Source organism: Hibiscus syriacus, unplaced genomic scaffold (assembly GCF_006381635.1).
Source record: "Hibiscus syriacus cultivar Baekdansim isolate YM2019G1 unplaced genomic scaffold, ASM638163v2 tig00116997_pilon, whole genome shotgun sequence".
NCBI lineage: Eukaryota > Viridiplantae > Streptophyta > Magnoliopsida > Malvales > Malvaceae > Hibiscus > Hibiscus syriacus.
Window position 1 is genome coordinate 5,551,068 of NW_024063513.1, and position 71,864 is coordinate 5,622,931.

The 71,864-nt window shown below is 34.3% G+C and overlaps 6 protein-coding genes across 6 annotated transcripts; 4 read left to right on the plus strand and 2 right to left on the minus strand.

Moving 5' to 3' along the window:
- The first annotated feature begins 2,344 nt into the window (after positions 1–2,344).
- LOC120194089 (branched-chain-amino-acid aminotransferase 2, chloroplastic-like) lies at positions 2,345–5,369 on the plus strand. Its single transcript, XM_039196487.1, has 10 exons — positions 2,345–2,420; positions 3,049–3,122; positions 3,366–3,541; positions 3,876–4,006; positions 4,117–4,248; positions 4,341–4,439; positions 4,582–4,698; positions 4,807–4,902; positions 4,991–5,103; positions 5,212–5,369. Exons 1-10 carry the CDS (start codon positions 2,352–2,354, stop codon positions 5,324–5,326), a joined length of 1,122 nt encoding a protein of 373 aa, XP_039052418.1. The 5' UTR covers positions 2,345–2,351; the 3' UTR covers positions 5,327–5,369.
- Positions 5,370–19,440: 14,071 nt separating this feature from the next.
- Positions 19,441–21,102, plus strand: LOC120194208 (transcription factor MYB36-like). Its single transcript, XM_039196590.1, has 3 exons — positions 19,441–19,664; positions 19,803–19,932; positions 20,058–21,102. The coding sequence occupies exons 1-3, from the start codon at positions 19,529–19,531 to the stop codon at positions 20,860–20,862; spliced, it is 1,071 nt and encodes a 356-aa protein (XP_039052521.1). The 5' UTR covers positions 19,441–19,528; the 3' UTR covers positions 20,863–21,102.
- Positions 21,103–24,131: 3,029 nt separating this feature from the next.
- On the minus strand, positions 24,132–28,700 carry LOC120194504 (CSC1-like protein RXW8). Its single transcript, XM_039196790.1, has 10 exons — positions 28,318–28,700; positions 28,031–28,180; positions 27,856–27,919; positions 27,530–27,739; positions 26,985–27,164; positions 26,151–26,449; positions 25,339–25,615; positions 24,868–25,146; positions 24,371–24,604; positions 24,132–24,296 (listed from the first exon to the last, which is right to left on the minus strand). The coding sequence occupies exons 1-10, from the start codon at positions 28,596–28,598 to the stop codon at positions 24,132–24,134; spliced, it is 2,139 nt and encodes a 712-aa protein (XP_039052721.1). The 5' UTR covers positions 28,599–28,700.
- A 2,171-nt stretch (positions 28,701–30,871) lies between these two features.
- LOC120194505 lies at positions 30,872–32,110 on the plus strand. The gene is made up of 4 exons (XM_039196791.1): positions 30,872–31,092; positions 31,527–31,587; positions 31,900–31,957; positions 32,064–32,110. The coding sequence occupies exons 1-4, from the start codon at positions 30,872–30,874 to the stop codon at positions 32,108–32,110; spliced, it is 387 nt and encodes a 128-aa protein (XP_039052722.1).
- A 7,822-nt stretch (positions 32,111–39,932) lies between these two features.
- Positions 39,933–43,007, plus strand: LOC120194431 (probable xyloglucan glycosyltransferase 12). Its single transcript, XM_039196745.1, has 5 exons — positions 39,933–40,925; positions 41,026–41,334; positions 41,446–41,736; positions 41,833–41,946; positions 42,048–43,007. Exons 1-5 carry the CDS (start codon positions 40,173–40,175, stop codon positions 42,672–42,674), a joined length of 2,094 nt encoding a protein of 697 aa, XP_039052676.1. The 5' UTR covers positions 39,933–40,172; the 3' UTR covers positions 42,675–43,007.
- A 24,295-nt stretch (positions 43,008–67,302) lies between these two features.
- On the minus strand, positions 67,303–70,931 carry LOC120194036 (AP2-like ethylene-responsive transcription factor ANT). Its single transcript, XM_039196434.1, has 9 exons — positions 70,042–70,931; positions 69,281–69,947; positions 69,112–69,194; positions 68,930–68,938; positions 68,757–68,845; positions 68,598–68,671; positions 68,476–68,526; positions 68,302–68,378; positions 67,303–68,016 (listed from the first exon to the last, which is right to left on the minus strand). The coding sequence occupies exons 1-9, from the start codon at positions 70,346–70,348 to the stop codon at positions 67,355–67,357; spliced, it is 2,019 nt and encodes a 672-aa protein (XP_039052365.1). The 5' UTR covers positions 70,349–70,931; the 3' UTR covers positions 67,303–67,354.
- Positions 70,932–71,864: the final 933 nt, after the last annotated feature.

The window sequence follows — 71,864 nt, forward strand, 5'->3', positions numbered from 1 at the left end:
AGGATACTTCATATATCATTTCCAGCCCTTACATATTTTTTCCATAATTTTTATCATCCAAACAAGCTTTGGTTGAATGTTCTAAAAGTCTAAAACTAAGGTTTCCATGATTTTGCTCGATTTTGATTCGATTCAAGCATGAAATCAACTTTCATCTAACTTTACAACATCTCTACAATCAAAGCCCTAATCAAATTTCATCAAAACACAAAGTTCTCCAACTTTATAATTTGGCCGAATCTTAAAGAAAATTTCTAGGAAGATTGAACATGTTTTAATCATCACACAAGCTTAAAAATGAATCTACAACCTCAAAAAATCAAGATTTATCATCAATTTCATGAACCCTAATGTGAACAAAAACCCTAGAATTTGGGATCTTTGAAATCAAGCAAGATTAGTAAGCATAAATGGCACCAAAAGATAGTATTTCTCATGTAGAACAATTTTCTATTACACGGCATAACCCAAAATCCAAAGGAAATTGCTCAAAAATGGAAAACAATTTTTTCCTTACCTTTGGAGGGGTTCATGACAATGGAGAAGAAGATGAATAAGTTGGCATGAAATTTTAGATTAATTTCATGCTAATTTACCTTTAATTTAAGCTTTAATGAATATTAAATATATTTAATTGGGAAAAGATCAATTTACCCTTAATGAAACTTCATATTTACCATCAAACCAAGACACCTCAACCTTATCATCTTCCAAAAGTCAAATATGAACAAACAAATTCACACTTTACCGATTTGCCCTTGAATTTTCCCAAAAATTATAATCTTACCAATTTAATCTAACTGTCCAGATTTAACATGGAATTAAATCCTCAAATCCAATGGTTTATATTATTTTCCAACATTTTAAAAATGCGGAAATAATATTTTGAGGTCTAATTTATTATCCTTCAATTTTTTCTAAAATTTCTATTCGATCCGATTTACCGATTTTTTTCTCAAATTTTATCGTTTTATAACTTTTTATACAAAATCCGTACAAAATTTTTGATTCCCACATAAACATCATTTTTGAGGTAAACTATTTATTTACGGGGCCGGATTGTAACTTTTTAAAATTATCATTTTAGTCCTTGTTTTTTTCATATTTTATACTTTAGTCACTTAAATTTTCAAATTTTGCATTTTGGTCACTATCCAAAATTTGAGATATTATAAATTATATAAAAACAAACATTTAAAAATAATTAAATTAAAATTTTGATTTATTTAAAATTACGATTACATTTTTAACTAAAATATAATTATACGTTGAGTACCTTATACTTTTAGCTTTTTACAATTTAATTGTCGAGCACCGAAAATTTTCCAAAAAAATAAACAAGCCAAACCTACTTAAGCTGAAGCATTAAACGATGGAATTCAAACCAGACCCATATCTTAATTAACCCTAGTTTTTTTTTTCTCCCCAGCCTCAATTTTCAAATTTAACATAGTTTTCCAAACCTTTCTATTTTTTTTGGTTTACCCTGTCCCAATTAAAATTTCCTAATTGATTTTTTTAAATTTTAACATTATTTATTTTATATATTTTAATTAATTAATTTTAATAAAATAAATATATATTGTTTAGATTTAATTTTTTAATATATATATATATATATATATATATATATATATAATTCAAAATAATTATGTTTTTCATATAATTCTCTCATTATATTTCTAAAAAGTTAAGGTCTGATGTATAGAAAGAATAAACTTGACCACTTACAATTCTTACTCTACATAATTTCTATCTAGATAAATATAATCACCAATTAATTTTTAATCAGTATAGTTATAATAAAATCTAATTTAATTATTAATTAATATTTAAATCAATACGTAGCATTTGACAAATATTAATTCAAACTATAATATTATATACTTATTCTTAATAGGATATAAAACACGTAATATAATTAGAAATAACTTCAACGATCTTTCTGAAAAGAAAAGCAATTCAGTTGAATTAGGATGGGATTTTAAATATTAAAATAAAAACACAACATATTTTTATTTATTTGCACACTGCACGTATTTTAGCGAAATTTTGTTCCATTTTGCAGTTTTTCTTTGTTTGCCATATTGACGTGGACAATTCCGTCTCGAGACGGCCCTTTTTATATTTGGCGCCTTATTTCTTTATAGCACCATTCCTCCCCGAAAACGTCTCTCTCGTTTTATTGGTTCAACGACTTGAATATTATTTCCTTTGTTTTCACATCTTTTTCGCTCCGATAATTCTCTCTCCAAAATATTTATCCCTTCTCTGGAGTTTCTTAATAAACCCAACTGCGTATTCCTTCTTCAGACACGATTGCATTAAGAAACATACAAAAAAAAAAAAACATGATTCAAGGGAGTTACCGCATGCGAAACCTGGTTCAATCCTTACGGGTTGTTTCTTTTCCATCCAAGGTAGATGTTATATTTATATCCACTTTTCAATAATATATCTTTGGCGGTGTCTCTTGTTCTTGTTCCACTTCTTTTGTTTGCATGAAAACTTCGTTTCTTTCATTTTCTATTCCCTTCCAGAGTATCATCGGCACCGTTCTTTGTTCTTAGGTGGATTTTAATGATTCTAATCTTTTTTTGTTCGAACTTCGCATAACGATAATTGGTTTTTGTTTGCTCTTGTTTACAATAATCCAAGGATACCTAATTCGCCTTCAAGGCTAATACCGGAGAGCTTAATTAATCCTAGAACATCAACAACAGTATTTTTTTTACCGAATCCCAACGATTGAACCAGGGCAGGAATCAGATGCCCTACTGCTTTTTGAGTTCTAGCTGTTTTATATATTTCGAAGCCACTTGTTTTTACTTATGATTCAAACAGATAATAGTAGCCCACTTGGTCAATATTTTCCAAAAATTTAACATCTGAACAACAAAGGTTGAGCTAACTTATGTTTTGTATTTCAGGACTCAGGTTATCGTCCAAGATAATAGGTTTTTTTTTTAAAATGAAATCATAGTATGTAAAACGTTGAATTTAGGCTGCAAAGGTACAACTAATACGTTGTTTTATACATGTTTATAGCTTGTGAATTACCGAGGGCACACATCTCAGGCTGCTGCTGCTCTGCTAAAAGCGACTCAACCACCAGCTTCCAGGTAATTTCAGAAAACAGGGGATCCGCCATTTTCCCTACAAAATTGAACTAAAATGGACGCATGCATGTTTCTCCAAAAATTGTGTTAGGTTTTTCAAAGAGAAATTTTAAAAAAAAGACCGGAAGCCGTGGGAGTCGTCTTCATTAATGTTATGGATAAGTGCTGAATATTTTATTTTATTCCTAACTTTGTTTTGTTTTTTTTTTGTTTTTTCCTTCTAAAATACTATTAATTTGAAAATAGTGACGATGGGTACGCTAATGTGGACTGGGATAAACTTGGATTTGGTCTGACACCAACTGATTACATGTACGAAATGAGATGTTCCAAAGACGAAAATTTTAAAGAAGGAACACTGAATCGCTACACCAATATCGAAATAAGCCCTTCCGCTGGCGTCTTAAATTATGGACAGGCAAGCATTCCATTTTCCCTTTTCGCTCAATAAACAAATTATTCACTGTAGAGGGGGGAAAAAGCGTTGAGTTGACGACCGAACTGAAGAAACTTGCGAGATATTTCTCTTATTGCTGCTGCTGCGTTGGATGGGAATCCATTTACCGAACTTTTTCATTAATTAATAATTATATTTTGATTTACACGTTTGATGTGTGTTTAGCATGCAAGATTTGTCAAATCCAAATCTTTAAAAATCTAAACTTTGAGTAAAGATTGGATAAAGATGTTTCCTTTATTATTATTTGAAGAAAAAAAATGTCACTATTATGTTTTAGGCAAAATAATACAGAAAACTCTATCCAGGCTCCAGGGCTTATACGAAGGTACGAAAGCAAACCGGGCAGAAAATAATGTTAATGCCATCACCTTCCATTCAACAATTTGTCGATGCAGTAAAAGAAACTGTATTTGCTAACAAGCGCTGGGTAGATTTGATAAAACTGTGCTTCTCTTTCTATTTTCCCCAAAAAATTATTACTCTTACACTTCATTTTCTTCTTGCAAACTTATGAATTGATTCCATGATTTCCTGCAGATTCCTCCACCAGGAAATGGGTCACTGTACGTTAGGCCTCTGCTTTTGGGGACTGGTCCTATTTTAGGTTTGGCCCCGGCCCCGGAGTATACATTTATTGTATATGCTTCCCCTGTCCGCAACTATTTCAAGGTGGACTTTTTTATAATTATTCTCTCTTTGTTTTTTCAAGCCTTGGATTTCCAAAGAAAGGCTTATTTATGTTGTGACTATCCTGGATTCAGGAGGGTACTGCACCATTGAACTTATATATTGATGAAGAGTTTGTTCGGGCTTCTCCTGGAGGAGCTGGAGGCGTCAAGACAATCACAAACTATGCTCCAGTGCGTTACATACTTGCATTTCAATGTTTCAATATTGATTTTTTTTTGTAGAGTCTACTTTGTCATTAATTGTAAGTTCTACGAGACAGCTAAAGATAGGCACTATATATCCTATTGTAAATTTATTATGCCATTGTTACAGGTTCTGAAAGCAATAGCCAGAGCTAAAGAAAGAGGATTTTCTGATGTTCTATACCTTGATGTCTTGAATAGGAAGTATCTGGAGGAGGTCTCGTCTTGTAATATTTTCCTTGTGAAGGTATTGATGCTTTTTTTATTTCGGGCTAATACCTGGCCTATTATCACATTTTTTATAGGCTAAACTGATAACCAAAGAAACATATGACCATATCTTGAACATTTATAGGGCAACCATATCTCAACTCCAGCTACAAATGGCACTATTCTTGAAGGGGTAACTCGAAAAAGCATCCTCGGGATTGCTAGGGATCATGGCTACCAGGTGAATATTTGATGCTTCTTAAAACTTCAATGTTCAAATACTGCAAATAAGACAAGGACAGGATTTAATACGAGACTAATGTGTTCAGGTTGAAGAACGGGCAATTCCAGTCGATGACTTGGTTGATGCTGATGAAGTTTTTTGCACTGGAACCGCAGTCGGAGTTGCTCCAGTAGGTAGCATTACACATCAGAACAGAAGGTAACTGATAGTATTTTTTGAAGGAAAAAAAGGAACAGAAATGACCCATGGAAAACTGGAAGTCAATATTGTTGATCTGTTTGACCTTATATGTATGGATATTTGCAGAATTGAATTCAAAACAGAGGGTAGCTTGGTCAGCAAGGATCTATACTCAACTCTGGTGGGGCTGCAAACCGGTCGCATTGAGGATAAGAAAGGATGGACAGTCGAGATCCTTTAGGCTCTTGAAATTTTGTATAATTTGGTGTAATCATATATCAACACACTTTTTTAAGCTTGCAATCGATGCAATGATCGCAGAAGAAAACTGGCTATGGAAATCTGCTTATGAATAACATGAAAATTGGAAATTATATTTGGAGTATGATGGATTAATAGATTTCTGAAGTTCAATCTTCATATATACGTTAATTACTTGATAAATCCCAATTTATTTTGGCTGCCTTTATATAAATGCTATAACAATCTTTGTAAGATGGTAGTGATGCAGCAGGCTCATCTTAAAGATATATAGGCCTTACCAAGTGGGCTGAGCTTGACCGGCCCTTAACTCGTGCAACTCTACTCATCAAATTAGTAAAATCATAGATAAAGTACACAAATAGTCCCCTAACTACATGGTACTATTTTATTGAGTCTTTCATTATTAAAAATTATAAAATGGTCTTAATTATAAGGTGTTGCTTTGTTGGGTGTCTCAACTATTGAAAATTATAGGATGATCACTCGACTATTAATTATGTTCTAAACTCATCATTTTTTATTAAAAATGTGATAGTAGTATGAGTGGGAGTTAACCCATTAACTGAGATATTAAATTAAATGTTAAAATGTCCAACTATGCATGAAATCATTACCGATTACCCTATGAGTTCCAATCAAAAAGGCTTTTTCATAATTTTTGTCCTAATACTACTTTTTAAAGTCTTCAGCGAATGATAGTTAGTGGTGTCTTAACAAGAACAAAAATGCAGGAAAAAATATCAGAATTTAACATAAAAAAATGATGTGATGTGAAAAGGGGTGGAAAAAAATTATCCTTGAACAGAAAATGTAAAACAGCTTGTGCTGGTTCTTTTACATAAAAATCTTATTTTACAATATATATGGCTGTCAAACAGGTAAAATATAATAGAAGCTGGAGTAGAAAGTTGTCTTGAGCTGTACTAAACAACAAAATTGTCAAAGGGAAGATTGACTTTTGCAAAGTTGTAGGTCCGTTCAAGCTGCAACAAAAAGATGTTTCATGGTGACCTACTAATTTGACCTTCTCCTTCTTCTTCTCCGTCTCCGTCTCCGTCTCAATCTCCACATTTAAAAAAAAAAAATCTTCTTCTGGTAATAGTTTTTCTTTATTTCCCTTTTGGCAGCAAGGTCAAAAACGCTTTGGGTTCTGTAATTTTATGACGTCTTGATGATTTTTCATCCTACCATTATATATGATTTGGATTTCATATAAAATTAAGAGTTATTTATTGGAAAGAAAATGAAAGTGATGAAGGGTTTGGCTGCCTTCAAATATGACTGCACCACTACCTGAATAGCATCTGTCTTGCGCTAACCAAATTATGTAGTACTCTCATACATCGACAGCCAATGATTGTTAAGGTCAATCAAGGTGTGATGTTGACGCTTGGCCTCTTTCTCACCACTCCCATCTTCATCATTGTGCTAGTTTTTTTGTTTTTTTTTTTGTAACTTGTTTTTCATGCATGCATATATATTTCAAAATTTTATCAGTTTAATAGATAGAGTTGAGTTTATTGTATTTGTATAGTTTTCTTCCTAAATTATATTTTCTGAATGAAAATGTTTGAATTAATTTGCTGTCATGTTTCATTATTTCTCTCTTTTTTTTCAAGATTAATAGTGAAAATTTGATTGTCATTTATAGAGCTGTTCGATGGTGGAAGTGTGGCATTATCTGTTGTTGCCTTCACCAAGTATACGTATTAATCAGGCAAGCAGCCTAGTTCCTTATGCTGCTAAATACACTGCATGCATGTCACCATACAATCTGGTGACCTACCAAGAAAGAAAGTTCCTTCAATTGCTTTGACATATCAATTATATATTCTCCACATTTTTGTACAGCATTTTTCCACTGGATCATATAATATATAAATGTATCCAGCATAAGATTCCCATAAATGGACTTTGCAATTTTGCATCTAAAAAGAATTTGACATTTGTTCTCAATTTCAACCCTCTAGTTTAATTGACCATTATAAATCTATTTTTTGCTAAGATTACAACTCTAATGTTATACGAATTAAAATATAGAGGTGTTATAGTGATGAGCAAATACAAGGAAAATGCTGCGGCAATTTCTTATCAAGCCCTCTCATATAAATTAGTCACACCGTCTCTTTCATTGAGAAATCAATGAAATATATATTATGATTTTAGAATCTCAACGATAGTAAATATAATATTGCAAAAATAATAGAATGATAATAAATAATCAATCCTCTGGTTCTGGGATGAGTAGGATTGTAAGCGAGTCGAGTCGAGTTGAACTCAAGTATTGTCAAGTTTGACTCGATTCGAAAACTCTGAAATGGAGCTCGACTCGACTCGAAAACTCGCGAGCCTAAAATTTTCAAGCTCGAATTGAACTCGAAATCATGAATTGAATCTCATAAAAGCTCAAAATGAAAAAAAAATCTTAAATTTAGCTCGATTGAGGCCTCAAACTCTAACCTAAACTTTAAATACATAAAAATCTTATATTATATATTTAAAAAAAATCAACACATAAATGTTAATATTATTACTAATTTATTTTTGTAAAAATAAAATCTTAATATATTATATATTTTAGTTGTTCACTAACTTTTCGAGTCGAGTATCAAGTAGCTTGTTTTGGCTCGTTAAGTGTAACATCCCAAACTACGGGTTAGTGACTTTATTGTAAAGTTTCAGAATTTGTTGATTTAAATACGAATATTTCAGTTGGATTAAGTGGTGAATATGAAATAATTAAAAGGATAGTATGGTAATTTAGCTTAAAAGATATTGTCATCTCTCTATTTAGAGAGATACATGTGGAAGAGGAGATAATTCTCCAGAGTTATCTTCTCCTCTTTGTTCTTCATACGTGAGGCTTGAAGCATGAGGTGAGTTTTCTGATTTGTTGGTTATTTGTTAAATTAAAGGTTAGGTTTTGATCATTAGAAGATAACTAAGCTTAAGGAAAGCTTAAGTTGTCTTATAATCAAAAGATGAAGAAGTTATAAGAAATTAAAGAAAACGGGTTTTTATATGAAATTATGGAAAAGAGTTGATAAGTTGAATTTGAAGTTAAATTTGACTTGTCATCATGCTAATTAAGGAATATGAAGTGTTAGAATTGTATTTAGAACATATTGAAATTTTGAGTATGATTCTTGATTTACATATGAGGGATAGGATTTTGAGGTTATGAATGGTTTTCATGGATATAAATTGGTTTAAGTAATGGTGGTTAGGTTTAATGACATGGTAGGAGTTTAAAATAGAAGAATTGAACGAAGAATTGATGATTTTCGGGCTTAAAATACAATTTCTGGGTAGAGGGAACCGATACCCTATGAATGGGTATCGATTCCCCCTCTTGAACGAAAAATTCCAGTATGTTCAGGGGGTATCGATTCCCCCTGGGGGGTATTGATTCCCCCTAAATGAAAAATAAAATTTGGTTCTTTGATTTGGTTTATATTGTTAACAATTTAAGGTTTAGGATTCTGATAGTTGTTTTGAAATGTTATATTTATGTAGATATTAAGTCTAAAAAAATTCCGGAATAATCAAAGGATTATAATCGAATCAAAGCAAATAAGAGCATAAAACATAAGATATATGATATGATATACATGATTATATGCATATGTGATATATGCTATGAGACATGACCAATGTGAAATGAGATAAGCTATGTGATATGATATGAAATACATGGTTACACATACATGTGGTATGTGACAAAAAAGAAAGAACAAGTGATGAGAAATGTATTCATTGTAAATGCCCATAGTATATGATACGAGAGCTATAGGTATAGTTAGCATGCCAAGAGTCGAGGGTATTGTTGTCCTTCGGGACGTAGTGGTCCTACGGGACATATATAGTAGTCCTTCGGGACGAATACTGAACAAATGTTCGGTGCCCATGAGGGAATTTATACGAGCTGTAGTGACAACATTAGTGCACAACCTCAATGTACTCACATACCTTTGTTCTCAACAACAATATACATGGGCAATTGAAATATAAATTAAAGTGAAAGTGATGCAAAAATGTAAGTTTCATGTGTGCATGACTTGGTTATATATGTCATATGAAATATATACATACATATTGAAATATCATGATCAAATGGTAAGAATGCATATTCATGAATCTACTGTTACATGTTTATTTATTGCCTCACTATGTCTATAAGTTAGCGTGTAAGTGATTTACACGTAGGTACCAAGAAATGAGAAGAGCAAGAATAGAAGTAGCAAGGACAATATTATTACTAGAAGATCAGATCAGAAGTAATCGACAAAGTAGGTATTTTATTGTGTATAGAGTGTTGGCATGTAATAAGTCGTTAATTATAAGCACTCTGATCGAGTTTGTTTTTGTGGTCTCTTTTATGTAAATTAACGTATTTTGTTTTAAACAAAGTTTTAAATTCCCGGGGGTTTTCTTTAAGAGTCAAAGTTTGAAAAGTCAAAGTGACACCTCATACTCGTATTCGAGTCGGGTATGGGTTGGGGTGTTACAGATAATGGCATCAGAGCTAAGGTTTAGTCGATTCTCGGCATAAAACCGGAGTCTAGAGTGTTTTATAAGGTATACATGCCAACAAAATAGTGAAAACTTATGATATGATGGAATAGTAAGTATACTGTTATGCTAATAGAACTATATGATTATATTTTTATAGATGTCCGGACAAGGTAGTTCTAGAAATGAAGCAGGAGATGATATACCCGCTGAAAACAGTAATTCACCTGCCCTGGCCAGGCAGAGTGAAGAACAGACACCCTCTGGAGTGCCTGTGAATGATCAAGATGTATTCTTTAGAACTTTAGACGCAGTATTGACGCGTTTTCAACCTCCTGTTACTTTAACTCCAAAAATTAATGTTGCAAAAGAGTTGAAGGGTTTAGGAGCTCCAGAGTTTAAAGGGGAAGCCGATGAAGGTCTTGTTACTACGAACCTTTGGCTTAATGACGTGAAAGTCATGCTTGAGGGACTTCATTGTTCCGATGCTGAAAAGCTAGATGGAGTGATTTCCTTGTTGAGAGGACAAGCAAGGATCTGGTGGACCAATGTTACATTGAGGATGTATAACAATCAAGTTACTTGGTCATTGTTTTTAGAATAATTCAAACATAAGTACATCGGAGATCAATTTGTTCGACAAATGAAGCAAGAGTTCATGAATCTGAAGCAATGGAATCACACTGTATATGAGTACAAGTGTGAATTCAATAAGTTGAGCAGCTTTGCTACAGAGCTTGTTCCTACTGAGAATGATACTTGTGAGTGGTTCGTAGAGGGGTTACATCCTTGGTTGAAGAAAATGTTGATTGTCTTAAATTTATCTTCGTTTCAAGAAGTAGTCAACCGTGCTAAAGCTCTGGAAAGAGCTCGGAACGAGAGATTTGTAAATTCAAGGACTCAAACAGTCAAGAGAACGGGTGCTTCTTCGAGTTCTGCACTGTCAAAAAGAGGCAAAGATGTTGGTTCTCGATCTCAAGCTAGATCAGAGTCAGTGGTATCTTCAGCTAGAGGATCAAATCCGATGGGAGGCAGACAAACTCAATCAGTGGGATCTGGAGCTGGAAGATTTAACCAGAGCCAAGTCCGACAATGCCCATATTGTGGAAAAAATCATTCCGAGATATGTAGAATGATTTATGGAGCTTGCTTTAGATGTGGGGACACCGGACATTTTGTTCGGGATTGTCCTGGGGTAGTCGATGAATCTGCACAGCCAGAGAGGTCTATTTCTACAGGCCAAAGGGGAAGATGTAGATGTAGAGGCAGAGGAAGAAGTCAGTCAGAGTCCTCTGCTCAACAAGAGATACGTTCCACTGCTTGAGTGTATAATCTCAGGACCAATGAAGATCGGGATGATCCGGAGATTATAACAGGTAACTTTCTGCTGTTTGATAAACATGTTATGGTATTGATTGATACGGGGTCTACATATTCATACATTACTAGTAAGTTAGTGAGAGAATTGAACATTCAATTAGAAGCTACTAACAATGAGGTGATAGTGACGAATCTGTTTAGGGCACAGTGCTTGGGTAAATATGGTGAGTAAAGGGTGTCTCATACGAATTCAGGAATTGAATTCCCTGCTAATTTGATGGAATTACCTTTTGAAGAATTTGAAGTGATACTGGGAATGGATTGGTTATATTGTTATTATGCTAATGTCGACTGTAGATTGAAAAGAGTAACGTTGAGAAGTCCGGAAGAGGTAGAAATCGTGGTGTTTAGTGAAGGGTGGAATTCATTGGCAAATGTAATCTCAGTGATGACGACAAAGAAGTTATTGTTACAACGATGTCAAGGGTTCATTACTAATGTGTTGGATGTAAGAGCCAAAGACAAAGAGATTGAAGAAATTCCTATTGTGAGAGAGTTATCTGATGTATTTCCTGCAGAATTGCCAAGTTTACCTCCGGACAGAGAGGTATAATTTCAGATTAAGATAATGCCGGGAACAACGCCCATTGCAATGGCACCATACAGAATGGCTCCAAAAGAGTTGCAAGAATTAAAGATTCAATTACAGGAATTAGTGGACAAAGGTTTTATTAGACCAAGTGTATCACCTTGGGGAGCTCCAGTTTTGTTTGTTAAGAAGAAAGATGGATCAATGCGACTCTGTATCGACTACAGGCAGTTCAATAAAGTGACTATCAAGAATAAATATCCACTTCCTTGAATCGATGACTTATTTGCTCAATTAAAGGGAGTTTCAGTGTTCTCAAAAATTGATCTACGTTCGGTTATCATCAATTAAAGATTCAAGAGAAAGATGTTCCAAAGACGGCGTTTAGAACAAGATATGGTCATTATGAGTTTATCGTAATACCATTTGGAGTTACGAATGCACCAGCTACTTTCATGGATTTAATGAACGGAATTTTTCAATCCTATTTGGATCAGTTTGTGGTGGTTTTCATTGATGATATTTTAATATATTCAAAGTCAGAGGAAGAGCATAGTTCTCATTTGAGGATTGTATTACAGAATTTACGAGACAAGAAGTTTTATGCTAAATTCTCTAAATGTGAATTCTGGTTGAATGAAGTGGAATTTCTTGGACATGTAATTTAATGTAGAAGGAGTTCGAGTGGATCCTCAAAAGATTAAAGATATTCTGGAGTGGGAAGTTCCAAAGAATGTGTCAGAAGTTTGAAGTTTTCTGGGGTTAGCTGGTTATTATCGAAGGTTCGTTAAAAACTTTTCAATAATAGCATTACCCCTAACTAAGCTGTTGAGAAAGGAAGTAAAATTTACTTGGACTCAAGAATGCCAAGAGAGTTTTGAAAAGATAAAGAAGATTTTGACAGAAGCTCCAGTGTTAGTCCAACCTGAGTCTGGCAAGGACTTTGTAGTGTATAGTGATGCGTCTCATAATAGTTTGGGATGTGTATTAATGCAAGAAAGCAAGGTGGTGGCCTATGCTTCGAGACAATTAAAACCGCATGAGAAGAATTATCCGACACACGATCTGGAGATGGCTGCAGTAGTGTTCGCTTTAAAGATCTGGCGTCATTACTTGTATGGTGAAAAATTCTACTTGTATACGGATCACAAAAGTTTAAAGTACTTGATGAATCAGAAATAGTTAAATTTAAGACAGAGAAGATGGGTGGAATTTCTCAAGGATTATGATGTTGTGATTGATTTACATCCCGGAAAGGCAAATGTGGTAGCGGATGCCTTAAGCCGAAAGACGTTTGCAGCCTTACGAGCTATGGATGTTAAACTATCATTAGGTGAAGATGGTGCAATTTGTGCGGAATTGACTATCAAACCATCATGGTTAGATCGAATTAAAGAATTGCAAGCTAAAGATGAAAAGTGTTCAAAGAAGTTGCAGCAAATAAAGAATGGAGAGTGTACAGATTATGAGATGAAAACTTATGGGAACCTATATTATCAAGTGAGGCTAGTGATTCCAGATGTTAATGAATTAAAGAATGATTTATTAATGGAAGCTCATTGTAGTCCATTAACGATGCATCCAGGAGGAAACAAAATGTATATGGACCTCAAGAGTCGATATTGGTGGTTGGGAATGAAGAAAGACATTACAGAATTCGTATCTAAGTGTTTGACTTGTCAGCAAGTTAAGGATGAGCATCAGGTTCCGTTGGGACTGTTACAATCTATTTCAATTCCTCAATGGAAATGGGAGAATGTAACGATGGATTTTGTGACGGGCAAAAGAGATTCAATATGGGTGATTGTAGAAAATTTGACTAAGTCAACTTATTTCATTCCGATACGAGCTGATTTCTCTATGGATAAATATGCTGAGTTGTATATTAGAGAGATTATATGGTTACATGGTGTACCTGTTTCCATAGTTTCTGATCGGGATCTTAGATTCACATCACGATTTTGGAAGTTTTTACATGGAGCATTGGGCACACAACTGAACTTTAGCACAACGTTTCATCCTCAGACAGATGGTCAGTATGAACGAACTAATTATCAGTCAAGCATCAAAATGGATCCCTATGAAGCTTTATATGGGAGAAGATGTCGTACACCCTTGAATTGGTATGAACTTAAGGATCGAGAAGTTATTGGTCCTGAGTTGATTCAGGAAATGGAAGAGAAAGTTCAAGTAATTTAGAATAATCTGAAAGCTTCATCTGATAGACAGAAAGCATATGCTGATTTAAAAATGAAAGAAATTGAGTTTTAAATCGGAGATAAAGGGTCTCCGTGGAAGAAAGTATTGAGATTTGGACGTAAAGGAAAATTGAGTCCTCGGTTTATTGGACCATATGAAATCGTTAAAATAGTAGGACCACTGGCATATCAATTAGCTTTGCCGCCTGATATGGAGAAAATTCACAATGTTTTCCATGTTTCAATGCTTCATAATTATCGATCTGATCCCTCCCATATTATATCACCAGAAGAAATAGAAGTGCAATCGGATTTGACATATAAGGAAGAACCGGTCCGAATTTTAGCCCATGAAGTTAAACAATTAAGGAACAAGACTATTCCATTAGTCAAAGTGTTATGGATAAATCACAAGGTGGAAGAAGCGACGTGGGAACGTGAAGAGGATATGAAGATTCAATATTCTCATCTCTTTGTACAATGAAAATTTGAGGACGAATTTTCTTAAGGGGGAGAGATTTGTAACATCCCAAACTACGGGTTAGTGACTTTATTGTAAAGTTTCAGAATTTGGTGATTTAAATAGGAATATTTCAGTTGGATTAAGTGGTGAATATGAAAGAATCCAAAGGATAGTATGGTAATTTAGCTTAAAGATATTGTCATCTCTCTATTTAGAGAGATACACGTGGAAGAGGAGATAATTCTCCATAGTTATCTTCTCCTCTTTGTTCTTCATACGTGAGGCTTGAAGCATGAGGTGAGTTTTCTGATTTGTTGGTTATTTGTTAAATTAAAGGTTAGGTTTTGATCATTAGAAGATAACTAAGCTAAAGGAAAGCTTAAGTTGTCTTATAATCAAAAGATGAAGAAGTTATAAGAAATTAAAGAAAACGGGTTTTTATATGAAATTATGGAAAAGAGTTGATAAGTTGAATTTGAAGTTAAATTTGACTTGTCATCATGCTAATTAAGGAATATGAAGTGTTAGAATTGTATTTAGAACATATTGAAATTTGAGTATGATTCTTGATTTACATATGAGGGATAGGATTTTGAGGTTATGGGTGGTTTTCATGGATATAAATTGGTTTAAGTAATGGTGGTTAGGTTTAATGACATGGTAGGGGTTTAAAATAGAAGAATTGAATGAAGAATTGATGATTTTTGGGCTTAAAATATAATTTTTGGGTAGAGGGAACCGATACCCTATGAATGGGTATCGATTCCCCCCTCTTGAACGAAAAATTCCAGTATGTTCAGGGGGTATCGATATCCCCTGTATCGATTCCCCCTAAATGAAAAATAAATTTTGGTTCTTTGATTTGATTTATGTTGTTAACATTAAGTTAAAGGTTTAGGCTTCTGATAGTTGTTTTGAAATGTTATATTTATGTAGATATTGAGTCTAAACAAGTTCCGAAATAATCAAAGGATTAGGATCGAATCAAAGCAAATAAGAGCATAAAACATAAGATATATGATATGATATACATGATTATATGCATATGTGATATATGTTATGAGACATGACCAATGTGAAATGAGATAAGCTATGTGATATGATATGAAATACATGGTTACACATACATGTGGTATGTGACAGAAAAGAAAGAACAAGTGATGAGAAATTTATTCATCGTAAATGCCTATAGTATATGATACGAGAGCTATAGGTATAGTTGGCATGCCAAGAGTCGAGGGTATTGTTGTCCTTCGGGACGTAGTCCTTCGGGACGTAATGGTCCTACGAGACATATATAGCAGTCCTTCGGGACGAATACTGAACAAATGATCGGTGCTCATGAGGGAATTTATACGAATTGTGGTGACAACATTAGTGCACAACCTCAATGTACTCACATACCTTTGTTCTCAACAACAATATACATGGGCAATTGAAATATAAATTAAAGTAAAAGTGATGCAAAAAGGTAAGTTTCATATGTGCATGACTTAGTTATATATGTCATATGAAATATATACATGCATATTGAAATATCATGATCAAATGGTAAGAATGCATATTCATGAATCTACTGTTACATGTTTATTTATTGCCTCACTAAGTCTATGACTTAGCGTGTAAGTGATTTACACGTAGGTACCAAGAAACGAGAAGAGCAAGAATAGAAGTAACAAGGACAATATTATTACTAGAAGATCAAATCAGAAGTAATCGACAAAGTAGGTATTTTGTTGTGTATAGAGTGTTGGCATGTAATAAGTCGTTAATTATGAGCACTCTGATCGAGTTTGTATTTTGTGGTCTCTTTTATGTAAATTAACGTATTTTGTTTTAAATAAAGTTTTAAATTCCCGGGGTTTTTCTTTAAGAGTCAAAGTTTGAAAAGTCAAAGTGATACCTCGGACTCGTATTCGAGTCGGGTACGGGTTGGGGTACTACATTAAGAACTCGAGTCGAGCTAGAGCTCAAGTCGAATCCATTCGAATCGATTATTTATCGAGCTTTGACCGAATAAATACCAAGTAACTCGTGACATGCCTCTTCTCATTTACAACCCTAGGGATGAATAGTACAATATATCATAATTTCATGTGCACATATTAATAATAATGGTAAACTATGCCAGTAGACCCCTTTATTTTCGTTCTGATCAACTTTGATTACTGGTTTTTTAATGAAGTACGTTTGGTCCCTTACATTATCAATTCATCCGATTTAAGTCACTCGGCCGTTAACTTACTTTAACTCATTAATGTAAATCTGAGTTGACAATTAAAAAAAATAACTCACATGTCTTCTTCTTCTTCAACACCCCTACTTTTTCCTCCTCTTCTTTTCATAAAAAAAAACCATGACTTCATATTCTTCTTCTTCTTCTTCAAATCAATACCCATACTTTTTCCACGTAAAAAGTCACGTGTTTCTCCTTCTTCTTCTTCTTTCATAAACCTGCAAAAAGGGTTAATAGATAATTAAGCAGCCACCGACTTAGACGTAACTAGCTGTTACCGAAAACTTAAATAAAAAGTTGAACAAACACAGAAACTTAGATTTGGTCTCTTCTAGTTCTCAAACAGAGCAAAACTCGGGGCTAATAGCAAGACACGTACTGTAATGGAGTTTACTTGGAACACACAAAAATGGTCCAAATCTAGAAGACCAACAGTCCACATAATTCCACTCTCTCCAGCCAACCTCGTCTTTTCACAGAACAAACCAACATGCTTATGTATGCTCTTGCATCACCATCCAAATAATACCAATCTCGCTATATATAACAGATTATCCGCACCTTTCTATTACAAGTTCAATTTTCGTGTTCCTCATTACTCGTGTTTCGATGGGTTCCTTATCCGACCAGCCTCACTTCGTGTTGTTCCCCTTCATGGCTCAGTGTTCATCTTCACCACTAATGTTTCATTTGGGGCAGTTGAGTCGGGGATCATCATGGTGCAATTAATATCAAGTTTTTATGTCCTTTTAGTCTGTTGAAAAAAGAAAAAAAAAACTAGCTACCCCATATACGTCCAACTACCTCTACCTTTTGGGGAAAACCCGAGAGCTTCACGAGGGAAGTAAGCTAAAAAGGGGGGAGGGATACAATGAATATAACATAAACTATAGAACTCCAAAAGTATAAACAGGATTATAATTTGAGAAATTAATAATCAAATACGAATATGCTTCTTTCTAATTAATAGCCACACGAGAGACAAAGACGCAAAGAGATAAAGAGATGTAATTGAAGTTCGTTTTTGTTGTTAAGAAAAATTAAAGTGATATGATAAAGTAATTCACATTTATCTTGCAAAAGAGTTTGGGGAAAATATAGAATTTGGTATACCTTTAGATTTGTGGGTTTCAATGGAGTTATGGTTTTTGAAGGTCGAAAGCTTTGCACGGGTGTAGATGAGCAGCCACATCTGAATATGACAGTGAAATTAGTTCAATTTTCCTTATCCGTTTTTCTCCATCCCTTCTTTCATTACCTCCGCACACAGCCCGCATATCTATTTCCCCAAGTACTTGTTTCGCACTCGCTCGATGTACTCCGGAGTGTACTCTTTGCTCATCCCACAACACTCGCACTTGGCATCTTCGACTTCGGATATAGGCGGGAGCTGGTTCTCGTCCGTCAAGGTGGTTTCTTTGTAACTATCGAGCACTTCCTTGCTTAGTTGGAAAGTGATATCGGAAACGGTTCGGTGGAGGCTATCGTTGGATAATTTTGGTGGCTTGGGGAAGTTGTACCTCCTGGCGTAAGTGCTAGTGATAGCCTCTCCATGTGGTTCCATTTTGAAAGAGAGCCAACGCGTAGATATTGGGAAAATTCGTATGAAACTACCAAGGGATTACGATGAAGAACTAAGGATTGAAGCTGTAATGGAAATGAAAAAACTTCGGAGAAGAAGAAGAGGAAGAAGCAACAGCAGACACGTGAAATGGTTTGTGGAATTGAAATGGTCATGTGTGCATAGAGAGAGAGAGAGAGAGCTTACACGTGAAATGGTCATGTGTGGTTTAATTCTAGAGCTTCTCTCTCTTCTAATTTTGAGAGGGGGAGACTAATGAGCTGAAAACCAAATTTTTGGTTTTTATGCCCATGTGCTATGGTTAACGTCCAAGTAACTTAAATCGAATAGATTGATAATGTAAATAACTAAGCATACTTAATTAAAAATTCGGTAATTAAAATCGATCAAACGAAAAATAAAAGAGGTTACATGCATAATTTACACTAATAATAATGCGATAATACATATAAACGTAACGCTCCACTACTTAACTCATAAAATATGAATATAATGACTGTTTGGGGAAATTAGATAAACGCACATCTTCTTTTAGGGGTTTTTTATTTAAACTGAAAAATTCACGAATATTTAAATTGATCCCAAAATCAAAAGTTCAAAAGTTTTAACCTAAATTTGGATTATGACAATAAAAGAAGCACAAAAAAATTTCTTCGAATTATGATAATAAATTTCTTTTAAAGTTTGTTTCTTTTCCTTCTTTTTTCTGATTTTATCTTTTGTTTTTTTTTATTGTATCAATTTTTGTTCTGATTTTCATGTATTATTTTGACTTTGATGTTATTGTATTCCAGGTCTGAATTGTGATGCTTTTGAGCATTAATATTATGTTGTGCTTGTTTCCGTTTTTTGCTGTCCGAATTGTTCTTCAATGGGACTTGAGTATGAATGAGACATTCTTTTACTAAAAAAAAGAACATGTATAAATAATATACGCTTACATTCTAGTCAGATATCATAGGTTAAAAAAGCAGCAGCCTTTATGTACAGTATAAAATTAATCATTAATCACTGGTATCATTCTAGACCAAGACGGAAAAGTAGAAAAAACCCAGTCTCCTGTTCTGGCATTTTAATTAATTTTATATCAGTCTTTCTTTATGCCATACTTTATATATATATATATATATATATATATATATATATATATGGATCTTTGAGAAACATGTTTATCCTTTTTTCCATCTTTATAAAGCCCCTGCCTCTTTCTCTCTCTCCTATAATTCTTGTTTGAGTGGAAGGAGAGGGAAAAGCTCAAAAAGGAATACTAAGGAAAAGCATGGGGAGAACTCCTTGCTGTGACAAAGCTAACGTCAAGAAAGGCCCATGGTCACCTGAAGAAGACGCCAAGCTCAAGGCATATATCGAGCAGCATAGTACTGGTAGTAATTGGATCGCTTTGCCTCAGAAAATTGGTATTATTTTAAGATAAACAACCCATCAATCTGCTTGCTTGAATCTTCTTTCTTTTTCCAACTAAAAAATACTAATTGTTTTATGGTATCTGATTTGATGAGTTTCTAAAAGGGTTGGGTTTTTTTTTTTTACCTTAGGCCTTAAGAGATGTGGGAAAAGCTGTCGCCTCAGATGGTTAAACTATCTCCGCCCCAATATTAAGCATGGAGGGTTCTCCGAAGAAGAAGATAGGATTATTTGCAGCCTCTATATCAGTATTGGCAGCAGGTATTTTTTATCCTAAAATCCATTCTTAAAGTCAACAAAAGTGACAAACCCTATGTTTTGTTTGATTCATTTTAAGCAAACGTTGTTCATGTCTAAGAGTTTACACCTTGCATGATTGTTAATAGGTGGTCTATTATTGCTGCACAATTACCGGGGAGGACTGATAACGATATAAAGAACTATTGGAACACGAGGCTTAAGAAGAAGCTTCTCGGCAAGCAACGCCAAGAGCATCAGTCTCGTAGAGGCAACAGCTTAAAGCAAGCTCTCAAGAGATCAGCTAATGTGGGGGATTCCATGGTTCCAACTGATAACATCAACCAAAGCCCTTACTGGCCAGAGTTGCCTGTGCTAGCGGCGGAGCCGGAGGCGCCCTTACAACACTCAAGTACTCAAGAACATCAAATTGACCACCAAGCCTCGATGAGAACATTACTTATCAAGTTTGGAGGAAGATTTTCTGATGATGATCATGTGATTAACGATGGTACAACTCTTCATCAGTTTCCTAACGACTCATCCTCCACCGATCAACATCTTTATGAGCAGACTGTCTACATACCCTCTTCTTCCTCTTCTTCTCCCATGGATGCCTTGAACTTGAACAATAACATCGACGCTCAGTTTGTGAACTCTCAGTACACCATGGATGAAGCAAATCTGCACATGCAGCAAGGACAAAGCTGTACTTTTTCCTCAGAGATCCAGGAATTGGGATATAGCAACCCACAGAGATTAGATGGAATGGAGTTCTTGTATGGGGGAGATATGGTCAATAATAGAGCTGTGAATCCTTGTGAAAGCATTGGCTGGGCTGATACAAGCTCCCTGATTGGCTCTCCTTGTGCTTCAGAATACGGAGTCATACAACAAGGAATGCTTCAAGAATATGCTTTTACTGAGATGAGATACCCAGGAGGAGCACAATAGCATAGCAAACGGTGGGTGTTGAATCTAAGACGAAAAACCCTAATAATAATCTCGTTGAGTTATATATATATATATATATATCTATGCTTGCTTTCATTGTTCGTGCTTAATTAATCAATAGTGACTGTAATTTATATTTTCTTTTATACTGTGTTGTCATACTCATTAGCTTATGCCGATTGTTGAACTAGGGAATTATGAAGCGGTAATCTCTAGTTTGTGCCAGATGATTTACTGATGTGCGTGCATTTTCTATCATTGCATAACCATGTTCATATTATTACATGTCACAAATGTTCCATTGGGATGTCCAAACAAGCCGCAGCTAGCATGCTAGATTCCTTGAGAAAAATCCATTGAATGTAGCTAGGCTTTTGCTGATGAAGTAAACACACAAGTCATTCTTCCGCAGTCTCTCATTTATGCATTCCGTCTATTGGCTATGGCTAGAAATGAATGCATTCTAGCAGAAATAAATAAAATCTCCAAAGGCTAAAAGCACATGCCACCGCCCTTTAGTTAATGATTTCCGAAGGAACAATCCCTTTTCTAATCATCTACATTTTATGCTTGTTCTGCCATACATGCAAGCTCTACGAGACTTTTTTTTTCCCTTCTTCTTCTTAGATCTGATCTATGTATGCTTCTCTACTTCCACTCTTTTCTTCTTTCCGCGCTACCAACAGCCTTGCCGCCTTATGATACATATTTGATTTTATACCTAAAAGTATGAATCTAGACATAGTTTTAAAGTTCAACAGTAATATCCAGGTGTGTAATGCTGGTCTGTTGGCTCTAGTTTGAAGAAATTACAGGAAAATAATAATCATTAATGGCTGTTCAAGGAACTGATACATTTATAGAAATATTAAATTAACACCTGAAAACCAGCTTAATTCTCATGAACACGCATCCCTTTGTAAGGGCATTGGGAAACATGTCAATGCACAATAATATTCTGGGCGGTCTTGTTCCAAATAACCCATCCGCACGTGTGAAAACTGACAAGGCTCATCGATTGTATATATGGAGTGAGTAAATCCAATCAAATATCTAGCCTATCAATAGGTTAAAAGTTCAAAAATTCTGATGATTAGAAATAAATTGAAATTTAAAAAAATTGATTGAATATAACCCTTCATTATCATATTTGTAGCCAAATGAAGTGTCAGTATCCTTTTGCTTGATAGATATGGGAGTTTCAGATTAGCATTTAGCATCTACCACCGTATGTATATAACAGAAGCTTGAGCTTCCCATTTATGTAAATCTCTGGCAAAATAACAATCTCAGAGAAAAAGCTTTCACTTGTGGTAGCAGAAAGAAACAAGGGCACGTTTTATTATCATGGACTCGTGTGCGTTGATTACAGTTGTAACAAGTCGGGTGACAAAGTAATTAAATGTGAATTTTGTTTGACAAGTTTTTCTATTGTTTGGTAAAGCATGGTCCTGATATCTGTTAAAATTGGTTGACAATTTCCATAAGCCCTACCCGTTCTTTGCAAATTAAGCTTAGGTCCCATCACCTAAACCAACTTCCAAATTTACCACTTTATGAATTTCGAGCATCTCATTCAGATACATTAGCAAGTCAACCTATGACATGCTAGTTTTCAATTATCTTTTCCCTCTTCCAATTATAATTTGTGTATCCAAACCAATATAAGTTATGCTATAGAAATCTTATCCAGTTATTGTTCGAAATGTTTACAAATTCCGACACAGTGATTTTGCCGAATGCAACGATAATAAAATATCGGCAAAGGAATAGAAAGGGCCAATAATTCTGAAAAACAATTAATTATAGGCTAGCATGTATATACAAAAAAGAAGCAAATTGAAATTTAATTAGAATTATCCGTAAAGAAAGAAAGAATATCCCAGGGAGGAAGAAGCAGAAGAGAAAAGGTCCAAAGAAAGAAATCAATTAGTTTCATTAATCAAAAGCTTAAAGCAATCCTTGATTAAGTTAATCCTGGGCTGGGAGACGTTGCCCTAGCCATGACAACAACCAAACGACGACTTACTTCCCCTACTTTTTTGTATTTTAATATTACATATAAACCTTCTTTTATTAAACAACCATATTATATTAGCCTTGGGGATTTTTAAATTACAGTGACAGCGACACTCATTAACAGGAGATAAAATAATTATATTGCTCTAGGTCTTGGATGCGTACGTTAAAAGTGGGGGTGAAAAAGCAATATGGCAGCGTGCATCAAAAATCAAATGTACGTAGGTCTAAATTAATTAATTTCATTTTCGTAGCCGCCGCGAGGCTTTCATTTGGCTTGGAGATGATCATACTTCTCTCTCGCCCTTCAACTTCTGTCATTGTTTACTTTTTCATTTCCACCACAGAAGTATCGGCGTGAGAATCCAATTCAACACAAAGCTATTAATCCCAACAAAATAAGGTATATTTACTTCTTCATTTTTATTTAAATTAATACCTATTAATTGATGAGAATATAATAGCTTGTTAAGAATATAGGGATGATGAATATGATATTAGAAAAAGTCTTAAAATCTTGTGTATTAAAATATATATTTTTTATATGAATTCGAACTAAAAGAGTTATGTATACCAAAAATATAATTTTAAATTCACGTCCTCGCCACAATGTGATTGAGTCATGGATAGACTGAATAGTTGCATTCTTAAATTGCCTTATCTAAACATAACTTGGTTTCTAATGGTGAAATGGAACTTTACGGTCCCGGGTTTCACGTTGAGAGCACATGATACATTATGGAAGTTTGGATCAAATCATCCAAATTCTCATCTAGGTGAAACAATTCGAACACCAGACGTCTTCTTAGATCTTTTTTTAATATTAATTATGAGACTGTAAGTCACTGAATTAACTTATCGAGATCGGAAAAGAATGCAAATATCTAAAAGGATTCCAATATTTAACATTTTCCCTCATTTCGGTGATGCAAATTAACAAGACATTTTACTTTTCCTTTGAAACTGTTTAGTGTGTATGGAATGCATTTTGTCTCTACAAAGTCTGAGGAACATAATGGAAAGGGAAATCATTTCTAGAGCTAAAAGTGAAACTTACTTCACTTGCTAATTTACAAAAGAATCAGTTTCACTTCATGCATGCCAGGTCCTCCTCCTCTGCCCTCTATTTCTTTAATTTAATATGGCAAGGCCCTGAAAAATTGAAAGCCAAATCACTAATGGATTCAGGACGAAAGAAAACACCAAGAACTCACAACATGCATACCATGATTCAGTGGATTTTCATCTTCTTATTCTTCTTGGCGCTTTCTGTTGGGTCCGGCTCTGGAAAAATCTTCGGAAATGGTCAAGTCCTTTGTAATGTACGCTAACTGGCAATATGCTGATCGCAACTGACTGTAAAACCCTTCTTCCCTCCTTATTTGCTCATCTCGTCGATCCATCTCTATAAGAACCTGTTACAACCCACCGAAATTAAGCGGTTGGGGAGTTTTCTAGAGAAAGAGGCTGTGATATTTCTCATGCTTACCTGCGCGGGACTCCTCTTGAAAACCTGGGAAAACCTCTTCCTGCAGTACTCGTTGAAGAGAAGAGAGAAAACTACGAGAGGAATGGTGAAACCAGAAGCCATTGGTGCTTCTTTCAGGACAAAGACCGCAACCGCAATAAACTGTGTCAACACTAAAGAGAAGATTGTTGTGTTGTGGACAACGGGCCAGAACAGTCCCGCACTTTCATATTTTGTTACATATACATGGAGCAGCTGAAAACAGATGAACTTGAATTATCAATCATGCACCTGGCTCAATTGGTGTCAACAAAACTATGCTTCAACTAATTATGAATATATAAACAGAATGTTGTTGTCACCATATACTGAAAAATACATTCAACATCTACTGAATACAGAAAAGGTATTCCTATATTAAGAAACTTTGTGGGTACGAAATATTCAGTTGCAAATAACTATTATTTGATTAACTAGAATAAGTCAAAGGATATAAAATGAATGAGACAAAAACAAACCTGGTTTCGATAGACAAGGAACGCGAGAAAGAAGTAGATCAGCAAGAAGGGCAGGATTAAGGGTGCAAGGATGGCAAGAGTGAAGCCCAGGAGTCCAAACAGAAGCATTCGCGGAATTTCAGTATGGTGCGGGAAGGTATAAGCAATATTAGTTGGCTCTGTCTTACTTCTTACAATGAATTTCATGACGAAATTCCAAGCCAGACTTAAAAGTTGTATTAATTCAATGGCCAAGCTTGCCCAGCCTGACGACAGAACATAAGTCGTAAAGAAGGCAGCCTGCAGATACAACAATAGCTACAGTTAGAAGTTGAAGATTCGTATAAAGGGACAAAAAGCTACTTTTTTCCTATGTGAATGTGGTGATGAGAGAAAGGGTATTAAAGTGTATGCCATCTTTAAGACTTTTTCTGTAGGATGTTAGGTCTTAATCTGATTAAGACAACTATTATGGACTGACGGAAATTTTACCTGGTCAGGCATTTGTTTGGCAAGTTGAAAAGGCAACTCTTGAAGTTTTGAGAAAACAGACACTTGTTCGATAAAGGATCCTGAAAGAACGTTAACGAAGAAAACATTCCAGATTGTAAAGTTCAAAACTTTAATGCATGCACTTCTTTTCCTCTCACTACGCGAAACATTTCCCTCAATTTTGGATAACAGCATCATGATTGGTGGAACAGCATACATAAACGATACCAGAACCACACTTGGTAAGTAACCTGTTACCACCTTATTTATGAACGGCCTGCTCAAGATAAAAACATGATGGGTTTACAAACCAATCAAAATATTGCAGGTCATCCATAATACTTGCAATATTTCCTTCCAATGTTCACTAATATTGAAAAGAACAAATAATGATGTACTTATGAATCAAAGAAAAGGAGCTGCTACAAGTAAAAGATTTCCGTTAGTTGATTAGTTTTATTTCACCTATACTAGGTATTTTCAACCATTTCTATACGATTGGCAAAAACAAGAGTCAATAACAGCATTATATTTATGGATACAAATCTCCTTAAGGAGGTCTACATGAAACCTATGATCATAAAGGAACATAGAACGATAGAAATCACGATATAAATAGGGTCTCTTTCTGTAGTTCTTTCTATGCATTTTTTTCTTCCATGAAAGCATATAGTCCAAAATGTTGCAATTTAAATATCTTAATTTGTTGCATCAGTCATCAGCCAAGATTGTAATGTGCAATATTATCAACGTAGTAGAGACTAATAAGATAACGCTGATTTTGCAAACGAGATATGTAGAATGATACTCACATTTCTAGTAGTTTCTCAAGTCGTGGAAACCAATGTTTTAGCACATCAGGTCGAGTCAAGCCTTGTACAAAGGCAACTGGAAAACAAAACACGAACACCAAGGCCAAAGCACATAGAAGAGTTGCTATTTTATAGATCCAAACTTGTTTGTATGGTATGCCGAGGTTTGACCAATAAACATCATGTGGCTCTGGAGCTAGTTGTGTGACCCATAACATGGGATTCGATGATTGAAGGACTTGAGCAGCAACAACAGCAGCATAACGATTCTTGAAGAAAACAAATGCAGCTGGACATTCCTGTATCAAATTCCAAAATAACATAGGTTATCAAAATGCCATTGATATGATGGCAACAGAGATTGATAAGACTGAAACCACATAGGGAGAGAATCTCCATTAAGAAACCAAATAAAATTATCATCAATTCTGAAGGCAAAAACAATTTAAAATACCAAGTGTTCAGTTAATGTAAAGTCCAATGCTATATCTTCATATCCTTTCAATAGTTAGAACATAGAATTATCAGTAACGGTAAATTCTGGCCTTTATGCGAACAACAGAAAACTAGTTGCTCAATTGTAATGCTAAGTTGAACACCTATGTCAACAACAGATTAGAATGAGATTAATAACATGTAAACACACACAAAAAAAGGTAAAATGCCTTTTAGTATCAAATGAAAGAAATTCCTAAGGTGGCAAAGAGCAGATCATCATTATCCACTAAAGAGTTATTTGTTATCAAAGGAAAACATAGTTATGTACCATTTAGGCATACATACTAGAACTGCAAAATCAACATTATTAGAGTAAAGAATTCCAGGATTTTCGACCTTTTCTATTTGAGTTGGGTGCAACTCATCAATGCTGGATTGACTTCTTATGTTGTCTTCTCTAGTTTGAATCACTTTAAAGGTATGTGCAGTTCCCCCACAAAGATAACATGGCTTATCACCCCGTACATACTCTGCCTCTATGGGTCTTAGCATTCTGTACATCTTCTTGGCATCCTTCTGTAAAGACAACATTGTTAGAGAATATAAATAGAACTTGTTACAGATAATAGATATTGCGTGTAAAACAGAAAATATTTAGAGAAGAATAAGCATAGAACATGTGAAATGTCCATTAAACAAATCACTTTTTATTGTCTATAGAACAAAATGATAAAAAGGGAAAATGAGAGCAACAGTTTTTGTTTCTCGACACAACATATGAACACCAACACCATTCAATAGATGCCAAGAAAGTAACGAATAACAGCATAAATACATAAACAACGAGAGCAAATGAAAATTTTAAGATCAAAGCCTTTTCAAATTACAAAATTCAGACAAGCTTAAATCACTAATATAACTCACTCAAGATAGAAACATACCTTTAGTTTATGAACTGTACTAGGCCGATATACCATCTGGTGGCCCATATACGTATCTGAATAATAAGTCGAAAAGAAACTTTCCACCGACTTACTATATGAACGATCCTGGGACCATGGAATGCCTCGGACTAAAACTGTGAAATGACTTGGATTGGGATGAGATCCAGTAATATGTGCTAGCCTCATTTTAGTGATACTTTTATACTCCTATATAGAAGCAATAATCTTTAATTGAATGCTAGAAAAAACTTAAGAATGCATCAACACTGGAAAAACTATATAGATTATGAGGAAATCATGCATTTTGGTTTGAGCATCCTTACCAAGTAGAGTAGAACAAATGCTGCAAAGGATATGACGTACAATGCAAAACAATGCACCCAAAGCCTGAGGGGGGGGGGAATAAAAAGAAAACATTCAATATATATGGTGGATTTTGGTCAATTAGTAATAAAGCAACTGTCACATCATTATAATGGATCCAAAAAGAAAACATACTTTCTTGAACCTGGTTGTACATTTCCGATAGTAAATACATCGTATGATTCTACACTTAACTTCTTGCGCTCCACCATTTCTCTTCCATAATAATTCAGCGGCAACACCATAGAAATGCAAACAACAGTAGCAATGAGGAATATCCTAATACTGTAAAGAACGGTGGTCAGTGAATCGACAAAGCAAACCAATGATAATTTAAATATCAAAGTAGTTGGAAATTTTATGTAAGTGATTGCAAGCTTAGACTTCGTTAATTAAAATTTTCTATTGAGTGACTAAATGACCTGAAAACAACTATTCTCATGAAAACTACAGCATCAACACCACCAGCTTCTAATAGTTCTTCATCGGTTGCTTTCCAGGCACGCATGATCCATCCTGCCGAGGGCACAAATCTATGAAGACCAAAAGGATCATCGCGTTGTACGGGTTCCGAAATGAATCTCCGCGTGAAATACACACTTGCATTGCTTGGTTGTTTTCTCAGTACGGAATACAATGAAAAAAGCACACCACATATAGATATATTGATTCCGGCAGACGTTAAAAGACCACCGATGTCCATCACAATCCCCTAAATCCTTTTCACAAGCTTTAAGGATTCAAGTACTCAAGCACATGGCCATGGATTGACATCATTTCCCTCCCATTTTGCTCCAGACAGAGGAATGCATTACCGCCAAAAGGTAGTTAAGAAACAAAATTTGACTCCTAACAAAATTCCTGTAAAATTGATCTGAGATTTTTTTCATGGTTCAGGAGCTAAAATTTGATATTTAGATGTCAAACAAAAGATTCGATGAAATTTCAACTAAATAATCAGCAAACTTTAAGAAATGCAGTAATTTCATGCTATTCAATCGACCAATAATATATATATTATAAAAAATAAATATAAAATGAAAAATGCAGGAAACAACCAATCTCAGGATATTCAAACAAAATTAATCAGTTGGGATAAACGATGATAAAAGAGTATTTAATTAAAAAGAACGTACGTGAGGTCATATCTTGCCAAACAACTCTGAAAAGGTCCCCAGATGCAGAAGCGAAAAGTATTTCACTTTTTTTTCCTGGAAACCGTTGAGAGAAGGAAGAATTTCAGAGCCTCTTTATTAATGGAACGAGAAATGAAGGAGAAAAAAGATAGACCAGTTTTTCGCGAATTCAGCACGTGACCTTTTGCTGTTGTTGTTATTAAATGAGTGATTTAGCAATAAACAAGGAGAATTGCTACGTGGCAACAAGTGAGGGACACAATTCAACTGTAGCAGTACAACCTCAACCGTCTTTAATCATTCATTTTGGCTCTTTCGTGCAGATTCTATTTTCTGCGTTGCTACCTCTTTTGTTCAAGTAGAATTGCGGTCGGCGACTGATTCTTAATTTGTTGACCCTTCAGGAATATCATTTTTTTATATATAAATAAAAAAAAATCAATTAACTTTATATCAATAAAATAGTTGCATCCATTACATTCATACTTCATTATTAGTTGCATCCATTACATTCATACTTCATTACAATCTTACATAGTTACATTATTTATTTTTATTTAAACTGTCACAACACATATTTTATTTTATTTTCCAGTAATGTTCATATTGCTAGCTACACGAGTAAAAATAACACAATAACATCCATTAAATAGACATATTTACAGAGTTAAATTTTATACAATTCATATATCAAGTCTTTTGCAATATGAAAATTATCTTAATGCCTCAAAACAGTTGAATACAGCATTTATTAATTAACCTTTTGAATTCACCAATCTGATCATGCGTGTAATTGTACCATGAGAAGTTAGCCAGGTCACAAGCATCTCAGAGGAGAGGTTCTTTTCGAACACCCTTACAGGAGGAAGCATGGAGAAGGTATAATTGTCAAATGCAAGAAGAATACGATGAAGAAATGGAGAGAGTGGTAAGTTTTGGTTATGTTGGAGCATTCTCTATATCTTACTACCATATTACTTCCTAGAGGTCTTGGAACATGATTTCCGAAGTGTTAGTTTAGGTTGTTTTAAACTTTATATTTTTATAGGCAGTTATATACGCACTATGAAGGAATGATAAGCTGTAACAAATAGCATTTGATGATCACAAAAACTTGTTTCTTGGGAAATTTTTGAATCTTTAGGAGATATACCTGAACTTTCATGTGGCTATTTCCCGCCATGATTCTTGTGGAAGTTATCTATAATGATTTTTTATCTCTTTTTTGGTATAAATTGGAATATAGACCTAGACAGAATGTAAGTTGGGTGGACAGCAAGTCCTTTTTTGGATAAGCTTTGTTTCATTATCCAAGAATCAGAAAAACCTGCTACTGTTCTAACATTTACAAACACCCAAACTAATTACGTACCCAGAATTCCCCAGTCTATACAAAGTTGGGAATTTACATTATAAAATTGTTTCAGTATTAAATTAATAAGGGATTTTCCTTTCAGTTGCTTATAGCCATTGCAGCACGTATTCCCAATTTTAACAGACCTGATAATTCAACATAGCTGAAGAACACTTGCTAAACTATCCTCGAAAACGCACTTTCAAAGAACAAATAATTTCTTGTTTCTGCCATTTCCCCACATAGCTTACAGACCTCATCAAGACATCAACCTGCATACCTCTATCATTTTTTTTCTTTTAACATGGATAACCACACTCTATTAAGGCATCTTGTTTGTAGTCCTTAACATTTTATAACAATTTCGAAAGCTGGGGCACTGAATATTTAGCAAGTCACATACTGATTACCTTTTTCGTATACCATTGGGATATCAACTTGTTGTTAATTATTTTTTGTTTCTCTTTGTATGAGCGAATAAGGCGCATGCAAAGTGTGTTCAACAGGGAGAGAAATAAGTACAAAAGGAGCTATGAGATCTGGAGGGAGTATGGCCCTGGTGCTTATCATCAGCACTTCCAGCGAGATGACTGGTATTGGAAGGCTGAAGCACAATATACAGACCAAAGAACCAATTTCAGGCAATCCCAAAGAGATAATGTGAGCTATCCATTATCACATCACTACTCGGTTTTAGGTCTTGACAGGTAATGCTGCTGTAACATAGGGTTTATAAATTCCCTTCCACCCTATCATTTTCCGGATAGCCAAGAGCCCAAGAGCTCAACTGGGTTTTCAGCCATAATATTTGACATTTCTGGCCTTCCTTTTCTCCACAGGTGCAGAACACAACCATATACAGAAGATGAAATTAAGGCTTTTACATTGCTGCTTTTGTTTTGAGGTATATTATGCATTCCATTTTTAGAAACTGTCATTTTGATATGATATTATGCTTTTCTATACCGTGTAACATTTCTGGTACATCTTTATCAAAAGTTGATTTGCTATAACTTTATCCATTGTACCGGTTGTCTTAACCAGTTGATTTATAATATTCTCAATGTAGACAGATTGTTAATTTATGTTAATGTCCATCAAATAACCATCTTAATTAATTAACAAGATTTTGTCAAACTAGGAAGTCTGAAAATGTTGTGTGGATTCTTGTGTTTAAGCATAGTAATCTTAAAAATGGTTCAGTCTGTTTCATTGCACTTTTTTGCAACCATATCATATTCCAGAAGACGAAATGCTCTTGCAAAATCCTTGTTGTAAATGCTATCGTGTAAGGGTTAATTCATTGCAAAGTTTGCTGGTCTATGTTATTATCACCTATACTTGTATAGTTGGTCAGCTTTTGTATTTGTTTGCGCGTGCGTGCGTGTGTTTAATTGAGTGAAATCAATCAGTGTGAACTTAATAGAAAAACCGGGGTTATTATCGATTCTTGTCATTACTGGATTCATGTCACGCCAGTGTTGTTGTACTGAGATTACATTAACTATTTGCAGACTGCGATCAGGGCCAAAGCAAAGCAATTTCACCCAGATCAGAACCAGGATAATAAAGGTGAGATGTGATGGACAGTTATTACTACAAACTTGTAAATTTTAACAGCATTGATTTGGTTTCATTATTTGTTGTTATATTCCCTGGACCTTGTGTTATATTTCAGAAGCTGCGGAGGCCAAATTTAAAGTGTTGAAGAATCAGGAAAAGTAAACGAAAGAACACAAGAATTTTAACGAGGTTCGATAATGTGCTTACGTCCTCAGTGCCTAGGCGGCGCTAGAAATTTTATTCAATGTCCCATAGGTTTAGGTTACATCTCTATTTATAATAAAAAACCTGGTATATAATTACATAATTAACCTTTACTGGTATATTTATGAGTCATACCTATCAAATTTCCACCTTAGCGAATATCTTGACCCATGGAAACTTCAATGTGGGTTGGGTTACCTTACTTCTTTAACAACTCGAAACATTCAACAAGTCCAAGCAATGCTTGAACTTGTCTGTCGTAACTGGCTTGGTGAACATATCAACGGCATTCTCATCAGTATGTACCTTCTGAAACAAAACCTCTCCAGATGCAACCAACTCTCTGATCTTGTGGAACCTTACATCAATATGTTTAGTTCTAGCACGATACACCTGATTCTTAGCCAAGTGAATAGAACTTTGATTATCACAAAGCAACTGAACTCCACCTTGTTGAACACCCAACTCCTTCACTAAACCAGTAAGCCATAAATCTTCTTTTGCAGCTTCAGCCGCTGCCATGTATTCAGCTTCAGTTGTAGATAGTGCCACAACAGATTGAACAGTAGACTTCTAACAAATAGGCCTTGCACCAAGAGTAAACACATACTCTGTCGTAGATCTTCTATTATCCAAGTCACATGCATAGTCTGAATCCACATATCCTACAACCAAAGGGTTATCCCGCTGACTACCAAAAACAATTCCATGTCCCACAGTACCCTTTAAATACTGAAAAATCCACTTGACTGCTTCCCAATGTTGCTTACCAGGTTTAGACATGTACTTATAAACTTGACTAACAGCATGAGCTAAATCAGGACGAGTACATACCATTGCATACATCAAGCAGCCAACAACATTAGAATACGGAACCTTTGCCATATCTTGAGCTTCCTTATCTGTCTTCGGGCACTGTTCTGATGAGAGCTTAAAGTGATTCGCCAATGGAGTGCTAACTGGTTTTGCGCTGCTCATCGCAAACCTTTCTAGCATTTTCTCAACATAACCCCGTTGAGATAGCCACAGTTTCCTTGAGTCTCTTTCTCTGCAAATTTCCATTCCAAGAATTTTCTTTGCAGCACCTAAATCTTTCATATCAAATTTCTGACTCAATAAAGTTTTCAAACCAATAACACCATTCATGTTCTTCGCAGCAATCAACATATCATCAACATACAATAACAGAAAAATAAAAGAACCATCATCAAGGCTCTTAACATAGACACAACAATCATACTCACATCGGTTGTAGCCAATCTTGATCATATAGGAGTCAAACCGTTTATACCACTGTCTCGGAGACTGTTTCAACCCGTACAAAGATTTCTTCAATCTGCAAACTAAATGTTGGTTTCCAGGTTGAGTGAAACCTTCAGGCTGCCGCATGTAGATCTGCTCCTCTAAATCATCATGCAAAAAAGCAGTTTTTACATCTATCTGGTCTAAATGCAAATCCCAACTAGCCGACAATGCAAGTACTACTCGGATTGAAGTTTGCTTAACCACAAGAGAAAAAATTTCATCATAATCAACTTCTTTCTGCTGTGAAAAACCCTTTGCTACCAAGCGAGCCTTGAACTTCTCCCCCTCTTTTTCTGTTACTGCTGGTTTCTTCTTATACACCCATTTGCAACCAATCGGCTTCTTACCCTCAGGAAAGGGAACTAACTCCCATGTACGATTATGATTCAAAGACTCCATCTCCTCAACCATGGCAGCCATCCACTTGTCGTTTTCCTGACTAGTAACGGCATCATGAAAAGAAACTGGATCATCACTGCTAACAGTAAGTGCAAAAGAGACCAAGTCTTCAAAACCCAATCTGTTCGGAGGCTTTATATTCGTCCATCTCACCCTGTCTCTGGCGAGACTATAATCCTGCAAATCATCTGTAGCGGAACCACCAGAAGTCGGTTGAGAAATTTCTGTTTTCTCAACTGGAAACTGCTCAAAATCTACCAATGTCGTGTCTTTCTTCTGCTGCAACATGGACTGTTCATCAAAAACAACATCTCTACTGATCACAATTTTCTTCGTAACTGAATCCCAGAACTTGAATCCTTTGACACCTTTCTTGTAACCCAGAAAAATGCACTCCTTCGATTTTGCATCAAGTTTGGATCTCTCATCAGCAGGTACATGCACATAAGCAGGACAACCAAAAATCCGTTAGTTGGCAAAACTAACATCATGACCAGTCCATACCTCTTCTGCAACTTTCCCATCCAATGATGCCCTTGGCGATCTGTTGATAAGATAACACGCCATGTTAACAGCCTCAGCCCATAAGTGTTTGGAAAGCCCCGCATTCAACCGCAAACATCTAGCTCTTTCATTCAACGACATGTTCATTCATTCAACAACACCATTCTGTTGTGGTGTCTTGCGCACTGTAAAATGTCTCTTAATCCCATGCTCCTTACAGAACTGTAGAAACTGTGAATCTGTGTACTCCGTACCATTGTCAGACGTCAAACACTTGATTTTTCGTCCTATTTGGTTTTCTACCTCAGCTTTCCACAGCTTGAACTTCTCAAAAACACCAGACTTATGTTTCAAAAAATACACCCAAACTTTCCGTGAAAAATCGTCAATAAAGGTAACATTATACCTAGATCCACCCAAAGACGATGTCGTAGAAGGCCCCCATACATCTGAATGCACATAATCAAGAATACCTTCAGTTGTGTGCTTCGCAGTCTTGAAACGAACTTTAGTCTGTTTACCAAGAACATAATACTTGCAAAAGTCGAGCTTACAACTTTTAACACCATGCAACAGATTTCTTTTATGTAATTCAGTCATACCACGTTCACTAAGATGAGCAAGACGCATATGCCACAGTTTGGTTGTATCATCACAGGACTCAACAGAATGAACTCCACCTACAACGGTACTCCCTAACAATTTGTAAATATTCCCTACAGTCATCTTTCCTTTCATCACAGTCAAAGCTCCTTTAACAATCTGAATGGTTTCTCTATCTTCATCAGCCTTAGGGATAAAACCATTATTGTGCAAAGTGCCCAAAGAAATCAAATTCTTCTTCAAATCTGGGATATGCCGAACACCACTCAATGTCCGAACAGAGCCGTCATATATCTTAATTCTGACATCACCAATACCAACAATATTGCAACATCGATCATCACCCAAATAAACAGAACTAGAATTAATCGACCTGTATGTCGAAAACCATTCCCTATTTGGTGTGATGTGATAAGAACATCCAGAATCAAGAATCCACGCATCCGTCAATTGAGTCGTTGAAATAGAAAGCATATCACCCTCACTGCAATCAGAATTGTCATCCTTGACCACGTTCACAAACTTGGATGAAACATCACGCTTCTCATTAGTATGCTTTTTCAACTTCGGACAGTCTCGCTTCATATGTCCCGCCTCCTTGCATTTGTAACAGTGAATTGTCTTCTTATCCCTAGATTTGGATCTGGAATTCCGCTTGCCAGACCCTGCCTTCTCTGGCTTCCGTCCACGGTCTCGATTACCCTTGACATATAAGCTATCGGCTTGAGAGCTTTCCCCTGCATTCTGCTTCCGCTGGTTGTGAGCCAACAATGCTGCAGTAATCTCCTCAACGTTGATAGTCTCTTTCCCATATGTAAGAGTAGTCACCATGTGTTCGTAAGAGGGAGGCAACGAACACAACAGAATCATCGCTCTGTTTTCATCCTCAATTTTCACATCAAACCGAGCCAAATCAAAAACGATTTAATTGAAGACATTCACGTGTTGTGCCAAATCATGATCGTCCTGCATCTTCAGCCCATACAGCCGCTGCTTTAGATATAGTTTTGTCGTTAAGGATTTGGACACAAACTGACTTTCCAACTTCCTCCAGATTTCGTCTAGAGACGATAGATGCATGACGTGATACATGACCTCGTCCGCCAAGCATAATCGTATGGTTCCTGCCGCTCGTTGTTGTAATTCTTCCCAATCTTCCTCCTCCATCGACGCCGGCTTTGTAGGTCGCAAAGCCTTCAAGATCCCCTGCTGTGCCAACAGATCCTTCACCCTCGTTTTCCATAATCCGAAGTTACCCTGACCATCGAATTTCGCAACTTCGAATTTTGCTCCTGACATCTGATACCAATTGTTGAAGAATCGGGAAAAGTAAATGAAAGAACACAAGAATTTTAATGAGGTTCGGCAATGTGCTTACGTCCTCGGTGCCTAGGCGGCGCTAGAAATTTTATTCAATGTCCCATAGGTTTAGGTTACATCTCTATTTATAATAAAAAATCTGGTACATAATTACATAATTAACCTTGTACCGTACCTAAATCCCCTGTCCTCTTTACTGGTATATTTATAAGTCATACCTATCATAAAGAGATAATGACCTCCTACGAGGCTATAAAGCAAGAAAGGAAGAACGTGATGAGGGTATAAATAAATAACTTATTTCTCTAGGGGTGTTGAGAAATGAAGTTCAGGAATAGGGGATGTGAAATATTCAAAACCCGACACTTGTATACAAAGATTTCACATTCATCGGTCATCACTGCCGATCAAATTTTTCCTTTTTTTGTCAACCGAGGTTGTATTTGTTGTAGGCATTTAGTAAGAGATGAATAATTTGATTGAAAGACACAAAATGTATACGAAGTTAATCTCAAAGTTCTTTAAGAAATAGCTATGTATTCTCATTAAAGTGCTTTGTCCTTGTTATGGTCTTCTTGTTTATGTGCCAAGTTTTCGTTTCTCGATTGAAAGCTCTTCAAATAACACACGGTTAAGGAAATGAAAACGCTTCTAATTAGAAGGTAGTGAAATGAGGCTGTACCTGAAAAATGGATTTGACAGGTTCAGAAATCAAACCAAAATCACAATTGAACTCGAAATGAGTCAAGTTTAAGTTGAACTACGATTAAAAACGTAAAACCTTGAAAAAAATAAAATGCTTATTTAATTTTCCGTCCCTTAATTCCTAAAGAAAAACTAAAAGTTCATTATTTCATGTGATCAATTGTTTATTAGTTGTTAGGGTCGTTGGATGGTTTCAATCAAGCAAAACGATGGACCATCCAAGTAATGCCAAATGTTTGCTCACTTGACTTGGAGCAGGCGAGGACATGGTTTTTTTTTTTTTTGAAAGAAGCAGGCGAGGACATACGAAAGAAGTGGGGTATGTTTTCCATCCTTGAAAAGAGCATAACCAAAAATACATTGTGAGCATCGATTTCCTCTACACAATTTGCAGTTGGGAAATACAGAATTCTGATTGAATTTGTGTAAAGTAAACATGTCCAGTTTATAGTCTAGATCTCAACAAATTCACAATCCAAGCAACTTCTAACACCATCAACTTTATAACAATTCAAATTTATACACCTGCCAAATTCAATTAAGCCCACAGGTATCAAGGATTCCCCAACGATACGGTCAAGGCTCTTTCAATGACATGCCCTCGACGTCCATCCCCTGTTACTCGTACCACAATAGATTTTGTTGAATTAACTAATAATCACAATTCTAAGGTTGCTTCAGTCTAGTAATTGGAATTGGAATTAATATTCACATTGGATGATCTCTTGAATCTGATTACTAAATTAACAGTTCAACAAGATCACAGAATATAAGAGAACGAATGATTGAAAAATTGAAGAAACATAAATTTAATACAGCAACTTGTCCTAAAAATTTACATCAATGACAACAAATAGTTGCGCTGAAGGCAGGTTCAAGTCATGAAATTAGCGTTTGTCTTCAGCTATCTCTATGGTGGTTTAAAAAATAATAATTGAATGGTCAAAATGAAATAAAAATGATTGTTAGATATTATAAGTATAATTTACCCTAAATTTTATTTAAAGGTCAAACTGTTGGGATTTATTGACTAATTCTTTCACCGACAACAGCGGCATCGGCAAAATAATGTACATTGTCTGAATGAATTCTAAGTGAACCACTACGTTTTATTATTAGCGTTAATGTCGTTTGAATTATTTCTTACGACTTAAAAAAGAAAGAAAACATAACATAAATATAGCGATTTTAAAGGTTAAAAAATTATTGTTATTATTTGAAATCTTAAGTTCGAATACTATGTAAGTCAGAGGTATAATTATTTAATGTTAAATAGTTAAAAGTCTTTGAACAAATAATATCTTATATTCCCATCAGATTAATAAATAAAATAATATTTCAAATAAAAAATATAAGTAATAACTTAAAATATAATTTCATTATAATAGTTGGTTTATTTGTCTAGACAATTCAGATTTAATAGTATTATTTATAAAATGTAATTAGATTTATATAAGTTGAAACAAAATATATAGTATTATAAAATTATATAATAATGAATTAGAAATAATATTAAATGGAAAATATAGTATAATATTTAATAAAATAATAATAGATTCAGACACATAAAATCATTAAGGTGTTTGATTTTTAATCTCAAATCCAATTTATATATAAATAATTGGGTAAAATATACAAATGGTCATTCGATTATAGAATATTATTTTATTGAGTCTCTGATAATTAAAAATTACAAAATGACCCCCTGACTATTGGATATTGATTTGTTAAGTATCTCTATCATTGAAAGTTTAAAAATGACGATCTAACTATTCATTATGTTCCAAGCTTCGTTAAAAAATTAACGACAATCTGAGTTGGATGTTCATCATATCTCATACAATAAATTAACATCTAACTCAGACCGTCGTTAATTTCTTAACGAAAAAAGGACGAGTTTGGAACATAATGAATAGTCATGTAACCATTTTGTAACTTTTAATAGTCGAGAGACTTAACAAAGCTCCATCATATAATATATGAATCATTTTGTAAATTTTAATAGTTGAAGGACTTAACAAAGTAAAACTCTATAATCAGAGAATATTTGTATATTTTACCCTAAATATTTAGGTTTACACGTATAGTTTTAATTATAGATTTAAAACATTTCTATTATTCCACAAAAAGTAAATATATTTGTTAAATATAATTATTATTTTTTAAATCCAAAAACAACTTTAAAAAAATGTTAGAACTAGGAAGATCCCTTTGAACTTTCTCGAGCTAGGCCTATGAGTTGTTTTTGGGGAAAGAAGCTCGGCTTACGTTTTCGCGTGTAATCATTCACTCATAGATATAATATTTTTCTTGCTCTTTTTACTTTAATAATAAAATAAAAAAACACATGCGAAAGTTTCGTAGAAGGACGTTAGGAGCTTACCATTTTTACACGTGAAGAAAATGAATATCTCTTGTTCACCATTACTTGTTAAAAATATTTTTGAGTTAAAAACGTTTTAGAAACTACAAGTAATATTAGAGGAACAATTTAAAAGTTTTAATTTTTAAAAGAGCGTAAATATAACCTCAAATTTTGTTGTTAAGATTTACCACTGATGATTTCATTCGTTTTTATGAACATTAATTGGTTTCCTAATAGTTGCCTTTCTATTTTGTGTTTAAAAATGGTTGTGTGGGTGTTATGTTGTGTCCGATCTGAATTTTTGATATTGACAGACAACGTGCTGTCTTGTTTCTGTCTTAAAAAAATTAAAAGAAAAAGAGTGATGTCTGAATTGTTAGGAAATCAAAATCAAAGACGTGTTGAGCTGTCACCATCTTTTTCCCCCATTCCCTTTTCCCTTTACCTCTTCAAAATTTTGGTATTTTAAAATCCACCTCCTTTTGCAAGCTGTATCCCTTTAATTGAGCGAGAAAGAGCTATTTGGAACTTCCTTAATTCCCCCCATTCGCAGCTCTAAACTGAGAAGCACAAGCTTATCTCTCTCTCACACACTTCTCGGCTCCTCTTCAAAATCCGTTTTTGTTCTTCCGTAAGTTGGGCTCTATATTGAGAGAGAGACCCCTTTGGTTGCTTCAACCACAACTCTGTTTCGTTCTACTATCATCAGATAATGTTGTTCTACTGTTAGCTGTTTTTTTTTCTCCCTCGTTTTTTTATCATGTAAGCCCTCAGGATCGAACCAAACAGCAAAGTTTCAAGCTTTAGAAAAACCCAACAATGGCGCCGTCCTTTGATTTCTGGGTAAAAGGCAGCCATAAAGGAACCCCCGTGGTTGTCAAAATGGAAAACCCAAATTGGTCCATTGACGAGGTCGAGGCTCTATCGGACGACGATTTCCTCATTGGCAACAACCCAACCGGTCCTCGAGATAAAGCGCGTAACAAGAACGCCAAGCAACTCACTTGGGTTCTCCTCTTAAAAGCCCACCGTGCTGCTGGTTGCTTAACCTCCATTGCCTCCACATTCGTCACCCTCGGTTCACACATCTGTCGCCGAGTCGCTTCCGGTCGAACCGACTCCGACAACACTTCCTCTAACGAAAACAAAACCGTTAAAACCAGGTTATATAACTGCATCAAAGTGTTCCTTTGGTTGTCCTTGCTGTTACTTGGTTTCGAGATTGCCGCGTACTTTGAAGGCTGGCATTTTGGTGCCCCAAAGCTTCAATTGCAGTACGTTTTTACTTCGCCCTATGGTATTAGAGACTTGTTCGGTTTGTTATACTCTCGTTGGGTTCTGATTCGGGTGGAGTACCTGGCTCCCCCTCTTCAGTTCCTCGCCAATGTCTGCATTGTTCTCTTCCTTATCCAAAGCTTGGATAGGTTAATCCTATGTTTGGGTTGCTTTTGGATCCGTTTCAAAAAAGTCAAACCGATTCCCAAACAAGGCGCCGTTGCAGATCTTGAATTTGGGGAAAATGGTTTCTTCCCGATGGTTCTCGTTCAGATTCCCATGTGTAACGAACGAGAGGTAAAAGAAAAAAAAGGAAAAAACAGACTTTTTCATCATTTTAAAAGAAAACCCATTTATAGTTATGGTTTAATTTTAACATTTTTTTTTTAATTTGCAGGTTTACCAACAATCAATTGCTGCAGTTTGTAATTTGGACTGGCCAAAATCCAAAATTTTGATTCAAGTTTTGGATGATTCTGACGATCCGACAACTCAGCTACTTATTAAAGACGAGGTGCAAAAATGGCAACAGGAAGGTGCCAACATTGTATATCGGCACCGTATCATCAGAGATGGTTATAAAGCTGGTAATCTTAAGTCCGCCATGGGCTGCAGTTATGTTAAAGACTGTGAATTTGTTGCCATTTTCGATGCTGATTTCCAGCCCACCTCTGATTTTCTTAAACGAACTGTTCCCCACTTTAAGGTAACTAAATTAACTTTATGTGATTTTAGGTTCAATTGATTGAATTCTAGCACAAATTAGCATGTTTAAGGTTTGTAGAACTGAAATCCTGTCTTGGTTATATTCTTACAGGATAATGAGGATGTAGGATTGGTTCAGGCTAGGTGGTCATTTGTGAACAAGGATGAGAATTTACTAACAAGATTGCAAAACATAAATTTAGCCTTTCACTTTGAGGTAGAGCAACAAGTGAATGGTGTTTTCATTAATTTCTTTGGGTTTAATGGGACTGCCGGCGTTTGGAGGATTAAGGCTTTGGAGGAGTCCGGTGGGTGGTTGGAGAGAACAACGGTTGAGGACATGGATATAGCTGTCCGAGCTCACCTTCAGGGATGGAAGTTCATATTTCTCAATGATGTGGAGGTATGGCTCGAGCTTAATGTGTAATAATGCTAGTTGAATTTAGCAGCCATTCACTTTCTAGGAATTGAATATTTGTTTCTACTATCTGTTTACCAGTGTCAGTGTGAGCTTCCTGAATCCTACGAAGCTTATAGGAAACAACAGCACAGATGGCATTCCGGACCCATGCAGTTATTTCGCCTCTGTTTGCCGGATATTATCCGTGCTAAGGTGAATATATTTTTCAAAACTCACTTAATTAACCATCAATTGTCTATTTTGTTGAGTTCTGATTCCTATGTTTGTTGTTTTATGTAATTTGATCGGTGCAGATTAGTGTATGGAAGAAATTCAACTTGATCTTTCTGTTCTTTTTGCTTCGAAAACTTGTGCTGCCATTTTATTCGTTCACTCTATTCTGCATAATTCTCCCGATGACCATGTTTGTTCCAGAGGCTGAGCTTCCAGCATGGGTTGTCTGTTACATCCCTGCTACAATGTCATTCCTCAACATCCTTCCGGCCCCGAAATCCTTCCCATTCATTGTTCCTTACCTTCTTTTCGAGAATACCATGTCAGTGACCAAGTTCAATGCTATGATATCTGGTCTTTTCCAGCTTGGCAGTTCATATGAGTGGGTTGTTACCAAAAAATCCGGTCGATCATCAGAGGGTGATCTTGTTTCCTTGGTTGAGAAAAAGCCAAAACACAATCGGGTTGGATCAGAACCCAATCTTGAGGAAATGAAAGTGGAACTCATGCAAGAACAAGAGCAAAAGTCTAAGAAAAAGAAGCATAATAGGATATATACAAAGGAACTCGCTCTGGCATTCCTTCTTCTAACAGCTTCAGCTAGGAGCCTTCTGTCTGCACAGGGTATCCATTTCTATTTCTTGCTGTTCCAAGGGATATCTTTCCTTCTGGTTGGTCTAGACTTGATTGGTGAGCAGGCTCTGTGAACGACATATTAGGGGCTTCTGTAGGAAGATGTGGATTCAGGCAAAGCTGGCGGAAATCGAATCCGGGCGTCACTGCAAATGATCTTCTGCTCTATATTATGGCCCAATTCCTCCCACAGTATAAAAGATAATAAAATGGCAGAATAGTCTCTCCATTTTGAACATAGGCACACTTGAAATTTGTGACACTGTTCCATGCATGTAGCAAGCTTATCCCCCGTTTTTTTATTCTTTTGTTTTTATGCCAATTCTTTTGTAAGGAAAAAAACTGTTGTTCAAAGTTCAAAGAGGAATGAAGTAATGCGATCCCTTCGATGAAAGGAAACTTCGTGATATCTTTATAATTATTGCTCGTCTCTCATGTTTGGACAACTTTCCCCTTTACCCATTCCATTCCAAAAAGCTTCCCACTGATTTCATGAACAAGAACTACCATCCAAATCATGTATGGATAAGAAACCTTACATCGATTCGTGTCATAAATGTTATCTTTTAATACCATGCTAAGTAGCTTTTTCATTTTCAGGGCTACAAATAGCAATGTCCTAATGTAGGTTATACATTAAATGTTTTTTTTCTGAAGAATTGAGGTTGCTATTAACAGAGGAAGGCGTGACAGTTAAAAATATAGATGGGAAACATTATCCAGGAATTCAATCCTCCTACCCTACCAACAAACAAATTTATAAAATCAAATAAGTACGTCCTTGGTTCGCTGGGAACAGCACATGGGGGTGGGTCTGTATTCCATTCTTGTGCAGTGGGGCCGCTAACCCATCATCAAAGTTGGCTCGCCGAATTTATGATTGTGAAACAGCTGGACCACACTAGGATATGAACCCATCGGCTGCATAAAGTTATCCCCCACTAGCTTCAAACAAGGCTTCCTGCCTGTTAGGTACTTCGGTGTTCCTCTGGTAACTCGGAAGCTCACTGAAAAAGAATGTCTTCCTCTCTTTGATAATATTAAACTTAGGCTTTATTATTGGTCTGGTAAACATTTATCCTATGCTGGGCGTCTTGAACTCATTAAAACTGTCCTTAACAGTGTTGTTAACTTATGGAGTAGGCAATTTATCCTCCCTTAAAAAGTTATAAACCGTCTTGAACAGCTTTGCTCTCGTTTTCTTTGGAAAGATAGTGATACAGTTGCTAAAGGTGCTAGGATTAGATGGGATAGACTTTGTTGTCCCAAATCTGAAGGAGGTCTCGGTTTGAAGAAGATACATTCCTTGAACAAAGCCTGTATGATTCAATTCATTCGAAAAATTATGGCTAGAGATGGTTCTTTATGGGTCGCATGAATTCACTGCTATGTTATTAAAAATAATGACCTAAGCGATATCAATGTTAATTCTTCCTATAACTGGACAATTAGAAAACTCATGAAAATAAGCAATGAAATCCTCCCAAATCTAACTGCAGGTTTCATGAAAACTAAAGATATTTGGGAAGATATCAGAGTTCATAGAGTCAAGGTTTTCTGGCATAAACTGATTTAGTTTCCTCTTCACATCCCTAAACTAAGCATAATCTCTTGGATGGTTATCCTAGATCGTCTTCCAACTCGAGATAGACTTATTAGAATGAGAATTGCTTCTGACAATACTTGTATTTTGTGTAATGAGAATCATGAATCCATAAATCATTTGTTTGTTGACTGTATTTATGCCACTTCTCTATGGAATTCTATTATGAATCTATCTAGCATACGAGATACACACAGGTCTTGGGAATCAAGGATAGAATGGGCTGCTCAAACATGGAAGGAAAAATCTATTCTTTCCACCATATTGAATATCGACTGGACTGCTTTTATATACTTCATTTGGGAGGAAAGAAATAGAAGAATGTTCAATAGAGGATCAAGAATTGCAAACCAACTTCTCACAACTATAAAGAAGCTAGTTCGTATCAAACTCAGTGACAAGGATATAAATGGACTTGATTATGTTAATTTTAGACTTTTTAATTATTGGGGTATAGACTAATATTTTTGTTTGTATATGTTTATACTCCCATTTAAGTTTAAGTTGATTGTTGTACGATGAACCTTTTTATTTGATAATAAAATCTACTTATCCAAAAAAAAGTTATCCCCACACGAAAATTTTCACTACAAAACTGATGTAATTGGAGAAAGAGAAGTGAAACATATGTTTCCCAGGATCGATGATCGCTTGGTGGCGTAGTCGAGACATGTCCATTTTTTCTATGAGAATGTTTTTCCTTTTAAAAGTATTTTTTTTTAATTTTATAGTTTGTGCAACCGTTTTTATTTTAAAAAATCTGAAATTATTTTAAAAAATCTAGAAAAATTCATTTATAGAAAAAATAATTCCAAAACAATATTAATTGAAAAAAATATTTTCAAACTTTTCACGTAAGATAACCTCGCATTATATGAAAAATATGTCATTTTACGTTTTACGAATAACGAATTTCATGCACTTAATGTTGACTTTATAAAAAAACTTATTTAAAAAGTTATTGAATATCGCATCTAATAAAATATGAGGTTTATTAAACATTGTTTATAAAACTTAAGATAATCTTACGTGAACAACTAATTAATATTTATTCAATTGATACTGTTTGAGATTAATTTTTCAATAAATGAACTTTTTTTTGTTTGGGGGGGGGGGGGGTTAAATGAAAACGCCGTTTGTGCACAGAGAGGTTAGCTGGGAAATTGAATTCCATGGTCCAGAAATAAAATGAAACAGCTGCACACGTGTGAATATGATGGGTGGCTTGTCGACGTGCCTTAACTTAATATCTTGGTTTCGTGGATAAAAGAAGAATATTGGTTTACTCTACAAATTTCATTGTGTTTTCTAATTCCGAATTTCATTTCAAAAAGATGTAACCACGCTAATTTACATTCATGTCTTTTCCCGCTTTTTCCTGGGACAAGGAAGCATAGAAGGAAAAGCTTCTTCACATAAATTTGCAGGCTTTGCCAAAAGAAGCTGTTTTAATTGATTAATACTTAATAATATTTGGTGGGGGGAGGAGAAATCAGATAAATTTAAAAATTATCTCAATTGATTTGACAACATCAATTAATGAAAATTGTTTTCTTATTAATTTTAAGTGATTATAAGTTGGAATATATTCTTTAAAGATTTTTAATAATTTAATGAAGAACGTTTAAATACACTATAATAATTTATGTTTGAATTCGAGATTTTTAAAAATAATTATTTATCTATCAATTATTGACATCACTTAATTCTTACCATTAATAAAGATTATTTGTGTTGTATCGAGACAATATTATGGTCAACGGAAAGTATAAGAAAATGTTGAAAAAATAAATATAGAAAAAATGTTTCTTCACGAAATTCACAGCAATCAACGATTTTGTCATTAAAACTCTAGTTAATAGAGAATTCCGTTTTAACATTCTTGGTACTCGTTTGGTGTATTTTTTTTAAGTAATTTTAATTAAAAAGAATTTGTTTTAACCATAAAATTAACTAAAGTCAAATGAGTTAAAAATAAAAAACAATTACGATGAAAACAATTATTTAAAACTAATTGCAAAAGTTATGATTTTTATCTTTTTTATTTTCAACTTTGTATTTGAAAAAAATTATAATTTTATATTTACTAATGTATGAACTCTACTCAATTATGTATTTATATTTTATTTTAATAATTTAATATTAAAATCCTTAAAAATACTTAATAATTTATTTTAATTACTTAAAGGTAAATAAAATTCATGTTATATATAAAAATATTAATAGTGAGTTATTATAAAATATATTTTTATTATAATTATATATTTTATTTATATTTTATTATAGTTTAAATTGACATAAACTGTTACCTATAATTTTTAAAATCTTTTTTCTAACAAAACTTTTACAAATCATTTTTTCAAAAGTCTTACCAAACTCGCCCTTAAAAGTCATTTTTCTCAAAAATCTTACCAAACTAGCCCTTAATACAAGAGATGTCAACATCTACTTAATTTTACGGTGACGTAAACACATTCTCATACAATATTATCATAAATATTATCTCTATATATGAATCTTCAATGGTCACTTAAACACCCGCTAATAATATAATGATCAACACTCTTAATTGCAAAAAATCAAAGAATCTAAAACGACGTCGTTTTGGTGTATATTTGAGTTTTTCAAACGATGTCGTTTTGATGCTTGTGTCATGTCATAACATCGTTAAAAAGTTAATGGTAGAGTGAGTAAAATAATCCAATCTATAAAGTTCAGTGAGAAAAATGAAAACATTGAAAGTACGGTGAGTAAAATAGGAGATAGTAAAGTTCAGTGAATAACACTGTAATTTACCCGAAATGTAATTGGTTAGATAGTGATTGTTATTATTTTGATACTTTGAAACATATTGAGAGTGTTTTGCAAACAACTAATAGCTTATAGCTAGTAGTTAATTGCAGTAGTTGATTTGACCATTTGATTTGAGAAAATGATTTGATTAACTGTTTATATAAAAGTGTTTGCTAAAATTTAGCTGATAGTTTATATGGGTAAAATGACAAATACGGGTATGATACATTTAGTTGTTAAGTATATATATGTTTTTTATAATACTTTAGCCTTTATTGGGGGTGAAATTATTCAGATAAAATAATTTTGACAATGAATTAAAAATTCCTTAAGAAAAATTAGTGAATATTTTTGAAAATTTTCAATTTTTTTTTAAAATTTAATATTTACAAATATTAACCTTGTGAGATTGATACATACTATTAAATTTGTATAAAATATCAACACTGCATTTTTTTACTTTCATGTTTTGTTATATTTTCTTAACTAAAATATATTTAAGAATCTACAACTAAAAAAATAAAATAATAAAATAAAATTTCAGCTTAAATATATAAGATTGAAGGCTATTTCATTATATTAGGTTTTATGGTAAGGATGTAATTATGGAAAAAATAAGGTCAAATATGTCATTTAACATCTTATTTTGCAATCAACTTGTAACACCCCCAACCCGTATTTGACCCGGATATGAGTCCGAGATGTCACATTGACTTTTTAAAACAATATTCTTACAAAATAATAAAACATTTGGACTTATATTAAGAAAATCCGATAATATATCGTTGAATTATGTTTCATTATAACAAATTTAAGGCAAAAATGTTTTTATGAATAGTATTATACTATATGAATAGTGCTATAGTACCGTGAACAGTTTTACAGTGTACCATTACATTGTTACAGTGTACCGATGCACAAAAACATCGAATATAAATTGTGTACCGATGCACTGCTACAGTGTATCGATGCATTGCTACAGTGTATCGATGCACTGCTACAGTACTTCAGCTCAACTTATAAAAAACTTATAAAAATTTAACCTTTCTTCACTATAAAGTTACCATTTACGTAAATACGTTTAAACCATTACAAAACTCAATCATATGATTTTATAAAACCAATTAGAGCATATCGGATTCAATTCTGTATTTACATGCCAACCACAACTAGTATTACAAAATACAAACTATTCAATTCTTTTCTGATCTGATCTTTGGAAAGGAAGACTGACATGTCTTGCTTAACTTTTATCATTCTTCCTCTTCTCGGAACCTACGTGTGAAACAATCACACGCTAAGTCGTTGACTTAGTGAGGCATGTAAAACATATAATAAAACCATAGAACATTTCATATAACATAATGCATACATGCACATATATCATCATTATCAACATCATAATATCTATCATTATCATTAACCCATTTAACATATGATCTTTTACTTATCATTTCTGTATATCATATAACACATATATCATTTCATAAAGAAACACACATAACATCATATAATTCCTATAACACATTTCATATCCTCAAAAAGCATATACATCACATAAATTGTATTTGTTGTCGTCTCTTTATTAGCCCATGGTACACTTGTGAGAACTAAAGATATGTGAGTACATAGAGGTTGTGCACATATACTGTCACCACAGCTCGTATGGGGTCCCACTAGGGGCATGTGAAATTTGTCCCGAAGGCCTTTGTATTTGTCCCGAAGAACCTCTGTATATGTCCCGAAGGACCGCGTAGACCCTCGACTCTTGGCATGCCAACTATACCTATAGCTCTCGTATTATATAACATGGGCATTTTTCTTATGCTTCTTATATTCATGTACTCATATCATTTCTTCTATCACATATCACATGTGCATATGATCATCCATTTCATATCATATAACATATGTCATTTGAATACGTTCACATATCATCTATCATATAGCTTATATCATTTCTCATGTGTTCATGTAAACATGTATGCCATATCTTATTCACATATGTTCAAATATCAATGATATATACTTATCTCATAGTTTTGCATAATCAATTATATCTCATTAATTATATATTATTATTTCCATGTATTGACTTATATTGAATTCACGTATCTTATATTACATATTCCTATAATCACTTATGAAATAATGTATTCAAACATTCATGTATAATGTTATGCATGCATCACAAATCAAATAATATTTTAGGAGTTACTTCTTACCATAGTAACTCTGTCACTGGCTCATCGCAAGCCAACGTTTGTTCGATAACATAAGTACAATTAAATTGCACTCACCTTGACACTTTATAAATCCAAATCCACTTATATGATTTATCTCTTTGGATTGATCCTAACTTTGCAGTTATTTCAGAACTTGCTTGTGCTCAATATCTATACAATCATACATATAATATCCATATCAGCATTCCAAATATTATTATTTGATCTTTTATTTCTTAGACTAAAAAAAATATCTATTTCAATTTTCCCTTTGTAGTGTATCAGTACACACTATAGTGTATCGATGCACTCATGACATTCGATGTTTTCATTTTAAAAGGTGCATCGATACACTTCATGTGCATCTGTAACATCCTCAATACCGGGTTAGTGACTAAATTGTAAAGTTTCAGAATTTGGTGATTAAAGTATAATAATTGAGCAATTAAGGACTTATATGAAAATGTGGTGTATGATCAAATTAGAAAGAATGAGGAATAGAAGGACAAAATAGTCATTGACAAGGGAAATAATTTAATTGTTATGGTTATATATGTTTCCACGTGGAGTGAAAAGAGAAATACATAAGCTTCCAGAGTTCTCTTCTTTTCTTCTTTTCTCCCAACGTGAAGACTCATTGCAAAGGTGAGATTTCTCATAAGCTGATTGTTAGTTGAAATTTAAGTTTGGTTTTGATCCTTATATGATAATTAAGCATAAGGAAAGCTTAATTTACTTTAAAACAACAAGATGAAGGGTGTAGGAAGAATTAAAGATTAGGAGTTCTTGAATGAAATCTTGAAATAGAGTTCATATTTGGAATCGGAGGTTGAATTTGACTTGTCATCGACTTAATTAAGACATACGAAGTGTTAGAATTAGATTTAGAACATGTTAGAAATTGAGAGATACGAAGTATTAGAATTAGATTTAGAACATGTTGGAAATTGAGGGAGATTCTTGAAATCTATGTGGAGGATTGGATTTTTAAGTTTAAGAGGTATTGAATGGGTATTAATTAGTTTAAGTAGGTGTATGCAAGTTAAAGATATAAAAAGAGGGGAAATATAAGTGTTGAGAAGATTATGAAGAGATTTTCGTGCTAAAATAACATTTCTGGGCTATGTGCATCGATGCACATTCAATGTGTACCGATGCATCAATGGTAAAATCCCCAAAATTGTTCAAGGTGTATCGATGCACATGAAGTATATCGATGCACTCCTTTAAAATAAAAACATCGAATGTCATCAGTGTATCGATGCACGAGTAGTGCATCGATGCACCCCCTTAAAATACAAACATCGAATGAGATTTATGTACCGATGCATAGATAGTGCATCGATGCACCCGTCAAGGGATACATCAATATATGGTGTAGTACATCGATGCATACCTTCATTAAGAGATGAAAATAGCTTTCTTTTTGGGCTAAGGAGTGATAGTTTAGAATATATTAATTAGTATAATGATTAGTATCAATGTATTACTATATAGATATAGAATGTAATTTCGTTTCGGAACAAACAAAGGATTAGGATCAAGTCAAAACAAGCAAGGCCAATGTGAGTGCATATCCTAGATGAAATAGAATTGAGATAAGAATTGCGATAAGTCTATCTCTTAGCAATGAATTTATGATTCCATATTCACGCACATGCATACATATATATATGTGTGTTAACGTTATAGTGATTCCATGCATTTTTCATTCATGATTTAACATGATATTGTATGAATGAATGTCATTATCAGAAAATCCTTCAAGGTATGTGAAATAATGGAAATGATAATATGAAGTGACTTATGTGTTCATATGGACAGTGATGAAAGAGATATGAAATGAGAAATGTATTTATAATTAAGCTCATGTTATTTAATATGAGAGTTGTATGTATAATTGGCATGCCAAGAGTCGAGGGATTATCAATGGTCCTTCGGGACATAGTGGTTCTTCGGGACAAATATTCAGTGCCCTTAGTGGGATTTAATTCGAGCTGTGGTGACAGCATTGTGCACAACCTCAGTGTACTCGCGTACCTTCTGTTCTCAATAATGTACATGGGCATTCCAAAGATAAATTAAAGGAAATTCTTATGAAAGATAATTATTTATGCATGCATATCCTACTCATATATCATAGTGTGGTATTTACATATGCATAGCAATGTCTTAGTGGATTGATAGTAGTGTATGATAGTGATATTATTGTCGTATGTTTATTTTATGCCTCACTAAGTCTGTGACTTAGCGTGTAAGTTCTTTACACGTAGGTACCAAGAATCCAGAAGAGCATAAATAGAAGTGGCAAGATCATCATCTTTACTAGAAGATCAGATCAGAAGTAACTGATAAAGTATGTATTTTGTCGTGTATAGTATGTTGGCATGTAAGAAAACTGTCAGTTATGAATGCTCTGATCGATTTTGGTTGTCTTGGTCAATTCATGTAAATAAATCGTTTTTATTTTAATGAAAGTTTTAAATTTTCCTTGAATTTTTTTAAGAGTCAAAGTTTGAAAAGTTAATGTGACACCTCAGACTCGTATTCAGGTTGGACACAGGTTGGGGGTGTTACAGCATCGATACAAACTGAATAATTTCGGGAAATTTATCCTTGATGTATCGGTACATGTTGAATGTGTACCGATGCACACTATCCCAGAATTCCAATTTAGGCACGAAAATTACTTCATTCTAACTTAATTGTGTCATATTTCAACCTCTTTCATATTCTTAACTCAATTACACATACTTAAACTAATTTCTACTCATTCAATACATCTTTAACCTCAAAATTCTGTCTTTCATATGGAAATCAATAATCATACCCAATTTTCAATATGTTCAAAATTCAATTATATCGCTTCATATTTCTTAATTTGGTTGATGACAAGTCAAATTTAATTTCGAATTCATCTTATCACCTATTTTCCAGAAATTCATTTAGAAACTCCTTCTTTTTAATCTCTCCTAACTCATTTTATCTTTTGATTTTAAGATAACTTAAGCTTTCCTCAAGCTTAGTTATTATCTCATGATCAAAACCCAACCTTAAATTTAACAAGAAATCAATTAATCAGAAACTCACATTTGGCTCATGGCTCTCACGTAGGAAGAAGAAGAATAAAGCAAGAAGAAGAAGAAAGTTTTCAGATAACTCTTCCCCCCACGTGATTCATTCTTATCAAAAAGATTTTGATATAATTATTCGAATATCAAAATATTACTCCAAATCTTTCAAATGTCATTTTTAATCCTTACTCAAGTGTAAAATTAAGATTTAAACTTAAAATAATTTCAAAATAATTTTACAAAATATTTTGAACCATTTCAAAGCCAAAAATTTCAGATTGCTCAGAGGGAACCGATTCCCCCCAAGGGGGTACCGATTCCCTCTGAATGGTTTGGCTCCGAGAATTCCAGTATGCTCGGAGGGAACCGATTTCCCCCAGGGGGTACCGATTCCCCCTGTTTAACGGTCGAAATATTTGAATTTTACACTTAGGGAACCGATTCCCTGTGAGGGGAACCGATTCCTCTCATGCTCCAAGCTGTTTTATTAAATGATTTCACACTAAAACGACTCTATTATCTCCACTAATCATCCCCAACGTTCAGAAGTGATTCAAAGTGTATTTAAACAAGATCTGAAGCCTTTGATCAACAAGAAATCATAGAGAAATAAGAGAGAAATCATCAAACACCAAGTTTGTGCAAATCAAGCCAATTTTCCTTTCAATATTCATTTTGCTTTCAAGAACACCATTTGTGCTTATTTGTAATTATTTTTTAGTGTTATTTTCTTGTTCTATAATTGTGCAAACAATCTACCTTGTGAGGATTTCCTTGTATGTTTGCAAATTTGTATTATTCTCTTTGGTAGAGAGTGTTCTCAAGAATTTGGGGTATAATTCTTGAGGGTTTGTAAGGTTACTCTTTGTCCTAAAAAAAAGACAAATTAGTGAATTTGTGGAAAATCCTTAGTGTGGATAGCTAAGGTAGTGGACGTAGACTTTGGTTGATAAAGTCGAACCACTCTAAATCGCTGTACAATTACTTTTAATTTTCTGCAAAAGCTTCCACCAAAATTTTAATTGCCAATTCACCCCCCTCTTGGCCATTTCCATCAATCGATTAACTCAACAATTGGTATTAGAGCCTCACTCATTTGAAGGTTTAATCGCCTCTTGAGTCGATCCGGGAAGAGTTAAATCGATAAAGATGGCGTCTACTTCCGGTTCATTCTCCATGGAAGAATCCAGACCTATTGACGTGCCTCCACACTTCAATGAAAAAATCTATCGTCATTGGAAGAGGTGTATGATGATATTCATCAAAGTATTTGATATGGAAGCTTAGATGATAATCAAGAAAGGATATTCCTCTCCTACTAAGAAGGAAAAGAAGTGGAGTGTTCAAGAACGGAAGGAAGCTCAACAAAACTCAAAGGCTATGCACATGTTGTGTTGTGCATTGATCCTAATGTATATAAAGGAGTTTCTTCTTGTTCAAGTGCCAAGGAAATGTGGGATAAGCCTGAGGAGATCTATAGAGACAAGGAAGAAGAAGAACCAATAAAAGTGATGTCTCTATTAGCTCTCATAGAGACAAGGAACAAGATGCTTATGATAAATTATTTTAGGAGTTTGAGACCATGAACTCCAAATACAACAAATTGATTTCTAAATTTATTGCTAAAAATGATCTTCTTTTGAAAGCTAAAACAGACTTGGAAAATCAAAATTAAATGTTGAGAAAGGAGTTAGAGCTTTCAAAAATAAAATCTGAAAACTTTGAAAAAGAAATTTTCAAATTAAACAAACTTCTTCTAGAAATGAAAATGGATTTTGAAAATCAAAATGAAATCTTGAAGAAGGATTTAGAACTCTCAAAAATGAAATTTAAAAGTATTGAAAACGAAAATTTCAATTTAAAAGATAAGCTTGAATGTTTAACAAGAGAAAAAAGAGATCATTCTAAACAATTAATCTAGTTCAATAATGACAATATGTTCACATTGTCATTATCATGGTCATAAGGAACATACTTGTCCTTTAAAGAAAGGAAAACAATTTAAAATTAGACAAGTTTGGGTTCGAAAAGGAACAAGAGGCATTGAAACTAATGTTCAAGGATCCAAAGCAATTTGGATACCAAAATCTACTTAAATGTCTCTTGTAGGTATGTGAGAGAAATGGTGATAAAGATGATGATATTCAAGATGCTCTAGCCACACATAAAAAGGGAATGGGTAACCTCTAAACTTAATGTTTTTATTATTTGGTTGCTCATTTAGTTTATGCATGCATGAGGTTTTAAAATGTTGAATTATGTTTTATCTCATGTATGTTGAAAAATAATGTATGATGAACATGGTAATTTTTGGTAATGTTTTATAAACTCTAGTTCATCATATTAATTTTTTGTCAAAATTGTTTTTAAAATGTAAATGATATCTCTTTAACAATTGATATCGATTTTTCAAGAACTTTGGTTTTGCAAAATTTTGATCTGAATTTTTTCTTAATGTTTATGCATAGATTTTTGTTTAAATATTATAAAGTTTTAATGCATAACATTTTCAAAAACTTTATGCATTTGCTCTTAATCTCTATAATCAACATTGCATAATGTTTTATATGTGAATGGGTTAAAAGTATAATCTTTTGAAAAATAAATTTGATAAAAGATACAATGTTTTATTTTAAATGATTGTAAAATTGATTGACATTGCATCTATTTTCGATTATGCTTGTTGGTCATAAAATAAGGATATATACATGATGCATTTAGATTTTATTAATATGACTATTTTGTGCCTAGTTGCTAGGGATGAGCATGATGATTTGTTATGGCATAGGAGACTAGGACATGCTAGTATGAGTGTTTTGCAACGGTTAGTTCAAGGAGAATTGGTTCGAGGGCTGCCTAAACTAAAATTTGATAATGATAAAATCTGTGATGCTTGTGCTAAAGGAAAACAAAAGCGAGTTTCTTTTAAATCCATTAATGATGTGTCAACTAGTAGAATATTACAATTGATCCACTTAGATCTTTTTGGGCCATATAGAACTACTAGTTTGGGTGGAAAACAATATGCATTTGTCTTGGTAGATGACTATTCTAAATATACTTGGGTTCTATTCTTAAGTACTAAAGATGAATCATTAGAAAAATTCATCACGTTTTCAAAAATAATCCAAAACGAAAAAGGTTACTCTATAACTAGTAGTGATCATGGAACTGAATTTGAAAATCTTGGATTTACTGAGTTTTGTAATTCTAATGGTATTAGCCATAATGTTTCAACACCTAGAACCCCTCAACAAAATGGAGTTGTTGAGAGGAAAAATCGAACTTTAGAAGAAATGGCTAGAACCATGCTTTGTGAAAATAATTTGCCAAAATATTTTTGGGCGGAAGCCACAAATATCGCTTGTTATATTGTAAATCGAGTAATGATTATGCCAATTTTAAAGAAAACTCCATATGAAATTTTCAAAAATAAAAAGCCTCATTAGTTATTTTCATCCTTTTGGATGTAAATGTTTTGTTTTAAACAACGGTAAAGAAAACCTTGGCAAATTTGATGCTAAAAGTGATGAAGGAATTTTTCTGGGTTATTCCTTAAATTCTAAAGCTTATCGAGTATTTAATAAAAGAACTTTAGTTGTAGAAGAGTCTATACATGTTGTTTTCGATGATAATCTCCTTCCGAGGAATGATTCTTGTGTTAATGATGATGTAGGTATTATAAATACAAATGATGTTAACATAATGTTGGAGAATCATCATCAAATGAAGAAATGAAATATGAGGAAACTCATGATCCTCTCGAGAATCCAACCATTGAAGAAATGGAAGTATCTTATCCAAGAGAGTACAACTATGTCAAAGATGGTGAGATTATAGGTGATCCATCCAAAGGGGTAACTACTCGATCTTCTATTAGAAATATTTGTAATTATGTTGCATTTATCTCATGCATAGAGCCTAAGAATATTAAAGAAGCATTAAATGATGAACATTATATTATGACTATACAAGAAGAGTTAAATCAATTTGAGAGAAGTAAAGTATGGACATTAGTTGAAAGGCCTAGTAATAAATCTACTGTAGGTACTAGATGGGTATTTAGGAATAAGCTTGATGAGAGTGGTAATATAGTGAGAAACAAGGCTAGACTTGTTGCTCAAGGGTATACTCAAGAAGAGGGCATAGACTATGATGAAACATACGCTCTCGTAGCTAGGATGGAAGCAATTAGAATGTTATTAGCATTTGCATGTTTTCTTGAATTTAAATTATATCAAATGGATGTTAAAAGTGCATTTTTAAATGGTTTTATAAAAGAAGAAGTGTATGTGGAACAACCTCCAGGTTTTGAAGATTCAAAATTTCTGGATCATGTTCTTAAATTGACAAAAGCGCTTTATGGTTTAAAACAAGCTCCTAGAGCTTTGCATGAAAGATTGTCAAACTTTTTAATTAAAAAAGATTTTTCAAAAAGGAAGGTTGACACTACATTGTTTTTAAAGCATAAAGGTAAAGATTTATTAGTAGTTCAAATTTATGTTGATGATATAATATTTGGTTCTACTAATGATGTTCTTTGCCAAGAATTTTCTAAGCTAATGCAAAGCGAATTCGAAATGAGCATGATGGGGGAGCTCTCATTTTTCTTGGGACTCCAAATCAAGAAAAGAAAAGATGGCATCTTCATCAATCAAGCTAAGTACATCAAAGATATGCTCAAGAAGTTTGGACTGGAAAATGGGAAACCTCATGACACTCCAATGAGTTCTTCTACAAAGCTTGACTTGGATGAAAAAGGTAAATGTGTGGATGTTAAATTATATAGGTCAATGATTGGTTCTTTGCTCTATCTAACTGCAAGTAGACCAGACATTATGTTTAGTGTTTGCTTATGTGCTAGATTTCAATCATGTCCTAAGGAATCACATTTACTAGCTGTTAAGAGAATCTTTAGATACATTAAGGACACTCCTAGTTTAAGACTTTGGTATCCTAGAGACTCTAGCTTTTAGCTTGCATGCTTTGTCTGATGCGGATTATGGACGATGCAAATTAGATAGGAAAAGCACCTCCGGTACTTGCCAATTCCTTGGAAATATGTTGATTTCTTGGTTTTCAAAGAAACAAAATTGTGTTGCATTATCTACCACTAAAGCGGAATACATTTCAGCCGGTAGTTGTTGTGCACAAGTTTTATGGATGAAACAACAACTTTTTGATTATGGAATTGAAGTAGGTACTATTCCTATTAAGTGTGACAATACTAGTGATATTTGTCTCACAAAAAATCCCATCCAACACTCTAGAACTAAGCATATTGAAATTAGACATCACTTCATTAGAGACCATGTCGCTAAGGAAGATGTAGTTCTAGAATTTGTTGATACTTTGCACCAATTAGCAGATATTTTTACAAAACCCTTAGATAACGAAAGATTTTGGACACTTATGAGAGAATTAGGTTTAACTGGCCTATCTTCACTTAGTGTTTAAAAATAATTTTTAGCACTTTTAAGAATAAATGAAAAATGCTTAAAATAATATTTTTGATTGCATTCTTGTTATTAGTTAGGGGGAGTTTATGATTATTAGTGAAAATTAATTGTTTGTTCAAATGATGTTTAATGACAAATTTGATTGTTTGAACATAGTTAATTTTCGAAATATGAGTTGCCAATACCACTAGGATTAATTATTTTAGCACTATTAGATGTTTAAAATACAGATTTTTTAAATATTTGGCAGAGAGAATCGATAGCCCCATAAGAGAACCGATTCCCCCTTTGAATGAGAACCGATTACCCCTATAGGGGGATCGATACCCCCATGGTGTTCTGGTTTTAACACGGGCAGAACCCAATATTTGCTCAAACCCTCTCTTCTTTCTTAAATGCCGTTCACTCTCTCTTTCTCTCTAAATCTCCATTTTTGCCAAAATCATCAAATGCAAGTCGGAATTAGATCGTTCTTCAACTTCTAATCCTTTCAAACATCACATTCTAATAAAATCCAAAATTTAAAGGTAATATTTCAAAATCCTCTATTTCATTGATTTTTGAACTTATGACTAGTTTTGATTAGTTCTAAGATGAACATTACATCAGGCATTGGTTACATGATGATTTTACAACCAATTTCGTCAAAAACACTCAATTTTTCAAAACTATCTTTAAATTTCGAAATAAAAAAAAAATCGATTTTTTTTGTTTTAATCGATGTTTTTGATTCAATTATGTTTTCATAAAAACTATACGTATTATGATTTTCAAACATTATTTTCCAAATAGTTTTTCAAAACATTGCCCTTTAGGATTCGATTTAGAGAACCTTGAAATATTGAGGACTCATTTGAGTTTTGGGTTTGATTATTTTGCATACACGTGTTTAAATTTGCAAGTTACATATTCTATTCTGATTCTTAAACCATGTCAAATCCTAAACGACCTAGTACATTGTCTAGTAGCTCAAGTCAAAATCAACCTCTTATTCCTCCACCCAATCCAAATAACCCAAATATGACCATTATGAACTCTTGCTTCAACGTACCTGGTTGTGGACAAGATCTATATCATAGGTACCATACTTGTTTTGAGTCATACAAAATCCGGGAAGAACGTATCCCTTCGATTCAAGCTATAGAAGATATGGACTTCCAATATCTTCCTACTCTTAAATCCTAGAAGTTTGATAAACTCTTTAAACTCGTTTATCATCAATTAGTCCGTATTTTTCTATTCCAATGTGGTATATGTCCAAAACGAGCGCCGATATGAAATTATAGGAATTTGATCCTATCTTTTAGGATAATTCATTTTTATTGACTTCGGTATAATCGCTACCCATTTTGGACTAGATAACTCAGGTTTATTGAAAAAGAGACTGTGGATTCACCCTATAAGTCTAAGGATAGTGAGAGTACCCTAAGAACTCATCGTGATAGATTCCTTCATTATTTGATCTCTTGGTGGTTTAGACCATCCGGAGGTAGGTACTCCTCCCTTAGGAACATAGATATATGGTGGATATATTATATCCAACATAAAAAGAAGATTAATCTTCCATAGATCATCTTTAGTGAGTTTCCATAAACATTGTTCCTTCCAAGAATATAGAAACCTTGGTTTATGGTTATCTCCTTAGTAATTTGTTTATCAAACTCGGTCTTTGGGTCAATGGGTTTATCGTCCCGAGCTCAGAACTTTTAATGGTGAAACATTTTGATGTTCATGGATTGTTTTATTTTGGGTGTTTGAATTTGTTGGATAATTGGATATTTGAACTTACATGCTTATATATTTGGTTTGATTTTCACTTTCATTTTGAGCTTAATGTTTATTTTTGCATCATTTACATATTAGTTGCATTATGACCAATTTTTGTCATTTCACATTGTTTATGAATATTGAATTATGGAACTAATGGCTAATATTTCTCTTGATTATGATCTTAGCAGCTTATGCTATATTTAGTTATCAATTGGCTAAAAGATTTCAAAACCTTGTTTAAAATCTTTTAAAAGTCTTTTTGATTTAACAAAAAAGGGGAGAAATGTTTGTTTTTTAAAAGGGAGAAGTGTTAGAGTAAGGGGGAGTAATTTCAAAACTTGATTTCAAAATCTTAAAATTACTAAAATGTTTTGTTATATCAAAAAGGGGGAGATTGTTGAAAATATTTTGATATAACAAATTAAGATAAATGAATTTTAAGATTTTCCAAAAAGATTTTCTAAGTATATTCGATATAATTATTCAAATATCAAAATATTACTCCAAATCTTTCAAATGTCATTTTTAATCATTACTCAAGTGTAAAATTAAGATTTAAACTTAAAATAATTTCAAAATAATTTTACAAAATATTTCGAACCATTTCAAAGCCAAAAATTCCAGATTGCTCAGAGGGAACCGATTCCCCCCAAGGGGGTACCGATTCCCCCCTGAATGGTTTGGCTCTAAGAATTCCAGTATGCTCGGAGGGAACCGATTCCCCCTGTTTAACGGTCGAAATATTTAAATTTTACACTTAGGGAACCGATTCCCTATGAGGGGAACCGATCCCCCCAAGCTCCAAGCTGTTTTATTAAATGATTTCACACTAAAACGGCTCTATTATCTCCACTAATCATCCCAAACGTTCAGAAGTGATTCAAAGTGTATTTAAACAAGTTCTGAAGCCTTTGATCAACAAGAAATCATAGAGAAACAAGAGAGAAAACATCAAACGCCAAGTTTGTGCAAATCAAACCAATTTTCTTTTCAATATTCATTTGCTTTCAAGAACACCATTTGTGTTTATTTGTAATTATTTTTTAGTGTTATTTTCTTGTTCTAGAATTGTGCAAACAATCTACCTTGTGAGGATTTCCTTGTAAGTTTGCAAATTTGTATTGTTCTTTTTGGGAGAGAGTGTTCTCAAGAATTTTGGGTATAATTCTTGAGGGTTTGTAAGGTTACTCTTTGTTCTCAAAAGAAAGACAAATTAGTGAATTTATGGAAAATCCTTAGTGTGGATAGCTAAGGTAGTGGACGTAGACTTTGGTTGATAAAGTCGAACCACTCTAAATCGCTGTGCAATTACTTTCAATTTTCTGTAAAAGCTTCCACCAAAATTTTAATTGCCAATTCACCCCCCTCTTGGCCATTTCCATCAATCGATTAACTCAACAACATAGGGAGAAGAAGAATAAAGCAAGAAGAAGAAGAGAGTTTTCAGATAATTCTCCCTCCCCACGTGATTCATTCTTATCAAGGGGGAGAAAAATATCTTTTTTATCAAATGACCATTTTGCCCTTTAATTCCTTTGATAATTACTAACAACTTTCAGGAAATATTTCCAAATAAATCATTGAATTATTCAACTATTCTACTTTAATCACCAAATTCTGAAATTTTACAATTTAGTCACTAACCTGTAGTTTGAGATGTTACACAACTCTTCCAAACAACTGGATATTTTAGCGTTTTTGTTTTCAACTTATTTTGCAAAAAAAGCTCTTTCAAAAATGTATTTACCAAACATTAAAAATGAAAGGTTTAACTATCAATCAACTATTTATGCTCAAATAAATTTGAAGCTCTTCAAAAAGTTATTTGAGAAACACCCTTTAAAAATCATTGTTTCTTAGATATTAGAATGTGATTTTTTTGAAGCCGTACGACAAGTTTTCTCTTTTTATCTATACAAGTGGAAAGTGATATTGAGGAATAGTTGGGCATAAGGCTGTAAACGAGTTTAGTCGAGTTCAAGTATTGTTGAATTCGACTTGATTTAAAAATTTTGAAATGAAATTTGACTCGATACAAAAATCGCGAGCCTAAAATTTTTCAAGTTTGATTTGACCTCTCGTAAAAGCTAGGAACGAAAGAAAAAAGTCTTAAAATTAACTCAAATGAAGTCTCAAATTCAAATCCGAACCTGAACCTTAAATACATGAAAACATTATGTTGCATTCTCTTTTTAAAAATATTAAAACATAAATGTCAATACTATTAATAATTTTGTTTTTTTAAAAAATAAAATGTAATATATTATATTTTCGAGCTGATCAACGAGCTTTTCGAGTTGAATATTAAGTAGTTCATTTCGGTTTGTTAAGAACTCGAGTTGAGTCCATTCGAATCAGATATTTATAGAACTTTGATTGAGTTTATCTAAAATAGCTCATGATCTCTATCGTCTTATTTACAGTTCCGTATTGCGCATAAAGAAAGCTTATGAAACACAGAAAATTGGTGCCATTATTCCACCTACAAAGCAAGCAAATGGTGAGATTAGGACGTGTTTAGGGATGAACATGGGTCGGGTTGGGATTTTGGTCCACCCAACCCGAGAATAAGGAGTCCTCCACCCGAGACCCGACCCCGACTTGATATATAACTTAAAAAATTCAACCTGACCCGACCCAAAACAATAAAAAAATTATTTGTATTCAATAAAAACAATGGCTTAATTGAAAAAAATAATATATAGAAGGGTATTATTATAATTATTCCTAAATATTTAAGGTAAAATTATATATTTTTCGGGTCGGATATTTTTCACCCTAAACCCGAACCCGACCCGAACATCCCATTTAAAATACGACTGAACCCGAATTTTTTAAAAAATTGACCCAGTTAAGTCGAATCAAATCGAAACCCGTCGGGTTCGAGTCCCATATCCATCCCTAGACGTGTTGAGATATAAATTGAAAAATGTCTCTTGGCACAAGGCTGTTTGGGGAAAATAATTAATTCCACTTTCCTCTCAATCGACGCTGCTTTTGTTATTGAAATATTTGTAGCATGAAAAATCAATGATAAAACAGACCACTAGGGCTTTAAACAAACTAACGCTCATTGATTGATGAAAAATCCGTTTACGTTTATGTTTATTTATTTATTTATTAAACGAATAAATACGAATAATATTTTATGTTTGTTTAATTAAAAGAACAAACAAATGACTTGTTCTTTTATTTACATTCGTTTAGGTTTAATAATTTATTTGTTTATGTTCATTTGTTTAATTATATTTATATTTACATTCGTTTATTTATAATCTTTTAAGAATTTTTGTTTGATTTAAAATAAAGTTATATTTTATATTCGTTCGTTTGAGTTCTTTTGTGTTCGTTTATTATTTTAGCGAATGAATATGAACGGATACAAACAAACTAAATTACTTACGAATGAATACAAACAAGAAATTATATTCATTTAGTAGTCTGTTCGATTCGTTTACATACGTGCGTACAGCATAAATATTGTATTGATGTAGAAATATATGAATGAATAAAGAGGCCATTTACACTTTGAAGTTTCAACCCAGGAATGACAAAGTAAGTCCAATATCCGGGAAAACAAGCTGGGCCTGAAGAAAAATAAATCCTGAATTACCTTAAGAACAAAGTCATTTACCTACATAAAGGTTGGGCCCAGAAGAATATAATGACTGAGGGATTTGGTTTAAGAAGATAAACGGATCTAGCGGCAGAATCTGTGGTTTTATGGAGTACGGACCTGGAACCGGAAAGATTGCATTGCATGAAAGTAGAGTCAAAAGAAAAGACAAACTTAATGACAAGACTCGACTCACTCAAGGCAGTTACGGCGGAGGGTGACAGAGACGGCGTAGGAACGCCACTTGCCTTCGACCCACCTGCACATAATTAATATTTCTGAGCTAGTACAAACGCACACCCGGCCGGATCACGTGGATGAATAATAAAGAGAGAACATTGTATGCTACCAAAGTTGGACCAAAGATCCTCACTTTAGATTGTGGATGTTGACAACTCCAAACCTTAATTTCCTAAATTAAAAAAAAGTAGATATTTGCGTAGGGAAATAGATGTATAGATATGATCTGCAACTGTGCAGCCGGGCTATGCTGCTAGCCTAATGCATGCCTACCTGAACAGACCGTCAGCTCATATATTGTCCCATTGTCCGCATTTATTTACTGTGTTTTAGGTTAAAAGATTTCCTTCATGTTGGGTCTCCATTGATTTGGGTTAAATGTGTTTAGCATTTGATTAATAAGTATATTACTTTTAGTGCCTCAACCTTAATTGTCGAATAAAGGGATCCCATCCATTAGCTACATGAAAAAAGTGTACCGGGGGAAGAGACGGCGGACAGTGAAACAAGAGACAAATTTAGTTTAATGAACCAAAACGAGAGACGAGTGATTGCAATGAATGAGCAGGATGGGTAACAGATATAACAGTAAATGCCCCAAGTTATGAGAAGGAACCCATGCCTTTGTAGACTGGGACCTACGCCTACCCCGTTTGTCATGCAGTTTAAACACCCAGATTTCATGCAGAAACTTGGAGAGGAAGGGACTGGTGACGCATATAATATAGTAATGGTTAAAACCTTGGGGCCAACGTAAAATTGGTGCATCAACCAATGGCCCCTCCTATTCAAGTATTGCCTGGTTTGCTGGAGTTTCATTTACACAAGGTTGTTGTAACGTGCAGAAAACTGTGTAAAATAAAGCAGGGAGAATGAAAACATTAGAAAAGTGGGAAGAACTGTTTCAAAGTTGTTTTGCAGATCGATTCTGTCTCATAATGTCCATCCAGGTTCAAATAAAAAATCTGGAAATGTAGGAGAATGTCCTAATCAGAGGCAGGTAGAAGGGTGGAGAATGAGCCTTTACTTTTTAAGGACTCCCCAGCAGAAGCAAGACTTCGCCACCCATTCTCTCCATTGGCACATTCTGGAATTGGTTCACTTTCGCTGTTTTTGTATATATTTTCACAATTTTTATTTCACAAGGCTTAATTAACGTTATTGCAGTATTCTACCAATTATTATTGACAAATTACAAAGATATTAATAATTTCATTTATATAAATTTTATAAAATTATGATACTCATGTCACATCAGTCATTAAACCAAAAGTATTAATGGTGTTTTCATTTTTCAACAAGTAGTTGCTCACTTATTTACCATAGCGGGCGATTTATGAAGTTGGGGCAGTTAAAATTTTGGGACCATGAGTTGCCTCAAAGATCTCTGTCTCAGTATATATGAAAACATTTAAAGAAAAAAGGTACAAGATTGAGTTTGGAGTTTGGACCATTCAAAATTACGTGACAATGTGATACTGCAATTGCCCTTTGTTTGAATGCAAACAATTGGGTGTATCAATCTTATCTACACAAGATTACGAATCTAAGCATTCAGCAATGTGCACCCAAATCTTGTCGCTTTCAACATTTCAAATATTGCTACTCCAAAGCAATTTTCCGTGGAGTTTTTTACATATCTGATACCAACAAATATTATCATTAAACGACTTAATGGTGCTATAAAACTCAATTACTTGGGGAAAAAAGTAAAAAAGAATGGTGTAAATTATATGATCCAGCTCGTGCACAGATAAGATTAACCCATGATTGCTTTTCCTAATACGTACGAACTTTGTTTTCACAATTCCAAGCTGTCCAACAACAAGCATGTAATCATTTTTGTTGACTAAACTCTTAAAAAGAGCGGGGGCTCCTCAACTTTCAAGAAATTCATATTTCACAGGTTTTTTTTCTTTACTTCTATGTGAGCTAAAAAGCACAAAGCGTTAACTTCGCACGCTTTTCGATCTTTTTGACCATCAATCGCGTGTGAGCCTTTTGCTTTCTGTTAGTGTGTTGTGCCAGTTTTTCTCCTTTTATTTTTATAATTTTTTAATATTTTTTCTGTCTTATCAAAGGTTTGATTTAATTCGTATTTGACATTTTGACACCCTTTTTCTTCAAGAAGAAATGGTGTTTTCTACGTGATGGGAGTTGCTGTAGGGCATCTTGATCTTGGCTAATACGAAATGCAAAACACGAAATGTACAGTTAATAAAATCATTGACCAACACTTCTTTGTTTGATTCTGTCTACAGTTACTTGCTTTTAACTCGATATTATTATTATTATTTATTATTTCGGATGCTGTAAAACGCCTCCCATTATCAGTTTCCATGTAAACTCATCGTGAAATGCAGGTTTTGACAGTACACAGAATACTAACTAAATATAGATATTCGGTGATTAATTTCGTTGACATGAGCTTTGACAAATAACGCAGATGACACTTCATAATGCTTAGTCAGATATGTATATTATCTTTTTTTAACTGATCTAATGACAAACGCTAACGTATACATGTGTTTTTAAATAAAAGCTAAAAAAATCATAACTGATGTATTATAAACTATAATTTTATTGTCGAGCTTTTTTGTTTTATTACTGATGTATAAAATAATTATTTAATATATATAGAGAGAAATCATATCCTATATAGATTTATGCATTTTAATTTAAATAAGTGTATAGTATCTTACTTAAAGTTTAGGGTTTAAAAAGTCTATTGAAAATATGTTTTCACTCTTAAAATTTAATAAATTCATCTCTTTTTAAATTAAAATCATTTATCTATAAATGAATGTAAGGTTTATGTTTAAGAATTTAGGGATTAGAGTTTTAGATGGATAACTTTAGAATTTAAAAACTCAACATCTTTTAAATTTTAGTTTACACAATTTATATATATATATATATAATTCATTATTATATAACAAAAATATCATCCTTATTACAAGTAATTTTTTTTAAAAGTAAAAATTATATATAAAAAAATAAGCGTATGAATATGCTAAATAATTATGATATATATATTAATATAAGATGAAAACAAGAATAATAAATTGATAACTTAGTTGCATGTTGATTGAGTGTGGACATGACAGCAATGAAATAAATAATGAGAAGATAGTAATGCAGGCTCCAGCTTTTGCGGCACATATTCCTGCCTGTCAACTTAATCGTCAAGATTGCTATCCAACGCCACATATCCAAATTACTGATTCATCTCCACTGCAGTGTTCATACAGCACAAAGAGAACAAAAATCATATCCACGATCCATATTCAATCGTCCACAATTGGACATGGCCTCGCCATTTTATCTCCTTTTGTTTTACACTTTAATCCATGGAATTACGAAAAACTCATTTGTTTCTTTGGTTTTTTACAAGGACTATATAATATTTTATCGATGTAGTGCTTGACAAAGTCTTTTCCTTTGGGGAACTGTTTCTTCCGTTTTGAAATTATTAAGCGGGAATGACCCTTTTCCTTTCAGGAAAGCAGCAAATAAACCATGTAATTGAAATCATGGTTCAATGCAGATTGATGAATGTGTGACATGCTGTGGTCAAGATAAGCTCCCCTTTTTGCATTATTGAGAAACATTGAGCTGGTTTTTGTACTTTGCAGCTCCCATATAAAGCAGAAAAACAAGATCGAACAATTTACCATCATTTCAAAGAATTCCATCATTACGCCTCATTTAATCACCCCCTTTCTCCTCCATTTTGTAATGTCCATCATTCTAATAATAAAAGCCAAAAGGAAAAGGGTTCTTACAATTTGGTTACCAGAAAGATAACTGGTCCCCACCCTTGTCTTCCATTAATCCCTTATTCCCACCAAAAACTGCACCTAGAAAAGACATAATCAAAATCTACCTTTTTCCCCCTTGATTCCATCAATTTCTTAACTTTTTCTTGCACATGCAAAACTTCCTGTGTTTGCATTAAGCAAGAGATGAGGGTTTCAGGTATCGGTCCAGGCGGCGAAGAGGGACAAGTGAGCCATTGAGGGAGCACCGGGCCGCATCGATGTCGAGGGGAACCAACTAACACCATTTGTTGGAGTAACAAACTTCGATGCCGAGGGTGGCCTAGCAAAGAGCATACTGGACCTTGGTTTATCCGGGCTGCCATCTCTAGAGTTGCTTACGCTGGTCACCAACGAAGACGAGTTAGAATAATGACTTCCTAGCTTGGTGGATTCATTCACCATAGGTTGACTCGAGACCACTGAATCGACTCCATGCAGGGCTGCCGAAAAAGTGGCATCTCGATCATTTTCATTATTCATAGACTCGGGTACAAGTGACTCAAAACCATCAACAATTGGTCGCGGTTGCAACTGTGGTGTTTGATGCAGAACCATCTTCCAGTCCGAAACATTCCCACGGTTGACTAGGGTTTGAAACGTCTCACCGATGGATAGCCTGGGTGTATTGTAATCACCAACCTCATTGCTGGAATCGGTCTCTTTGTTTCGCCTAGCTAACTCCGCAGCAAGCAGAGTACTGCTGGCCATGATCCTCTCAACATTGTATCTACCGATGTCGAAATTCGTCACGGCAGTTGCACCCCGAAACTTGATTGCGGCAATGTCATAAGCTTCGGCTGCATCTTCTTGGGTGCCTGAGATGAAGATTGAACATAACCATCAAGTAATATAGACAAAGAAAATCTTTTGCTTGCACATCTTTATCAGCTCATCAGAAAAGCAGCCTTCAAAAAGTCCATTAAGATTGAAATCAGAAAAAGGACAATTTTTAAACAACTATCAGCCTTATAAAAGCATCACACTTGTCTAGCGACACAAGACTACAGAGAGGTTTTAAAAAATGAGCATCTTCAAGCTCTTTCTAAAAGATTCAAGAAAAATATTAGTTAACAGCATACTATAAACTTATGACAACTTACTAAATGTTCCCAGATAAAGGTCCTTGTTTCCAGCAACCCTGCCAATGCGAGCCTGCCACCTTCCTTGCTGATGATGTCTACACGAACAAATATTAAATGGAATCAGAGTACATTAGATCACAGAAAAAAGAAGAAGAAAAAGATGAGGCCCAATATCATTAAAGGAAACAAAACCTAGTAACTCCTCTGAACATTGAGGCCCCTCTCGAGAACCCACTACTTTTCCTGCAAGCAAATGGATTGTAATTAACCTATCACAGACGGAAATTGAATTTACATGAAAATCAGAAACCAACCTCCGTAAATGGGCAACATATTCCTGGCAGTTCATGTTCTTCATTTCTTCCAGTTCTTCACGGTAATTTTCAAGCTTCAAAGAACCAAAAGAGAATCAAAATTTATCAGGTCGAGTAAATCCAGATTATCAAATATAAGCTGGAAACAATTTCTTTTACCGGAAAATTTATATGCGTGGAAGATCCCCAGTACTTAAGAGCAGCAAGATCATAAGCTCTGGCAGCCTTATCTTCCATGTCATAACCCCCTGAAATTCAGAAGCAACTAGATCAATAACGATTACTAATGCAATGCAATGTATCAAATAATAATTTATTAAGAGAATGCTTACCTAGATAAACTGAAAACGTATGAGTTGATTGAAAAAGCATCCACGAAAAGGGCGAACATGACAATTAGAAATCAATAACACAAGTCAGGTCATTAAAACCGATGGACCAACAATTCCAGTCAAAAGAACAAATACACCCAAGTGGATACAGTAAATGTGTTTGGTTTTTTGTTTAGACAAACCTTGCCTCCCTTTCCTGGTTTGCCCTTCTTTCTTGCAACTGTTGTCCCACAGATGAGCTTCATATCTACCCGTCCATCTATGTCTGGTGGTCGACATTTGACAAAAGTGAATGGCAGAACGAAAAGAACACTAGCTATGCAGTATCAATGGAAAAATGTATGAACTGACCTTGTGACACCCCGATACTGGGATGTTCTTTGTCCAAAAGTGTCAATGGACTTCCTATGAACAGTTTGTTTCTGACCCACCTTTCCAGGCCCTCTTTTCTTTGTTTCCATGGCCACACATTCAGTTGTAGGTTGTGAAATCTGCCTTGGAGCTGTAACGCAACTGGATTGGGAACCAGGACTCATCGACAAACTTAGGGACTGCAAGTCCCCCATTGGACCGACAGAGCCGGAAGCTGCTCCATCATCGACCATGATACTAGTCATCTGTTGTTCCATTGAACCACGGGTAGAGAAGTGAGAAGGTACCCAGTTTTTAAAATAAGACATTGTTTCTTCTCCCAATTGAGGAATCTGGGAAACACAGTCTGCAAGTTGGGTATCCTTGGTTTCCTCCTCCAATGGCGAATGAAACATGGCTTGGCAGGCATGTCCTGAAAAGTAGGGGTGAGTTTTAACAGAAAACTCTTGTTCTTGCTCTCTAAAGGGTTCTTGGAGAAGGTCCAGAGAATGCTGCCGGTTGTGTTCCTGATTCGCATCTTGGTGGAAGTACATGCTGTCTAAGCTGAGAGGCATTGTTTCTCGTTGGTGACTTCCATATTGATGAGGGTCCATAGTTGCACCACCCAGAAAGTCCTCCAATTTTGGAGACGAAGTAGGCACAATCCCTTTAAACAAAACAAGCATTGAAAATACAAGTGTTAGGACTTAGGACAAAGAAAAATATCAAGAAAACTTGGGGAAATTTTGTTATGAGAGAACCTTCTGACTGTGATCTATTGCAGAGAGCTTCCATGATGCATAAAGAGCCGTCTGACTTAAGTGGCATAACAGACAAAGGAGCGTGAAAGGCTCCACTATCACCAACCCCATAGCAGATTCCAGAGCCATTGAGGTGAGAAGACAAGTAGAAGCTCGTAGGAACAGCGGCAGAAGCTTGACTATGATGAGGGTACTGATGATGACGGTGTTTGGGATCAGTAGCCACCTCCATATACATGTGGGGCGAATGTGAGAAACCCAGCCAGTTATTATTGCTGCCATTGTCATTCTCGTTCAGAGACTTCATCTTCTTTTCCCTTTCTCTCTCCCTCTGTTGCTTTTCTGACTCTCAAGTTTACAGAAGTTAAGAGTCCTCGCTGCAAGGCAACTCAATCATTGAAGCGAAAAGAAGCTAATCATACTGCAAATCACTTGCCTCCCTCCCAACATTTTGAATGCCCCGGGACTCTTTAATCCATGCACTTTCACAATCTGTCAATAGAAACAGAACTGGTCTCTTTAAAAATCAACTCCTCCTAGCAATGTTGCATATATATAGTCTTTTTTTTTGTTAACTTTTTTCTTCAATAGTCTCTCTTAAACCCTTCAAAAATCTCAGATATAAAAAATACCACCAAAGCCCCTTCTGCATAAACCAACAAAACCTCACTTGGGTTGCTCAAATGCCCTCTTCCTACCTAGAGAAAAATAGAAAAAGAAAAACCCAGAAATAATGACCAAGATCTCTCTCTCTCTCTCTCGGATATTGAAAACAAAAACTAGCTACTTGAATAAGTGACCAATAGGGAGAAGGGTTGGTCAGACAAACGAAACTGGGTGGGCTTAAACTTACAGTCACAGATCCTTATATAGATTTGAAGGGCAACACACTGCCCTACTCTCTTCTGTGCCACTCTGCACGCTGAAGAAGATCCAATGTTTTTTGTTTGCCCCTCCCAACTTAAATACTGCTCCAATTTGGTTCACAGCTTTCTTTTCATGCCAAAAATATAATATAAAAAAAACTCTCAATACTTGCAGTATGGACAAAAAACTACGCAAAAGCTAATAGTTCTACCAGTAGTATTTAGAACTACGGAATAGTACGTACTTTTCCCTTTCAACTATGACCATAGATAGATCACAGCCTATTACCCACCGTCGATTTTTTATTTTTGATAAAGAAAGCTGCATTTGAGTGAGTCATCTGATATGACATGTGCTGAACTCGCTCTTTATTCATCTGACAGCAATCACCTTTGGCTCTCATCTTCAATTGTGATGCTTGGGTGACAGGGGACCGCCCAGTTTTCTTTTAATTTAAAATGAATTTTTTCGTTATAGCTTCCGTGATGGCAAATAATGCAGGAAAAATTAGTCCGAAATGCAGACTAATGAAGCACATGATCTACTAATCTTCCTGTGCTCACTGCTATTTTTAATTTTTTGCAGCAATTAATTTGTGGCATACTAGTGCGAGCAATTAGGGAAGGAAGCAGACGATTTTTAAAATTTTAAGAAAGAAGATAAAAATATATTATTAATTATATTTAAAATACATTTTAATTTGAATTTTTGAGAGGGGGAAAAACATTTGCCTTAAACGCTCCCTTTAATTCATCCCTGTGAGCAATTATAGATTACAGTACAGCTATGGACGGAGGGAAAAATCGTCTTGGCGTTAAGTTACTTGACACCGCTATCATTGTTACACCATAAAATTAAATCTTACTTACTATTTTGTTATTCGATTATTTTAATTTTTTTTATTATTTTAATTTTTGCCTATATATAAAAAATATTAAATGTACAAATCAATTTCA

Excerpts from the sequence above, each read along its gene's own strand:
- LOC120194089 (XM_039196487.1), top strand. The coding sequence starts at position 2,352 with ATGATTCAAGGGAGTTACCGCATGCGAAACCTGGTTCAATCCTTACGG. Across the intron at positions 3,542-3,875 it reads CTTAAATTATGGACAGGCAA|TCTATCCAGGCTCCAGGGCT; the intron begins GCATTCCATTTT and ends AATACAGAAAAC. Across the intron at positions 5,104-5,211 it reads ATTACACATCAGAACAGAAG|AATTGAATTCAAAACAGAGG; the intron begins GTAACTGATAGT and ends GGATATTTGCAG.
- LOC120194208 (XM_039196590.1), top strand. The coding sequence starts at position 19,529 with ATGGGGAGAACTCCTTGCTGTGACAAAGCTAACGTCAAGAAAGGCCCA. Across the intron at positions 19,665-19,802 it reads CGCTTTGCCTCAGAAAATTG|GCCTTAAGAGATGTGGGAAA; the intron begins GTATTATTTTAA and ends TTTTTACCTTAG. Across the intron at positions 19,933-20,057 it reads TATATCAGTATTGGCAGCAG|GTGGTCTATTATTGCTGCAC; the intron begins GTATTTTTTATC and ends GATTGTTAATAG.
- LOC120194504 (XM_039196790.1), bottom strand. The coding sequence starts at position 28,598 with ATGGACATCGGTGGTCTTTTAACGTCTGCCGGAATCAATATATCTATA. Across the intron at positions 27,920-28,030 it reads GTACAACCAGGTTCAAGAAA|GCTTTGGGTGCATTGTTTTG; the intron begins GTATGTTTTCTT and ends CCCCCCCCTCAG. Across the intron at positions 24,297-24,370 it reads TCAAGAGGAGTCCCGCGCAG|GTTCTTATAGAGATGGATCG; the intron begins GTAAGCATGAGA and ends GGGTTGTAACAG.
- LOC120194505 (XM_039196791.1), top strand. The coding sequence starts at position 30,872 with ATGCAAAGTGTGTTCAACAGGGAGAGAAATAAGTACAAAAGGAGCTAT. Across the intron at positions 31,093-31,526 it reads TCGGTTTTAGGTCTTGACAG|GAAGTCTGAAAATGTTGTGT; the intron begins GTAATGCTGCTG and ends TTGTCAAACTAG. Across the intron at positions 31,958-32,063 it reads TCAGAACCAGGATAATAAAG|AAGCTGCGGAGGCCAAATTT; the intron begins GTGAGATGTGAT and ends GTTATATTTCAG.
- LOC120194431 (XM_039196745.1), top strand. The coding sequence starts at position 40,173 with ATGGCGCCGTCCTTTGATTTCTGGGTAAAAGGCAGCCATAAAGGAACC. Across the intron at positions 41,335-41,445 it reads GAACTGTTCCCCACTTTAAG|GATAATGAGGATGTAGGATT; the intron begins GTAACTAAATTA and ends ATATTCTTACAG. Across the intron at positions 41,947-42,047 it reads CGGATATTATCCGTGCTAAG|ATTAGTGTATGGAAGAAATT; the intron begins GTGAATATATTT and ends TGATCGGTGCAG.
- LOC120194036 (XM_039196434.1), bottom strand. The coding sequence starts at position 70,348 with ATGAAGTCTCTGAACGAGAATGACAATGGCAGCAATAATAACTGGCTG. Across the intron at positions 68,527-68,597 it reads TATGTTGCCCATTTACGGAG|GAAAAGTAGTGGGTTCTCGA; the intron begins GTTGGTTTCTGA and ends ATTTGCTTGCAG. Across the intron at positions 68,379-68,475 it reads ATGTTCAGAGGAGTTACTAG|ACATCATCAGCAAGGAAGGT; the intron begins GTTTTGTTTCCT and ends TTGTTCGTGTAG.